Below are 71,884 nucleotides of genomic sequence, written 5' to 3'. Positions count from 1 at the left end.
AGGTGATCCTATCTTCTGCTTACACTTTCTCCAAATCTATAGAGCTGAATTAGAGTCAAATGCGAAACAACTTTGGGTTTTCTTAAAGATTTCTCCATCTTGTTATTGAGGAATGTTGCAGCTGTGCCTTGTGAGCCAGGTCCTTGTGCTGGATTCAAAGAGATGCCTGTTCTTCATTTTTTATCTCTCGCTTTTACTGATGTTAGGCTGTCATGGAAATAAAAGGCTCAATAAGCATGAGGGACTCCTGGATGCTGTTTAGAATCTAAAGGGTCTGCTCTGGAGCTAATCCTGGAGGCCCTTCTTAAAGTCCTCAGTGGCACCAAGACATAGCTGGAGTTCTTGCATGCATTGCCCGTGTATGTGTATGTGTATGTGTGGATATGGGCACACTCACACCTAGGTGCCTGTGCCTGAGGCTGGAGGCCCCTCAGGTGCCACCCACTGGTTTTTGAGACAGGATCTCTCACTGGCTTAGAGCTCACTGAGTCAGACAGGCTGATCAGCCACAGGATCCTCCTGTCTCCACTGCCCCATCTAAAGCTTTCCACCAAGCTGGGCATTTTATGTATTCTGTGGACTGAGCTCAGGTCCTCATGTTTGCAGAGGGCGCTTTGTGGACCGAGCCTTCTCTCCTGCAACATGAGTGTAGTTTTCATGGTGACCCAGTGTGTCGTCTGTAATCACAGGCATTCTCTTTGTCCACAGAGGTTGGTGTGGACAGACTCGTGGCCCAGGGATCTGATGTCTCAGGCTGTTCTCTGTCACCTTCCTGGCAGGAATCACACACAGACCCAGAATTTCAGAACTCAATTCACTACCTCATTCTTGCTGAATTTTAGACTCAAACATGATTGTGAATGTGCTTTATTCAAGGGCTTGAATTCATCTCTTAGATAAATTGCTTTGCATTTTCTGGAAAGTGGAGATGGTGGCCGAAATTGTATACATTGTTTAAACACAAGAAGAAGGCATTTATCTCTGGGAACACTGCTGTGGGGATGCTGCCAGAAAGAACCTCTGGTCTGGGTGTGGTCACCTCAGGCATCATGCCTGCCATGGGAACCTTTCTTCTGACCCCAGGTGATTCAAGAGGATGATTCAGCAGTTAGATGTGGAAGTCGGAGGCTGCTTCCACCACACCCTGAACCCCCTCCTCTTCATAGTTCTTCCATAGATAGCTTTTCTGCATCTGTTGCTCTGCAGGACTGCCCTGCCACCCTGCTTTGGTACCTAGTCTCTCTGGATGCATCTGATACAATCTCCCTTCATGGATTTAAAAAAAATTGTGCTTTTCTAAGTCATTCGAGGTCTTACTCATGAGAAAACATAGATGTGAGATATTTTCTTTCATTTAGATGTTGGTAGGTAACAGTGCCACAAATACCAACTGCATGTTCCTTTTCTTGAAAAAAAAATCTTTGCTTTTCATATCTATCTATTTATTTATTAGTGTGTGTGTGTGTGTGTGTGTGTGTGTGCGCGTGCATGTGTGCACATGAGCATATACCCCAAGGCTCATGTGCTGTGTATGTGTGTGTGTATGTAGGTCAGAGGGCAACATCAGGAGTCTGCTCTGTCTCTGACCACCGTATGGATCCTAAGGATGAAACATAGGCCATCAGGCTTGGCAGCAAGAGCTTTCATGTACCAATCCTGTATATTCTCTTCTGATCTATAAAAGCAGCGTGGCTATGAGGACCTTGGCTTTCAGGGTCAAGGGATTGCCTTCTTTGCTCAGCCTCAGTTCCTTGTCTGTGAAATTTTAAACACCCTGTGGCTGCTCTGGAGTGGGAGTGGGCATCCGGCTCAGGTGAGGAGGAGCGCTGAGACCACGGCCCTATCAGACAATCTGGCAATCAGACCCAGTTTGGTCCTGGAGGCTGGATGCATTCAAAGAGAACCATGGTCCTCTGACACTTCCAGCTCCCAGTGAGAGGTGGATGATCAAGTCTAATGTGTGGATCTTTTAAGGATTAAATTAAATGAGATCTTGTACCTGAGACCTTTGACTTGATGCCTAAGCACTAGATGAATGACAGCTGTTATGACTGTTACCTGTTCGCACCCCAAACTCTCAATGAGTTATTTTTACAACATTTTCAAGATAAGAAAGTTAGTTTGACATTTATTTTTTATAGCAGGCTCAGGAAATCTCCCTCCAAACCCCCACCTCAAGGAAGACTTTCACGCTCTTAAACGTCACCTTGCTTACTGTCTTCTTTAAGATCTGGTAGTGGATCCCACCCCTTGCAAGGTTCAAACTAAGTGCCCTGCTGCAGGCAGGATGTGACAACCAAAGCCGCCTTCCAGCCACAGTGCAGACCTCACTGGCTGAACTTTGGACCTGGTTCTTTTCCAGCCCACTGGGGCGTGGTCTCTCAGCGGCTATTGACTGGAGGAGCGGAAGGACCTCCCGCAACACTTCCTTTTCAAGGTCAGCACCCTCACCTACTCTTGCCAGTCTGTTTGTAACAAACACCTCTAAGTGTAAAGCCCGATAGGGACTGCTTCTATTTTCCTTAATGTTTGGGTCAGGAAGGTATCCAGATCTGTGCTGGCTGGGCTGAGAACAGGGGGATTCCACTCTTGGTTGACACAGATGTGCTCTGGAGGGAAAAGGAGGGGTGCAGTGCCCTGTTCAGACCTGTTCTGGAGGATGGGTCCTTGATGTGCGAATGGTCTGCGGTCTCAGTCGATCAAAGCGGTTAGCAGCATTTGCCCGGTCTTTGGATGAGCCTGGCAACAGCTAAGGGGTACTTGGGTGCCGTGTTCACATACTCATGAGCAAAGGTATCTTTGATTCCAAAAAAGTTTAGCTAAACAGGGGAATCCGTTAGCCTGTTTGAACTGTTTAAATGGTGCCTTAGGGTAGGTGCCTCAAACAAGAGACATTTGGCCCTCAAGGCTCTGGAGGCTGGAAGTTCAAGATCAAGGTGCTGGAAGATTAGCCCCTGGCTTTCCAGTCTTTCCTGTCCCATCTCCTTATTGGCCATTTAAACTGAGCAGCAACCGTGGCAGCTGGTCCTGTCACAACACTGCAAACCATCTTTGCTTAGTTACAGAACATTTGTCACTCCTAAAGAAGACCCCACAGGGGCTGAGCAGTGTGCCTCCGTCATCTTCATATCCTCGTCCCATCCTGGAGACTCGTGGAGGGGGCTTACGTGAAGCCGTGACCCTGAGTGTCTGGTTTCCTCACTTAGCCTGTGGAAGCTTCCAAAGTCAACCCACCCTGTATCATGTGTCGTGGCATCAGTCTTTCTCGTCCACCTCATTCCATCTTGTTTTTATGTGGGTTTTAGGGATCAAAGGTGGGTCTTCATGTTTGTGAGTTGAACATTTTCCAGACTGAGCCATCCCTTTGTCCTGTGCGGCATGCACTTTTCAGAAGATGCGTTGTTTCTGTAACAGAAGCAGCTGATTTATGAGCAGGACCCTGGGAGTGAAAGGGCTGGACCTCACTTCCAATTTGCCCAACCCTGAGTTAGCAGACATTCTGCCCAAGTATGGCCAGTCTCCTGCTCACACACTCTGCCAACACTGACAATACTTCCTGCCTGCTATGGAAATGGATCTCAGGCTCAGCTTTCTAGTTTAATAAAAAGGATTTTCCCAGTGCTCAGGTATCTGTTGGTGTGCTCTCGGTGGAGATGGAGAACGGGGACATGTTTTTGGATGGTGGTGATTTATTTTCTGTAGTGAACCACGTGAGCAAAACACCCAGGCAGGCTTCTGAATGGTTCTCTGGTTCTGGGTCACCAGACGGTTTTAAACCTGTCTATCTGTGCAAAATAAACCAACTGTGGGTGAGTGTTTCCCGGGCAAGGGGCTCCTTTCATGTGTAAGTCCCGTCCTTTTAGGGCATGGTGGCTTAGAAAGACACCCTGGATGTACTGAGTGTACGTAAAGTGACTAAGCAGAGTATCTTGAGTTGGGGAAGAGTCACCTCTCTGCCCGAAGGCCTCTGGGATCTAGCCTGACTCTGTTACCTGCAGCATTTTAGAGTTCACTTTCTCCTCATGTCTGATACTATTAACTGGTTTCCAAATCAGTGACTGGTTAGATCCTAGACCCCAGGGGGAGAAGCTGGTCCTATTATGCTGACACAGCAGTAAATGGGCCCCTAAGTCCTCATCTTTATACCCATGGATTTCTGCATCTCACAGATGAAGCTTCCTTCATCAGAAGAGCTTCTTCTGGCAGGAGATGCAGTTAACACAGAGACCCACAAATCAATGTCTAGAGATAAGAGGGGGTGCAGTGCTCAACTCTAAACCCAATGTCTATATTGCACCCTCCCCACGAAACTCAAGGATCACCATGGAAGAGGCTGGAGCCCATGGCAGTGGCTGTTGGCGGTAAAACTGACAATACAGCTGCACACAGGGACTCACAGCAGCTGAGGCTGTGTGCTCAAGACCTGCATAAGCTCCAGTCACAAAATCCTAGCATGGATAGGGAGGGGCTCACCAAGTCTCCACCTATCTAAGGAGCTATGGGCAGTTGATGGCTTCTGGGGAAAGGAGAGTCAGTTTTCTTCAGCAATTCTGCCCCTGAGGGCCATCCATAGTCCTATACCTGTGCACTATGTTGGGAGCAGTGAGACCTCAGATCCTGAATTTCTTTTTTTTTTTTTTAAATATTTATTTATTTATTTATTATGTATGCAACAGTCTGTCTGCAGGCCAGAAGAGGGCACTAGACCCCATTACAGATGGTTGTGAGCCACCATGTGGTTGCCGGGAATTGAACTCAGGACCTTTGGAAGAGCAGGCAATGCTCTTAACCACTGAGCCATCTCTCCAGCCCCCTGAATTTCTTGTAAACAGCATGTTTTCCCCTGATCTGAGTGCCTACAGCTGCTCTGAGCACGAGACCTTCAGGAGTTCCTGATGGCAGGAGAGTAGTTTCTGGTGGGTTTGGCTGGGGCCTGGCTATCTCTATATAATCTGCCCCTAAACACAATAAAGGAGCATTCTTGGGGCTTTGTTATCAGTGTGAGAAGGTCTGTGTGTGTCGGTCTGTCTCTGCGTCTGTGTCTGTGTCTGTGTTCTCAACCTCCAGCCCCTTGTCCGAAGCTCGCAAACTGGGTTCTAGTGCACAGAGCGCACACGGGGGCGGGGCGTGGTGCGCAGCACACTAAGTGTGCCTGGGGTGGGTGGTGGGGAGAGAGAGAGAGAGAGAGAGAGAGAGAGAGAGAGAGAGAGAGAGAGAGAATATGAAAAGTGGGAATAGGGAGGAATTAGAGGGGGAAGTGGGGACACACAGACACAGATACACACACTCTGACACACAGACAGATACACACAGACACAGATACACACACTCTGACACACAGACACAGATACACACAGACACAGATACGCACACTCTGACACACAGACAGATACAGACACACTGATACACACACAGACAGACATACACAGACACAGATATAATACTGACACAGAGAGACACAGATACACAAAGATACACACAGACACAAATACATACATACAGACACACTGCACACAGATATACACACAGACAGATACACACACAGATGCACACAGACACAGATACACACACAGAAACATGTTACAAGGAGAGGGTCCCTTGTTTCTCCCAGCCACGAGGCTAGCTTATACCTGAATTAACCACACAGAAACTGCACTAATTAAAACACTGTTTGGCCGTTAGCTCTAACTTCTTATTGGCTGACTCTTACATCTTAGTTTAACCCATCTCCATTAATCTGTGTATCGCCACGTGGCTGTGGCTTACCAGCTAAGATTCCTAGCACCCATCTCTGGCGGCTCCATGGCAGCTCTCCGACTTTGCCTCCTTCCTCCCAGCATTTCGTTTTTCTCCACCTACCTAAGTTCTGCCCTATCAAGGCCAAGGCAGTCTCTTTATTCATTAACCAATACAAACAACACATAGAAAGAAGGACCTCCTACACCACACACACACAGACACAGATACACACACAGACTCATACACACACACACACAAATACAGACACACACACACACACACACACACACACACACACACCGAAAGGCTGTAACTTAGTACTCCATGAGGAGAATAAACTAAGGGGAAGAACATTGCGATGTTTAGCCGAGTGTCCAGACCAGATCTGAGCTTCATTCTTCCTTTAAGATAGGATTGCCCTGTAACACATAGGAAGCCAGTAAAATCCGATTGTTTAGAAAACTAAGGAGTGATTTTAATGTTGCCAATACTACATATTTATACTACAGGTTATTAATTTTCCCAATTTAACTGGGTTCCTAATACTTTCATTTCTTAAATCTGACCACCACCGAATGGTTGAGAACTGTGCAGGTGTAATTCACATTACCCTAGTGTTGGCAGCCACAGATGAGATGTAGCCCCCCAGCGCAGAATAGAATAATAGTGAACAAAAACGCACAGAATTACTGTGTTTAAAGGCTGTAGTGCTGTCTCTACAACCATAAAAATCCCAGCGCCCTCGGATGAGGCTGATTTGGTAGGAAGAAGCAGGTGATGCCAGTGAGGACCGACCGTCTCAGCCTCTGGTTCCAGCATGTCTGTCTTCTGACCCAAGCTCAATCTGCTGCCACTGCATAGAACAGAAGCCTGAGTCCTCTCAGTGGCCAGGGAGGCCCTGCCCACCTGGATCCCAGCCTTCTCCTACCCATCCCCTCCCCATTTCACTTCATCAGCATCCTCTGTGTCCTCCCCTGTCCTCTGCCTGGCGCTTCCTCCCAAGAACCACGGTCACGTTACCCTCTCAGTGAGCCCACCCAGCCCTGCCCTCCTTTCAAACACCATCCCTGTTCCCAGCTTCTCTCATTTCTCACCCAGGATCATGTGATCAAGTTCACTCACTGTTGATGTCTGAACTCTGCTCCCAAGGATCTTCACATAAGGCGAGTTTAGCTTTGCAAAAACAAATCAAAACAAAAACCCAAAAGCAAACAAAAACCTTCTGGGCCTTGTGTGTCTGTTTTCTGTGTTCAATTCCTGTTTAGGCAGCCGTGTTTGGTGAGAATTTACAGATGTGTATGCAAAGCTAAGAGCAGGAGAAACAGTCTCCCCAGGGAGGAGCACGCAATTGGATTTCCAATACCAGGAGGTCAGCCCTGAAAACATACATATAGGTAACAGTGTACAGATTGAGGAGGTTGTACTTATGTGCTTATGAATGTACACACACACAGACACACACACACACCCATACACATACAAAGAAACAATAAACTTAAAAAGAGGCCTTGGATTTGAAAGAGAGCAAGGAGGGGTGTATGAAATCATTTGAAGGGAGGAAAAGAAAGGGGGAAATGATGTAACTGTATTATAATATTAAAAATAACAGAAATAATTTTTAAAAATATTCAGTACACATTTTATAATAAATCAGTTAAAAATGATTAGAACTATCTGTCCTTACAAATCAGGTCCAACAGGTACCCCGATTGAGAGCTGTGATGGTTCATGCTAACTGTCAAATTGACAGAATGGAAGATTCAGGAGAGCAGCCACTAGGCATGTTCATGGGGGATAACCTCAATGGTGTGAACTGAGGTGAGATGGGATGGGGGATGATGTCAACGGTGTGAACTGAGGTGAGATGGGATGGGGGTGATGTCAAGTGGTGTGAACTGAGGTGAGATGGGATGGGGGATGATGTCAACGGTGTGAACTGAGGTGAGATGGGATGGGGGATGATGTCAACGGTGTGAACTGAGGTGAGATGGGATGGGGATAATGTCAGTGGTGTGAATTGAGGTGAGATGGGATGGGGGATGATTTCAAGTGGTGTGAACTGAGGTGAGATGGGATGGGGATAATGTCAGTGGTGTGAATTGAGGTGAGATGGGATGGGGGATGATGTCAAGTGGTGTGAACTGAGGTGAGATGGGATGGGGATGTCAACGGTGTGAACTGAGGTGAGATGGGATGGGGGATGATGTCAACGGTGTGAACTGAGGTGAGATGGGATGGGGATAATGTCAGTGGTGTGAATTGAGGTGAGATGGGATGGGGGATGATGTCAAGTGGTGTGAACTGAGGTGAGATGGGATGGGGATGTCAGTGGTGTGAATTGAGGTGAGATGGGATGGGGGATGATGTCAAGTGGTGTGAACTGAGGTGAGATGGGATGGGGATAATGTCAGTGGTGTGAATTGAGGTGAGATGGGATGGGGGATGATGTCAAGTGGTGTGAATTGAGGTGAGATGGGATGGGGGATGATGTCAAGTGGTGTGAACTGAGGTGAGATGGGATGGGGGATGATGTCAACGGTACAAACTGAGGTGAGATAGGATGAGGGATGATGTCAGTGGTGTGAACTGAGGTGAGATGGGATGGGAGATGATGTCAACAGTATGAACTGAGGTGATATGGGATAGGGATGATGTCAACGGTGTGAACTGAGGTGAGATGGGATCCTGGAGATTGTCTAAAATGGAGAGGTGAGCTGAGCATGCATTGACGGTCTCCTGACTGCAGACACAGCGTGATCAATAACTTCAGCCTCTGCTGCCATGACTTCCCGGTCATGATGGGCAGAGCCTGGAACTGTGCACTGAAACTAACCCTTTCTTCATTAGGTGTCTTTGTAAGGGTGTTTCATTATAGCAACAGGACAGTCACACACACATATACACACTACACTCACACATTCTATGCATTCCTGTATACACTCATGCATGCATGGTACACGAGTTAGTGTTGTTGTTGTTCTGGTTTTATTTTAACTATAAGCTGAAAGGTAACTTCATGATAGAAGTCCAGGTGGGACCCTAGGTCTTAAGCAGGCAGCCACCTACCACAGGCCGAGCTTTGGTCATGTGCCCAGGAGCAGGACAATGGCACATGAGGCTGGGTTCTGGCTTCCCAGAGGTCTGCTAATACTGGTTCAGAGGAGCAGGCAAGCAGCAAACAGTGCTTTCCTGGGTAGGGAGCCTTGTGCTACTGTGCTGCTGGGTCACTTACGGAACCAAATGGCCTTATACTTCCTATGTCACTACGAGACGCTCTGGGAATTAAAAAGTGCCACGAGAAACCAAATGGCCTTCGTCACTTTTGAAAATGTCTTTTATTTAGAGTAAGCAATGGCTGCGCTTCTGCCCAGACTCCCCTGTAACTTCAGCATGGCAGAGCCTGGCTTGGCCAGCAGGACTGCAACTCCTGCTGCTCTCAGACTTCCCAGGCATTCGTGGTGATAGGTGTCCCAGGGAGATGGAAGGAGCAAAGCCCAGGAGAGGCAGGTGAGTGTTGGACGCCTGTGTGGAGTGTGCTGACAGCCATCCTCCTTATGATGTCTGTTTAGAGACTGACCTCACTGAGGAGTTATGCCTGCCTCATCCTCACTTCCAATCTGATTTCTGACTCCTTTGCCTGGGGTAAGGAGGAGGAGAAGGGGCAGAGGCAGCAGCTGAGCCCCTGGCTGTGCCCCAGCTCTCTGCAGCCACCTCAGCATGTTCCCAGGCTAAAAAAGGCCAGAATCCCAAGAGCTCCCAGCTAGAGCCCTGGGAGGAGCATCCTCCAAGAACCCGAGTTCTCAGCTGCATTCCTGTAGCATGAGGACAGCTGTTTAATTCGCCCCTGAAGTTTGTGGTCCACGTCTATTTTTTTATAACTGAATTCAAAGAAATCAGTGAAAGAAAACTGTGTTTGAAATTCCTTTTCATCCCTGCAATCCTATGCTACACCTTTGACAACACAGTGCAGCTGATTAGTAACAGGATTCATTTCGAGCCCCACACCCATACTTGACAGAGTATCCCACGAGCAACCAAAGAAGCCCTGGGTTCTTTCAGAGCTGGATAATAAAATCCGGAAGGTGCCCGTGCAAGGCTATCGGGCACAGCAAAGATCTCAGAGAGAAAGGAGCTGTGCAGGGGTTTTGGTGACCTCCTTGTTGGCTCAGATGGAATCAGCTTGGTGGCCACTTACCTCCCCATCCAGGGCAGGGCTGTGTGAGGCAGCATGCAGGACAAGGCTCACTTTCAGGCTCACTGGGTGGAGAGAATCTAAATAACAGCTGTGCTAGTGATGACTACCTGAGGATCAATTAGGAAACGAGTGCCAGGCTGATTCTCATTGGTAGATTAGCAGCTAACTCACAGGACTGTACAAATGCATGCTTTCACGTCACACTGCCGTCCAAAGAGGGGCTAAAGAAAGGTCACCAGGGTCTAAACTTCAAAACCCAAGTGAAGTCAGAAAGGAGGGGAGGAGGGAGGAGAGAGAGAGAGATAGAGATAGAGATAGAGGTAGAGATAGATAGATAGATAGATAGATAGATAGATAGATAGATAGATAGAGATTGATTCGTGGTGGAGACTGACTGCTGCAGCAGCCCAGCTGCATCTTCTTTGCATTGTCTTTATGCAAATGTGCAAGGATGCAGGCAGGATAGGTGGTACCCAGGACTCAGGATAAAAATGCCTTATACTATTTTGGGGGTTTAATGACAATGGTCCTTATGGGCTCCTATATTTGAATACTTGGTCCCAGTTGGAGGAACTGATTGGGAAGGCTTGGGAAGCATGGTCTTATCCAGGAGGTGTGTCACTGGGGATGGGTTTTGAGGTTTCAAAAGCCCATGCCATTCTTAGCTAGCTCTTTCCTCTCTCTGCCTCCTGCCTGCTTGTGGATTGAGATTCAAGCTCTCAGCCATTGCTCTGGCACCATGACGACCTCCCTGTTGCCATGCTCCTTGCTGTGGTGGTCAAAAACTCTAACCCTTTGGAACCAAGAGCCCCAAATTAACCATCTTCTTTTACAAGTCATCTTGGTCATGGTGTCATACCTCAACAGTAAAAAAGGAACTAAGAAAACGGTTGTTCAAAAACGTACCATTAATGTCGTCAAAACCACTGAAACACATCCTCGGATGTGGATTCTCAGAATAGACCCTGAGTCATGATGCTGAATGTCATCAGGTTCAGATTCATATGTTCCAGAGTTCCATAAATTTGTATTGCGCCAGCTCTGTGAAGAGACTGGAAGCTACCATTGGCGCAGGGCTCGCTAGCTTCTGGGTCAGCATCCTGGAACATTGTCCTATCACTGAGGGTGACAGCTGTGGGTATCATCTCCTTCCCCTTGAGGCACCTTCACAGTGATGGCTGAGGATCCCTCATTGCTGCCCCCATCTTGGTAACTATCATATTATTGCCCTTTAACGCTTTTACAAACACGCAAAAAAGCTAAGCGTAAGATATTTATTTTGAATAAGAAATTATCAAGCACTCCCAACATACACAAAAGCACAAAGAATGGTAATAAAAGCCCTATATTCATAGCAAATTCTAGAAAAACCAAGTCATGGCCGGTCCACTTCCCAAGCCCTGCCCTCATGAGCCCTACTCATCTGGGCTTTACCATCCTTTCTCATATGTTTGTGTGTGGTGGGCTTGTGTCTCCATGTGTATGCATGTTTGCAGGTTCACATGTATACGGATGAACAAGCACGTGTGTGATGTGTGTAGGACAGAGGTTAGGCATCTTCTTAGTCTGTTTACTGAGGTAGGGTCTCTAGTCTAGCTGGCCAACTGGCCCTGAGGATGCTTTTACCTCTGCTTTTGGAGTTCTGGGGTTACAGGCAGCACACCATGCCTGTCTGGCTTTCAGTGCAGATTCCAGGTGTTCCAACCCTGGTCTTCAAGCTCAGGTGACAAGTGCTTGAAGCTCTGTCCCCAGGTCATAGAATTAGTTTAAAGCCTATCTCAGGGTTTCCCATTTTGCTTTGTGGTTTAGAAGCATCAATGTTTTAGTCTCTGAGAAATGCTGGATGACGTTTTTCTGTTTGGTCTCTTCAATTGAGAATTAAGCTTACTAGTATTATAGTTTAAAAACCTACCTGTGCGCTTAAAAGGTGTGGGTTTCTTTTCTCCTGAGGTAACATCACTTTTCTCTGCAGGGATGGAAGGCTGATGTATAGAAAGCTCACATCCAAAGCAGGAGCGCTTCCAGACAGAGTCACCGGAGCGAGCCCACCTTGCCCATCTGAAGTGTACTGCACATCCTTCACCCAGGGGTGTAGCTGTCCGCTCACATCCAGTCTCTTAGAGGAGGTTCCAAGGTTGTGAGGGATCTGGTGTGAGAGGTTCTTTAGGGGTCAACTGTAGCCCAAGGCCGGAGATGTCTAAAGTTGTAGCAGGCGGAGACAGCCTTCTGCTGTGAGATTAACTAATATGAAGGTCAACCCTGCTCTACCTCAAAGGGAAGGCGTGGGCTTCATCTAGACTCTGCAGGGTGAAGCAAGGCCTATCAGTGCTCATGGAGGCCTTGTGATGTCCAGAGTGTCAGAGCCTTCTTGGTATTAGGTACCCCACCCCCAGTCACTAGGCCCCAAGAGTATTTGTCACGGCATTAACTTCTGCGTCTGCTGCTTCTAAGCTCCTTGACAACCTGGATCAAGGGCTAATCTCTGACCTGTGCCCATAGCAAGAGAACTGGTCCCTAGAGTCCTCTGTTTGATATCTGACCCCCACACTCTCATTCTATGTGTACAGACCTCCTGAACACCTGGCAGACAGGGTCTATGGTGTGGTCCATAGAGCCTGGACTGATGAGGGAATTCTTCCATGGCGGTGTCTCAACCTGGGTGAACATTTTCTTTGTACCTACCATCTACAGGGAACATTGACATTCCAAAGAACCAACAATAGGAAAAAAGAGATAGTGCTATTGGAGACAAATATTGGAAGAGAAGATGTAGGCTCTGCCACCATCTGCTTCATACCTCAACATAAGGGAACACAGTAGAGTCAGGCTCCTTTCTCTTTCTGCCCCGTGCAGCCTCCTCTAGCCTTCAGTCACTGTGAAAGCTGACAGAACCTATTGGGTTCCACTCTGTTGAAATGTACATCTACCTAAACTGTATCAGAAGTCTCTGGTTTCTCCCCACCCTGCCCCCGCCCTGGGAGAGGCTTCAGGTTCTGTTCTTTGGGGATGAGTAGATGAAGGACAGATGCTTTCTGATTCGGAACCTCCCGATCTACTCAAGGGTAGCCATGCCCATGAACTCAAAAGACACCTGCCACTGCTCACACGACAGGGAGAGGAGCACAGGAACACTTCACATGCAAAGAACCCAGTCCCAGACAGGTGAGACGCTGTCAGTCACATGACAAATCAAGCCACCCTAGGTGTAAGCCATTCGGGCAACTGGCCACTGGCCAGATTTGGGCCGTCCTATCCATCCACTCTTCTGAAATGTCCCTTAGGGTCATTCCGCAGGCACTGGTTTTCAGAAGAATCTGATTAAAAATTGCGTCCAAGTCTGTTTTCTCACAAAAGCAGGCCACTTCCTAACCTGTGGTCCCCTTTCAGAAAGATTTGGTCCTGGTCCATGTTTGTTCTCAGTCGTCTTCCAAAGCAGCTGTTTATTAAAATGCCAACAGCTATGATTAATTTCTGGTGCTGTGCGGTGCATCTGTTTGGGGACTGGTGACATCAAACTGACCCCAGATGATTCTTATGGTGGGGGCTCTGCCTGGACACCCAGCCCTGCATGTCTTCTATAAGGCACATTTATTACTGTTGAATAAAGCCTGTCCTGAAGTCCAGTATCCAAATAACCACCCTTTCTGAGATTAATGAACACATGGGCTCTTAGGAGGAAAGAAGCGCCAGGGGCCTGCAGGCTAATGGTTTGTAGCGCCCTCTCCGTGAGGGCATCTGTTCATGGCATTCCAAGTGGAACTTGATTCATGGAGCCCCAAATCCCATCTGTAGGGGAGGTGGGTGGGAGGGGAACTCTGGTGAGAACATCTGTTTCCAGACACATGTTGACTCATGGCTACACAGCACGGGATGCAAAGTGACGTCTGGGGTTGGAACAGAACCAGCAGGCCATGCTTTTTGAGTGGCACCGGAAGAGGCGGGGTCAAGGTTGCGAAAGCATCCTTGTACAGCTGGGTCTTTGGAACAATTCTTACTGGGGGAGGGGGTTCACACGGTCATCCTGCACATTGCTTCGGGCAATGGAATGAGGGTCACTGTCTGAGTTAGGGTTTCTACTGCTGTGACAAAACTACCAAGACCAAAGAGCAAGCTGGGGAGGAAAGGGTTTATTTAGCTTACACTTCCATGTTGCTGTTCATCACTAAAGGAGATCGGGACAGGAACCTGGAGGCCGGAGCTGATGCAGAGGCCATGGACAGGTGTTGATTACTGGCTTGGTTCACACTGCTTGCTTAGTTTGCTTTCTTATAGAACCCAGACCCACCAGTCCAGGGGTGCACCCACCCACAGTGGTCTGAGACCTCCTCGATTGATCATTAATTGAGAAGAAGCCTTACAGCTAGATCTTACACAGGCATTTCCTCAACCGAGGCTTCTTCCTCTCCGATGACTCCAGCTGTGTCAAGTTGAGGCACAAAACCAACCAGCACACTCACCACATGCAGTGGAACTGATACTCATAGCAGAGGGCAGAGAAGCTAAGGCCCAGAGAGGAAGGCTGGGGTGTGTGTGTGAGGGGGATTAGCTTTGGGTCCGGTGGGTTGATTGGCAGCAGTAACTTGCAAATTAATCCATCAATAAATACTCTGCTCCAGACCAAATCCCTGAAGCTGACATAATTTACTGAAATCAATTTTCAAATTTATCAATTGGGTATGTTGTCCATATGTTAAAATATGTTTCTATTAAAAGCTAATAAGATATGTTACAATTCTACCTGTGGGGACTGGCTTAAATGGTGTTTGGAGATATTTCTGAATGATTCAGAGGTGGGAGGCTAGTTTGCTTTCTGTTGTTATAACTGAACATTGCAGACTTAGGGGGTTGACTTTAAATAGTAGAGGTTCTGGGGACTGAAAGTTCAAGGGCTTGGTGTTGGTGTCTGCTTGGCTTCTGCCAAGGGCTTCTCGCTGTATCTGATTTGGTGGAGGGAATCCTATGGTTTAATTGTAAATGTGTGATCAGATTTCTCCTCTTAAACCGGATGCCATTTTCCTGCCATCATCTGATGTTAAACTTCCCCCGCTCCAAAGCTCTGCTTCCGAATCTTTCTTGTGTAATATTTTTTCTTAGATTTCCTACTGTGTCAAACAAATTGCAGCATGTGAGTTTGGGGGTGTGGGTATTGAAATGAAAGTAGAAATATCTTTTACAGTTTGAATTTGGGGCATTATCACATGTTTACCTAAATGCAGCCATTCCCTTTCCAACTTCTCTCAATTCAAGTGTTTGATCCTCAAAACGGAATAAAAAGGGTTGACTTGTAATTCTGGAAACATTTATATTCAAATATGGCAAATCAGAAACATGTGCTTCCTCCATTGGATTTTCCTCAAAAGCAAATCTAATGGGTGCATGTGTAAAGGGCCCAGCATAGTGAGGACTCCAGCCAAGTTTGTGTGGTCTTTCCTTTAGCCCAGCTGTCTGTAGCATCTTTTGGTCTTCCAGCGTCCCACCCAAGATGACTATGACCTGCCTCTGCTCCACACCTGTTCTTCAAGGGCCACTTCAAGCCTACGCTTGTCACTTGGGGGAGTCCCCACCCCCCACATTTAAAACAAGGGAGTTATTGCATATTCCAAAGGGTTGTGTGTCAGCTGGAGATCAGAACAGACTTTGGACCCTCCCCTAAAACTTGGCTTACATGCTCAGTCTGCTCCTGAGGCCATGACCTAGTCCACACCCCCACTGGTCCCAGAAGATGCTCCACTTAGGACTAAGGCAAGCACCAGGTCCTGCCCCTCTCCCATGCTCCTGGGCTAGAGAACTCACTCTTTAGCTGCTAGCCACTTGCAGGATGTAGATTCAGTATCTATAAATCAACTGGCAGCTAATCTTGGCATATGCTGTCCCAGTCACCAAATGGCAGGGTGGGTGTTACCATGGGTCACTGTCCGAATCTGTGTTTCCAAGTTCTTGGTGCCTTATAAAACTGATGCAGATAGCTTGTACACAGATTGCAAACCCTACACACCAGCCGTGGACTCCTTGGGGGAGATACAACGGACCCTGGGTTATTACCCAGGCCTTTCAAGATGGTATGTAGGAGGAGAATCTGGTTGCTAAGAGAAGGGTGTGGCTGCTTCTTAGATGGACAGGCTTGGGTTATGTAAGCCTGTGCTCACTGCTCATGTTCTTTCCCATGATGCCTCTGGTTTGAATCGTATGCACATCCAGGTGCACATAGGCCTAAGATGGTAAGAGGGACTTTCTCTAAAAGGTCACTCAGCTGACAGTTTGCCTCACTATACCCAAAACTAGTTCCATCCAGACCTGCCCCTTGACTCTCATGCCTGGATACGTTCCTGAGGACGGCTGAATGGAAACTGAGCACAAAGGCAGCTGATACAGGTGTCTAGGGGAAGAGAAACTGAGTCCATGGTCTGAAGTGGGGTGCACATACAGCTTCATGCAGGTGGGCCCTAGGTTCCCAGGTGCAGTATAGGCAAGGGTGTGTTGGCAGGACAGGGAGGCGCTCTATGTAGGACTGAAAGAAGACACATTTAAATTCATCTGTTTTTTTTTTTAAAATTGTACCTTTTTCAGTGTATACTAACTGTACATAGTGTTGGATTTCATAAAGACAATTTCTTTTAAATATATCATAAAGTTTTTAAAGCTTCATTTATTTATTTTTGTTTATATGAGTGCTCCATTTGCACATATATCTTTATGACAGAAGAGGGCATCAGATCCCATTATAGATGACTGTGAGCCACCATGTGGGTGCTGGGAATTGAACTCAGGACCTCTGGACGAGCAGCCAGTGCGCTTAACTGAACCATCTCTCCAGCCCGACAAATAAATCATATATTTTTACCAGAATGTTGGTTAGTTTTTGTCTGCCTGGCACAGGCTAGGTAGAGGGAAGCTCAACTGAGAAACTACTTCCCTTAGATTGTTCTGTGGGCAAGTCTGAGGCTTTTATTTTTTTAATCAATGATTGATATGGGAAGGTCCAGCCCATTACGGGCGGCACCACCCCTGGGCAGGCGGGCCTAGGTTTCTTAGAAAGGCAGCCGAGCAAGGGGGTGGGAGCAAGTCATTAAGCAGTGTTCCTCTATGGTCTCCACCTCGGGGTTCCTGCTTTGAGGCTCTGTCTTCCCTCAGCCATGAACTACATAATCTGTAAGTCAAACCAACCCTCCCCTCCTCAAGCTGCTTTTGCTCGTGGTGTTTATCACAGAACAGAAAGCAAACCTATACAACGGTGTCCACTCCTTCACCTTGCTCTTTCCCTCCCCATCTCCCCTCATGTTAGATACCCCTCATGGAGGCTGTGGGGGAGGGGGACCCCAAACCTATGCCTCCCTCCTAGTGTGAGTTCATTTACATCTAAGCTGGCTAACCACACATCTGGTGTGCTCCTCAGAATACTGGGAAACTGGAGTGAGGATGAGGTGAGACCTTGCCGTGGAGGACTGAGGTCCTCTCAGCTGCCATTTCCTCCAAACAGCAGGAGTGCACAGGGCCTGGGCAAGCTTGAGCCCAAGCCAAGTCCTGGCAACCCTCTACGTCTTCCAGGGAAACCAGAGGACAACAGTGTAAGTTCTGGAAATCGAAGGGTTCTTTGCCCTCTGCCTATAGTCCTTCATGCTGTTTCTCGGAGGGCCCCGCTGTGTTCTCGCTCAAGCACAGAGGACAGGCACATCCCCATCTGGGTTTCATTTCCTGTCGAGTGATAGACTACCTGACAGAAGCAACTTCAGAGAGAAAGAGCTTATTGGGTGTGAATCCCAGCTCCGGCAGCAGGAACTTGAGGCAGCTGTTACGTCAGTTGCCATGAGCAATGGATTAATTCATGCAACTGCCCAGCTCGCTTTCTCCATCCGCATCTAGTCCAGGATCCCCGCCCCAAGGAGGATGCCACTCACAGTGTGCAGGTCTTCCAGTATCAATTAAAATTATCACAACAATCCCGCACAAGCATGCCGACTGTGCAACCCCCCATCTAGACAATCCCTCACTGAGACTGTGCCTGGCAATTCTAGATTGGATCCAGTTGACAAGGCTGGGTCTTATCTAGCATCAGGTTGTCGTCACAGCTACACAAAGCATATTTTATTCTACACATTTGCTTGTGTAGGAGCTGCCAGGCAAGGGCAGATGGTGAGTGTGCCATTGTTGAGGACATCGGGAAAGGCCGCAGGGTGCTGACTGGGTGACGTCACCCAGGCAGGTGGTGGGGACTCTGGGAAGCACTCTGTGCCTTTAATTTTGAAGTCCCTCCTTTTACATCACTGCGGGAAGGGAAGCCGGTGTCCTTTAAAGATGTCCTTGGATTTGAAATTTCACACTGTTTTTATTGCTTCATTAGGAGACCGTCTTCTGACAGTGTTGGAAGACAACGCAGCAGAACTGGGAAATGTCAGCGGGCCTCCTTCCCGCCCTACCGTGTTTTCAGTTATGCAGATGGGGTTTACATGTGTGCTCCCAAGATAATTAGTCAGACAGGGCTTGGGGTTTGCCTCCACTTTTCTCCATGATGGGGTGTTTATCTCTCAGGCCTGGGTTTCTGGGGAGCAAGGGCCTAAGGGAAAGCAGCCAAGATGGGTAGAGGACACACTTGTGGCTGCTTTCCCTGACCGAAGCCAATTTAGAAGCCTGTCTGACATTTTCTGTGAGCTTTGAAGGTCACGGAGGGGTTTGTAGGTCATGGAGGGGTATTCTTCTGGGATGGGGGTTGGGTAGAGCTGGAAGTTGGCCTCGCTCTTGTACACATAACTCTAAAATGTGCAGCCCTCCACGAGCAGCCACAGCACTGATGGGATCAGGAGGAAGGACCTCGTCAAGGGCACTCCTGCTGTGGCATGGTGCCCGGCGGCCATCGGCTCCCGGAGGAGTCAGATGCTAAAGGTCACTAGACTCCTGTGCTCTCATCAGACACACAGGGAGCCTCAAGTTCCCTGGAGCCTACGTGAAAGACCAACAGAGTGAGGAGAAGAAAGAGAACAGAAGAGAAGGAAGTATTTGCCAGCTATCCACCCAGAATACATATGGAGCTTGCTCCACCCAAAAAACAAATAACATGATCAAAAATGTGGGGAAGAGATCGGGGTACACATTTCTCCAAGGAAGGGGTAAAAATGGCCACGGGTGTGTGAGGAAGCAATCAGTATCCCTGATCACCAGGAGACTGTGGGGCCAAGAAGAATGAGCTGTTGCCTCACACCTGTAAAATGGGCACTATAAAGCCACAAAAGATTGCAACTGTTGGTGTAACAGAGAAGTGGGGGGCTCTTGGGTGCAGCTGGGGGTATGCAAATTGGTACAGCAATAATGGGAAATACTATGAAGGGTCTTTTAAAAGTTAAAGTAAAAAATTAAAACTGGATTACCTAAGACCTGGTCATCCCTCTTCCAGGCATATACCAAGGTGAGTAAATCAACACCAAGGAAAGACACTGTTGTCTCTATGCTTAAATCCTGCAGTATTGGCCATGCTGGGCAGATGCAGAAGCAGCCTATGTGTGCAGAACAGATGGATCAATAGAGAAGGAATTGTGGAGCATCTATGTGTGTGCACCTGAGTGTGTGCATAACTTCATACCATTCAGCTTTCCGAAAAGGAGTTTGCCATCTGTATCACTCTGCTTTTCATAGCCACAATAAAATGGTGAGGCAGGGGACATTATATTATAAAGCTTATTTTTTTCTTTAAAAAAAAAACTGGAGCCGTGAAATCTAGGGATCTAGATGGCAATGGCTTTGTGGGTGGCAGTACCCAAGTTGCAGAAAGTGTCATGTAGGAAGAACCTGTAGTATCCTCCCTGGTGCCTCTCTCTTCATTCAAAGCCACTGGGACCTAGTGACAGGGCTTGACCTTGATGACCTCATCAAGCCCTGGCTCCCTCCCAAGAGGCCCAACAACATCCACAGGAGAGCTGAGTTTCTACTCTCTCCACACCATTAGCCCTTGCGTCTATCCATCCCTAAGTTACAACATGCTCAAGCCACAGCCCTGGCACTCGCTCCTGCATGGAGGGGCTTGTATAGGGCATTACTACATTATTAGGCTGACACCAGACTCAAGGCTTACACCACCTCACTCCTGGGAACAGCCTAGAAACAGTGGCAGACAGACACAGAGAAGGACTGGTTCTCAGGACAAGGCTAGGGGAGAAGATACAGGTCAAATGGCATTGAAGTTCCATCAGTAACATGATCAGGTTCTGGAGTTCTATGCCTAGGAGGGGCCACTGACAGGGTCGCAGCATTGTATGATGAAGAGCTGGCCTTCACCCCCCCCCCCCCAAGCCTTGGGTACACAAAAAGGGAAGAAAAAAGTCAAGGACCTGGACCATAATGGGTCTCCCTTGGCTATCTAGAGAAACTGGAAAAAGAAGGAAGCGTTTAAGCAGGGTCGATTCTGTCACAGGTCAGGAGATGGACTCTGTGGTCACAGTGAGCTGGGGCCTGAGCCTTGCTGCCTTCTCTAGCCTCCCAGGCCACAGGCCTTCCAGGCTCATGCATTAAACCAGGACTTCTCAAGCATTTCCCCTTCTCGATGCCCCCTTTCACTATGGGAACTGACCTCACTGACACACCAAGAGGCACAGCTGTTTCTGGTCATGAGCTCACCTTCATGAGCTGCTCAACCCCTGTACCTGAGTGTGTCCTCTTTCCGTCCCTCTAGCTAACTGGAGACCGTCAGTCACCTATCATGGCTCATGGTATAACTGGTATTCATAAAGAAGTCAGTGCAGGTTAAATTTTATAACAGCGTTAGTGCTGAGCACACTGCAGTCTAATGCCTTGAGTTGCTCATCAGCGGATCCTAGATAAGCTGACACCTGAAAAGGTCTCCTTATACCTCCTTGGATACATGCACCAGTGTGACCTTGGGATGCATGTACCAGTGTGACCTTGGGATGCGTGTACCAGTGTGACCTTGGGATGCTATTTTATCTCATCAACCCTGTGTGATGGTTAATCATGACTGTCTCTGTGATAAGTTTGAGATCACCTAGGGGTTAGTAAGCTACGCCCCTGAGTGTGTCTCCGAGGGTGGACTGTGGAGAAACAAGATTGTAAGAAGCCCTGGGCTGACCAATTCTGAACAGGTTGTTGGGCAGTGGACTTAGGGAAGGCCGGGTCTGGTTGAGGAAGCAGTTATGGGGCCATGTCATTTGGGATTGTGTCTTGCCCTTTCCTGTCTCACTCTGCTTCCTGGATGCCACAGGGGAAGCAGCCTCCTGAAGCACACACTCCTACTGCCATGATGTTACATCTCAATGTCAGTCCGTCATAATGGAGACTGTAGGTTGAAGCCTCTGAAGCTTTGACCCAAGCACATCTCTCCTCCATTGAAGTAATTTCTGATTCTTTGTAAGTACTAACACACTCTTTTCCAAATAAGGTCAGTGCTTGAATATACATGTTGTGTGTGTGTGGGGGGAGGGGTGCCTGAAGTTGGAGATGACGTGGATCTCTTGAGGAGACGGTGTATCCATGTGCCAGGATTTTGACCAGGGGGAGTTGATTATGGGAAGGGGGTGCTCACTGCAAGCACTGATCCCACTCTGTCCTCTGCCAGACTCAGACGGTGGGCAGGCCTCTATCTAGGACAACCAGGAATGTTTAAGAGGTTTCCCTCAGCGGGTCTTCCTACATCATCTCTGACACACCAGTGAGGAAGTTTCAAAGCATTAGACTATAATGCATTTCACACTAATGGCGTTTAAAGTTTCATTTACACTAACCTTCTTGTGAATATCAATCACACTGCATGCCAGCATGGTTGGCTAATGAGGACTCTAGACAGGCGAGAGTCAGCTTAGCTGGCTTTCTCACCACTCAGCTCCAGGCCACACTCCCTGGAAGGCTGGTTACTCTGTGTGTTATCACCAGCCAGAGCTTCTGAGGATGCATGCAGTCTGACTTCCCACCAGAGAGCTGCTGCTGAACTGTGGCCTGTAAGGATTGTGGAGAAAATGACTCATGCAGTCCTCGGGGTCCTGATGTGTAACACGGACGTGGTCCCTACACCATTACTGAGATAAGGGAATCTGATTTTGTAGACAGAGCTGGCATGTGTGTACTGCTCACTTGAGGTCCTTTCTTTGATGTGAAAGACGCTGCTGCACATCACGAAGGAGGAAAACAAAGAGAAGCCACACCAGGAATGGGGCTCTCAGCAGGAGCGATCCGCTGTGACCCCAGAGCTTCCCAAACCTCCCCTAATAAGATACACATTAGGTCCTGTCCAGAAGACAGATGACATCACCCATTAGATAAACAGCCAGTGAGAATAAAATAGCCGGCGGAGAACCTCCAGGAGATAGCTCAGCGGCCTGCCCTTCAACCCAGGCAGCCTGAGGACATCACCAAGGAGGATTGCCAGGGAAGACCAACGGCTAACGAAGGGCACCCGGGTAAGTCACCTAAACACGTCTCACAGCTCAGGCCTATGCTGTGATCGAAGTCCTTTCACTGAGGCCTGTCCTGCTTCTTCTGTTTTTTTTTTTTCTTAAGCTTGTGTTTCCATTCTCCCTGTCCTACCTGCTAAAATTTTGTTCGTTTTATTTGTCTTTTAAAAAACAAACATGCTTGTGATTTTTATCGATCAGTTCTAGCATTTGCTTTCCTGTTTTAGTATTTGCTCATTATCTCCTCCAGGCTTGGTGGAGATTCCCGCACACGCTGGTGGAGACCGACTCCTGGGGAGGGGGAGTGCTGTCAGCTATGGAGAGGTGAGGAAGGTGGCGGCTCCCTGGTCCCCATGGCAGGTCCCGTTGGCCGCGAGCCCGGGACCTTTGCACACTTAGCCTTGCACAAGTCACTGAGCCCCGTCCTATATTCTATATTATCTCAATTTTTAAAAAATTATTTATTTTCTTTTTCTGTCACTAATTCCGTTTACTTTCCTTGGGGGTTCTGCTTGAGATTTGTCTGGAGGCAGCCTAGACTGAGTAGGGAAATCCTGTGACGCACTGGCTGCCTGGTCGCTCCTAGGGCCAGAAGCTTGGGTTGGGCTCCTCAGCCATTCTGAGCCTGTTTCCCGTCTGTAGAAGCAGTGACAGACCTCGTTTCTAGATTAGGCACGAGATCACAGAGTTAGCAAAGGTAAGAACAGGAGACAGGACGCTTATGGTTCTTAGTCTTTTGAGTTCAAAGCTTAGCTCCCTTCTCTCTAAGATTTTTATGCAAATTGTGTACAAAGGCTTACCCGAGGCTCTGGAAACCCCGTGGGTGGGTGCAGTGTAAGGGAAGCCCCGTGGGTGGAGTGCAGGGTAAAAGAAGCCCCGTGGATGGGTGCAGGGCAAGGGAAGCCCCGTGGGTGGGGTGTAGGGCAAGGGAAGCCCCGTGGGTGGGGTGTAGGGCAAGGGAAGCCCCGTGGGTGGGGTGTAGGGCAAGGGAAGCCCCGTGGATGGGTGCAGGGCAAGGGAAGCCCCGTGGGTGGGTGCAGTGTAAGGGAAGCCCCGTGGGTGGGTGCAGTGTAAGGGAAGCCCCGTGGATGGAGTGTAGGGCAAGGGAAGCCCCGTGGATGGGTGCAGGGCAAGGGAAGCCCCGTGGGTGAGTGCACCACAGGTGATGGGGCTCATTTCTTTCTCTGAGTGCACATAATGGCAACTGTCTCCTGAGTTCCAGATCGTCGCCAAGTGCTCCTCTTTACGTATGAACTGAACCAGAACCCTTGATTTCCAGACACAGAAACAGACCGAGAGAAGTTTAGTGTCTCCTCAAACTCCTCCAGTCTATAGGACCTGAGCCTCACCCTCTCCCCACTGGCCCACCCCGCAGCACTTCTGGTGTAGTGTCTTGGGATCCAGGGTAGCTGAGAGCAGCTCTGTGTATCTGACTAGCATGCAGGAGTCCTTGGGGGAAGGGCAGGGAAGTACCCAATGGTGTTTTCAATGTGGCATTCCTGTAACCCATGAAAGGGTTTAGATGTGTTTCAAGAATAACAGTTTAAATGCCTTGCTTGACCCTGTCTCGAAAAACCACACACACACACACACACACAAAATAAATAAATAAATAAATGCATGCCTTGCTTGGAATTAAACTCTCAAAGTTCCTAAAACCATTGGAAAAACTGAGCATTAGTTAGGTGTTTAGTTGCTAAGAGACAGTCCTGAGGCTGGTGGCCCTGTTCCAAGGAAAGTCTGAGGTACCATGTGTGCTGCTGAGCTTGGAGGGCCTGGGCACAGAGGTGAGCACCCCCTCCCACCGACAGTGCGTTCTTAAGCCACAGTGGCCTCCACTGTTTCCTGTCCTAACTCCCTTCACCCTGTCCCTCCCACGCCTTCAACCTGTCCCACCTACAGCTTCGACCTGGCCTCTCGAGAGATGAACTGTTATAGTGATCCTCTCTCCCCTGGTTGACCACAGCTCTAGCCATTTCCTATTTCATGCAAACAGCAAATCCTAACTAATCTCCTTCCATTACCGGGCACTCACTCAGAAGCACATTCATATCCTGCCTCATCCCAGGGGATACTCACAGTCAGCATCCATGTCCTCTGCCCCTCTGAGCTCTAAAACCTGGACTCCGCCTCAGTGCCACTTCCCTTCAGGGATCTCAGAAAGCCCCCCAACCCAGCAGACCTCTGGCCTTCCACACCTCCTCGGTGGAGGAACACAAGCTCTTGAGTTGAAAACAGGCACAACCAGCTGGACCTTAGAAATGAAGGCAGCTTTTAGCTCAGGGATTTTTGGAAACCTGGTAAAGTGGGCCCTTAACTCCTGGAGATTAAGCAGGCAAGAATCTGCTGCCATCACCATTGCTGGCCTGCGGCCTCAGGCATGTGATTGACTATCCTTCTGTTCCACTTTCCATACCTATGTGTTGGGAAGGATGTTTTTGTGTTGATTTTATAGGGTGGCTGATGTCAGTTTTAACTGATTCTCGCCATGCTCCCAAAGTCACCTGCTGTGTTAGCATCAAGCTTGACTTTCTGTGAGGGTGAGATCCCTACCAAGGTATAGTGAGGCCACAGGGTGGGGTGCAGTCTTCATGGCTAGTGTTTGTGATAAGGGGATAAGTGAGGGTAAGTCATATGTAGTCTGTCATACAGGGAGATAGAGCTGACACTCCCTAAGCTGTGGGGCACCAGAGACCAGCAGCTACAGGAGACTGTGGGTCTGTCCCTCGGAGCTCAGCAGGTGCCCATCCAGTTGACATTGAGATGAGAGGCTTCTGCCTTCCAGAGTCAGGAGGAAGTAAGTCCCCACTTGCATAGATCCTGGAACAGATGCAGGCTGAAGAAAGGGGATGCTGGTCCCTTTCTGTCCTCATCCCCAGAGGCCAGAGGACAATCTCTTCAGTTCTTCATTCTTACCCCTGTAAGATGTAGCCCTGAACTGCTATGCCTGAAGACAGTGTCTTTAGAAGGAGGGGAACATGAAGCCATGGAGGGCCCCTAGTATATACTTCTGGAGGTCTGGCTGAGCCTCAGGGCCTTCTGTGCAGTTGACTGAGGGGTCCATGAGGAGCTATGGCCGAAGAGTCAGAGCACAGACTAGAAGAAACTCCAAGCAGTGCACTTCTGCTAAGGAAGTACTTAGTGAAGGTTGAAGGTGAGCACGCAGACGGGTTGGAGCATCATTGCAGGCTCTTGCACCCAAGGGTGTACCAATCCTTAGAGGAACAAAACCTGAAGGCCGTTGACACAGCAGTGTTGGGAGCTGTGCAAGCTTGGTGGAAAATTCCATCTCAGTTGTTGGGGAAGGGGCGCTCATTCCATAGATACTGTCCTGTGCCTCTGGCCCCACTGTGGCCACTCCATCCATCATGCAGGACAAGCAGAGGTCAAGAGGCACCCTGAGCCTGAAGGCTCTTCTTTCGAAAACATGGCACCCCAGGAGACCAGCAAAGGGGAGGCACCAAGAGAGACAGACTGAGGAGAGAGGTTCAGACAGAAGGTGCCAGAGAAACCTAAGCAAGTGGTACAACTTGCTTGCCCCTGCATTCCAGGGGTGGCCCCACCATCTATTTCTCAGATTCTTTTTCATTTCTTTGGTGATGACATAGCTGCTCGACCCTTTTCAGGTTTGTGGCTTCAGTGGGGCTGCTTACCACAGGGAGGACCCTGGGACTCTGAGTTCACACAGAGAGAAGGAGAAGAAATGGGATATCCTGGACTCATGGCAGCCCTGGCCTGGGGGACACCCTGGTATGTTCTAGTCCGAGGAAGTGCCCATTGGGGCAGTGGATTCTGTAACAAAGCGGCTGTTTGACAGGGTACACTCGAGACTTGGAACTTCAGTGGGTTTCCTCTTATCCCACGATACTGAGGCCCCGGCTGGAGGGACATGAGGGAGGGCCCATTGCCCCCAGGATCCTTTGCCTGCCCCTTTCACTTCCAACTGGGACAAAAGACAGCCCACGCCTGCGTCTTTGTACCCCCTTCCCATCACCCTTCCGCTGCAGCCCCGCTGGTCTCCTCTTCCTGGCAGCACATCACACTGAGGAGTTAATGATGCTTTGTGCAAAGGGTTTCCATTCCAGAGAGTCAAAGTCGCCATTAGACAGGCTGTTCCCATGGAGACAAGATAAACAAGGAGCTTTTCCCTAATGATCACTCTTTGATCAATGACACTGTCTCTGGGGCAGATGGTGTGGGAGCCAGCAGCACTGCCGAACATGCACACACATACACAGACATCACATACACATATACACACACATACACACACAGCACACAAGACACATACACATGTACACAAAACACACAAGCACACATGCACAGCACACTATAAAAGGAACTCAAGTCTACCCTCCTCCAATGTGGCCTTTGGTCCAAGTGATTTCACTAAAGAATTTTGGAACTAAAGAGAAAGTCTAAGCCCAAAAGTATTCTCTGAAATGGGAAAAGAAAATAAAATCGATTTAGGGATGTTTCCTAACACTTTCCACTTCACTCAAACAAACACTGGGTCCTTTCTTTGTTGTGACTGCTGTGGAGTTTGGACAAGGACAGGGTGGTTCTCCTGTCACGGGGTGAGCATCTGAGCATGTCCAGACGTGTGTTTTCAGTTAACTGGTTCAAACAGCCTCCGGTCAAGGTAGTGACGTGAATGACAGCTTTCAAAGATGTCCGCAGCCTCATCCCTGAGACCTATGGGGATGCGAGTCACCCACAGCAGCAGGGACTTCGGGATAGGGTACGGTCCTGGATGAGGCTGATGTGGCCAGTTTAGTTGAAGGGCCTTAGAAGAGGCGAGAAGAGGGGTCAGGGTCAGAGAGAGAGCCTTGAAGATGCTACGTGACTGGCTTTGAAGATGAAGGAGATACCAAGCCAGGGGCATGGTCAGCAAGGGTGGGGACAGTCACTAGAAGCTGAAGAAGTCAAGGAATGGACTCTTTCAGAGTCCCCACAGGAAAACAGCTCTCCTGGTGTCTGGATCTGGGACTTCCGACCTCCAGTACAATGGGAGGATGATTCCGTGGGCTGGGGAATTGGCTGGGTAAACAGCGTACTGGGCAAACTGAGGACCAGAGTTTGAGCCCCAGAGCATGTGTAGAAAGTCAAGCATGGTGGTACATGCTTGTCCCTCAGCACTGGGGGATCCCCAGGACTTGCCAGCCAGCCAGCCTAACCTGGCAGTGAACACCAGGTCTCATGAGAGACCCTGGACAACTCCTTAGGAATGATACCCAGTGCTGACCTCCAGCCTTTACACACCCATAGAGCCAACACAGAAAAGTATGTGGTTTTGCTTTGACTTGTAGCTATGTTTGTGATAATTTGCTGCAGAACGTACTTTACTGGCACCGTCAGCAGATGCGTGGCACCAGGTCTGCCTTATCAGGAACATTTTCAGTGACAGGAACCCAGCCAAAGCCCTTTGCATGGATTTGGATACTGCAGGCCCCTGGGCTCACCGTGCCCACAGATGCTGAGGGTGTGAGCCCTCACAGGAAGGACTGGGGTGCAATGAGAATTCTCTTTGCAGGGTTTCTAAGCCTGCTATAGAGTTTCCACCCCATTTTTCCTGTTTGCTCTCAGAGCATAACAGATATGAAGTATTTCTGGGAAGAATGTGTAGGATGCAGGTGCCGAGGGTCAGGACACGGGAGGCAGAGGGGCTGAACGGGAAGGGTGGGGCACCTGGAGCAGGTTCTCTCTTAGCTACAGCCGCGCTGGAGTGGGAAGAGTCAAGGTCAGGAGGAACTCAACCTGCGCAGGGCTCTTGCAGACATATTCACAGTAGCCAAATTTAACATCTCAGCGACTGAAGGACCTTGTTATTAAATATAGCTTCTATAAATATTAAATTATATAAAATACAGTTAAGCAAACTGTATTGGAAAAGGTCTTAAAAACTTAAAATACATAACTTTCAAATTATTTTACCACTTTTTGTAGCTGTACCTGTCTAAACGGTACTTCTCTGCTGCGGATTCCCAGTGAAAACCTGGTGTGAACTTGCTGGGAGAATTTGAGGTTGCTATTAGGGTCTTAGAGAAGTCCCACCAAAGACCACCATGCACGTCTGCAATCAGCAAGAGCGTTTTTACCCCAGCAGGCTGGGACCTGCCGTCCCACACAAAGGGAAGATGGCGAAGACCTCGAGAGGAGCACTCAGACCCTTTAAAGCACAGCCGAGGGGAGGCCCTAGGGCAGTTCAGTGGAATCCTGTTAGCACATTCTAATGGGCTAGGGCTAGTTAGGGATGGTCAGGGCTACACGTTTCCATTTTGGGGCAGGCCTGGATAAGTTCCCGGCTTTGTCCTTATTTGGTTACCCGCTGACCGTGGCTCAGGCCTCCTGGCCTGGACTGGCCCGGCACTGCCTGTACCAGGCCTCCTTGCTGTCGGGGTGTTGGAGATTAACTATTTTTTGTTCATGGCTGTTCCTCAGAAACTGCTTGTTTAGTCTCGGGAAACTAAAATGGAGGCCTGATCTCTGAGAGAAGACTGAGCATCCTGTAATGGTGTCTGCTCAGTTCTTACAGCTGCCACACGGGGCTTGTACTGGCACCTTGATTTCCGTAGCCTTAGGCATGATTGTGGGAACATGCTGCCATGGGTTCTGGTGTGTGATAGACCCTAAGGAGCATGTCCCAGGGTGAACTTGCTGGATGGTTCATCATGAAGAACCGAGTGAGACCTCTCCAGGTCATTTTGTGTGCTCTGATGCCCTGGGGAGCCCAGGAGGGAGCCAGTGAAGACAGCCCTCACCTTGTGACACCATGAACAAGGACAAGATCGTGGGGTGTGAGTGAGACCCAGGAGCTGCTCTTCTTGTCTTCGCTTTTCAATATTGGGCCACATGTCAGGAGAGCCCCGTGCTCCTCCAACTGCCCTCCCACCACCAACACGGGGTCCAGTTGCCAGCTACACGACATCAGTGAGGGAAACTGGAGGCCCAGAAATGGTCAACCATTTCTCTAGGATTACCCAGGATTGGAGCCAGGCCTTGAACTCACTCAGAGAGGTCATGCCAGGTGATAATTCTTTCTCATTCATGGGTTCCCAGGCCATGGGCATATCAGAAGGTTGAACCTGAAGAGCTAAGCAGCAGAGGAGGAAAGAGAGGAGCCCAGGGCTCAGAGAGCTTGAGGGGTGGATCAGAGCACAACCCTGCACCTCCTGGAAGCAAGTGTATTCAGCGCATCTGAGCATGGCCTTGCTCTTTAGCCACGGCCCCGCTGTTTGGTTCTCTGTCTGCTGTCATGGAATAGCCTGAGTTGGACAGGGGCGACTGGCAGGATCTCTCCTCACTTTCCCCACACCTTCAGGACTGCAAGGTGGGAAGTTCCTGTCAGAAGCACAAGGCTGGGAACCTTGGGGAACCTTGAGGAGCCTAGTTCCTGGAACCCAGGAAAAGCCATTTTGTGACCACATTTGGGGAGAAAGACACAGCTCCCCAAGCTCTGAAAGCACTTGTTTCCTTCCTTTGAAAAAACAGAATAAAAATGAGAGTTGATTCACTAGCAATGATTCAAGTATTTGTGCGGGTTCTGAGTCCTTAGGGAACTCCCTGGCCAATTGAAAGCATGCTGTAAATTATGGCTCCTCATATTAATTTTTAATTACCCCTGTGATCATTAAAATGAACTCTAAGACCAGGACTCTGGAATTTTAGCATCGGAGAAACAAAATCCAACGGATCAAAATGACTTCCAAAGTCTACTTTTCTTTTGATTACTGAGCGGAGGCGGAGAGGGAGCCCCAGGGGAGCCAGGGCCAATGGGTTTGTCCTTTAAAGCACTCATCGATATTGGATGGCCGGGCTGTCTGGCTCCAGGCTGCTCTTGGGCCAAGCCACACTCAGCTAGTGCTTCTCTGTGATGGAGAGACTCTTTGCCCTGAGGAGACCACAGCAGTTAGGTACCCAGGCAGCTGCCTGCAGAACCACCCTGCAAAGAAAGGCATCTGCTAACTGAAGACCAGTGCAATCTAAGATCTAAGGGTGGGGCCGCAGAACCAAACATTGGAGGGGAAAGTTCTCTGAGCCTAGAGTAATCTGTGCATGCATGCATTCATTAAGCGAATGTAAATATTTATTGAGCTCTACTGGGAGGGAGGGTTGTGATAGCATGTGCACAACAGCAGAAAAAAATTCATCTTCCTAAAGGAACTTAAGACAGGAGAGAGCAGAGAGTAGCGCTGAGATTAGATGACACACAGATTCAGTTGGTTATAAGATTAAAACATGTTCTCATCGACTGGCCTGGTGGTGTAGGCAGTAATTCCAGCTACTGAGGATGCTGCGGCAGGTGGGTCAGGAGCTGGAAGCTAACCTGTGTCTCATAGTGAGTTCTAGGGTCACTGTTGAATTGAGTGAGAGAGAATATCCTTCCACTCCTGGCCAGTGGGAGGCTGCAGCAGGAGGATCACAAGTTCAAGCTGGCTGGGCTGAAGCAGGAGGTCAACACCAGACTGGACAACTTAGTGAGATGCTGGGAATCGTGGAGCTGGCCGGACAGAACTGCCTAGAGAGGCAGACATCATGGGTTTCTGAGGTTTGAGTCCACGGCTCCTAGAATGCTGTGTGCCTTTCAGTTCATGAGAACCTGAGGCACTCCCTCAGACAGTGAAGTATTCAGGCCACCCGTGTTTTTCTGTGTTCCTGAGAAGTCAGCCAAACATGCAGAAGCCTGGCTAAACAATTAGTATCGGACATTAATCTTGCACACCCTGTCTAGTGTGCAACTGCCAATGCATCCTGGCAAGCGCCCTTGTAATCTGCTTCGGTAAGTATACAAAAAGTGCGGTTGAGTGAAATAAACCTGTCTCAGTCTCAGTTTTGCGGAGATCCCGTCAACCTGGCTTGGTTTTAATTCCCACCAATCATATCGAGAGACTCTGGTTTGGTAAGCACCGGCACTTGCAGTGAGACCTTCTCTCAAAATAAAAAGCAAAAACTGGGCTGGAGAGATGGCTCAGTGGTAGCATGCTGATTTAGTGTGTACGACGTCCTCAATTCGATCCCCAGTACTGAAAACCAAAAGTTCCCCTGAAAACCAAAGCCAAAAGGCTTCACTAAGTGTTCTGTTAGCTGTTGTGATGCTTAAAGTAGGGTCCTGGGCGTTTGGTTTCCTTACCATATACACAGAGCATAAAGAATGGCCTTAGGGGTCACTGTTGAGGACAGCCACCTACCTGCTTTCTGTCCCCACCACAGACTTGTGTGCACACACAGTCCACGTGTTGAACCTGAGTACTCTGCGTGTATATGTGTGTGTGTGCTTTTGTAAAATTTCATTTAAAAAACATTTTTTTCATTAATTTACATACCAATCAGTTTCCCCACCCTCCTTTCCTCCCATAACCTACCCTTTCCTATCTACCCCCCCTCCTCATCCACTCCTCCTCCATCCATGGGCTTGTGCAAAGCATGCCCTGTAAATTGGGGCAGAACCAGGCTCCTCCCCTTAGTTGAGGTAATCCAGCATGGATTGGGAACAGGTTACCAAACATCAGCTAAGCACCACAGAGAGGTCCTGCTCTCACTGTTAGAAGCCTTACTAAGAGATCAAGCTACAGGACTGTCACACACCTGGCTTGGTCCGTTCCATGCAGGCTCCCTAACTGTTGATTCAGCCTCCATGAGCTCCCGCGAGCTCGGGATCTGGGTTGTCCTAATACGATAGAAGACTTTGCTTCCTCTGAAGACGTGATGCTGTGATCTGTCTCTGCAAAGCTCTGGGAGCAGGCTAATGGGCATCTGGTGCCCACTCAATGCCAAGGGTGAATTTGCAGTGTCTGAAGATTCTGATCCGTGCCCGCAGTGCCCAGGGTGTACAGAGGCCTGATCAGAGAGTAACGTAGTTATTATTATTTTTAATTGACAGATTAAAAAGCATACATATTTATTAAAATTTGATCTTTGGTATAGAAAGATTTGACAGTCTTAAGCAAGTCCCATGCATTCTGGATACTCCCCTCCTCATCCTTTCTTCTCCATCCACCACTGCCAGCTCCCCTTCTTCCTTACAAATCTCTCTCCCGTATTTACTATTTTTGCTTTGTTTAGTGTCCCACAGAGTTTAACTAGGGCCATCTGGGTGACCGTGGGTTTGGAACTAACCGGCAGAGCCTGGTGGGCTCATCAATGGGTGAACAACTGGATACTGCACCTCCCTCTCTCCCAGAATCTGCTAGCTGCCAATAAATCAGCAGTAAGTGCTTGGACCCTGCGAGGCCTTCTCTCTTCATAGCTGATTATTAGGTGGGCCTGGCTTGTGTGGGCCTAGTGCCAGCAGACACAGCTGCTGTGTGTTCGTGATTGCCATGGCCACGTCCTGCATGCAAGATGACACCGTGCAGCCCTTCTCTCTATCCTGGGCTTGTGTGTTCTTTCTGACCTCTCTTCCACAATGTTTCCTGAGCCTTAAACGGGCATTATGCATGTCTTGTTTAGGACTGAACCTCCAACCATCCTTTCCCGCAGCATCGTGTGCAGCTGTGGGTCTCTGTATTCATCTCTTTTCACTGCAGAGAGGCATTTCTGACTAAAGTGGAGAGGAAGCCTTTGTGGATAAAAACACAGATATTTCAAAGGTGATTTGGTGCTATGCCTATTCTTCTAAGCAGTCATATTAGGTTCCTGCAGGGTTTGAGGCCTCTTTAGCCATGGGCTTAGGACTGAGCATGGATTTCCTCTTGTGGAGTGAGCATTTAATCCAGTTAGGGAATGGTTCCTTCCATATAACAGTTCTGTCTTTGTTGTACCAATGGATATATTATGCCTGGCAGGTTGGTGTCATAGCATATAGAGTTAACAGCACGGGAAAGACCAGGATGGTTTTCCTTGCACCCACCCATCCTCGGCAGCCTCTGTGGCACCATCTGGCACTATGAAAGTCAACCAGTTTGGAGGAAGCTTCCAGGCAGCTCCAACTTGATTTCTCTGCACTGTGCATCCAAAGTGTGTGCTGTCTTCAGAGTCTTATCAGACAGTCCCCATGGGCAACCATGAGTTATTTTAGGGTTCTGTGAGATCCTACAGAGGTACCCCACACCCGTCACTGGGGCTTTCGCTTTGTGGCCTGTTTGTTCCAGGCTGGCACCGTCTACCCATATAAGCTTCTGTCTTTTAACTCTCTCTTATGCTCTACAGCTGGGATACCAGATAGTGTTTCTGAGGAGTCTCCTTGTGCCCCCCTTTGTTTTGATTAACCTTTTGGAAGTGAGAAATCAGATGGAGTTGTTTGGTAATTATCCAATTACTATTCCCTCTTCCCTAGCAAAGTGCCCATACCTCCAAACTGAGGGAAGGAATGTAGAACGGCCAGACACATTATCTCGCTCCAGAAGCAAGGCGACCATATGCGTGTGTTTGTGGAGAGCCTGCTTCGCTGAGCAGTCTCAACCGCACATCATTTCCCGGATCCCGTTGGTTCCCCTGGGAAACCCTTGCGGGTCGCTGTTTAAACGAGGAGAAAATTGGCTATAAATCAACTTAATTTTCAAAGATATTAATCCAAGGAGAACCTGATTTTCCGTGAGGCAGTGGCTCCATTAAGAAGAACCAACTGCTTAAGAGAAAAGAAATAAATGAGTCTCTTAAACCAGAGTCATGGAAACGTGTTCAATTATAGTAATAAAGATTTGGAAATGTTTTCCTCAAACCCACTTCTTTTCCATTTTTTTCCCCAGTTTGGCACAGTAAGGAAATATTTTGGTGGGAGAATGGGCAGGGTGGAGGTTTCCACAGGCTTCTAAGAACCCGAAGGACCTAGGATCTGTGTCTTCCCGCACCACGAGGAGATGCAGGCTGTGGGGAACAGGGAACTCAGGAAAGTAGTTTTGGTCAGAAGAGATGGAATTAAATGCAGGTTAAACTAAAACTGAGTCTACATTTTCAAGATCCGAAGACTTGGAAAATAGACACGCTTATTTGAGTCAAAGGGACCTTAATAGTGAAAGATTGAAGTGACCCAAGGGAGTTGTGACCCAGAGATTGTGTCACAGAGACAATTTTACCCCTAGCCTGAGTGCTCCTCAGGTGAATTAGTGATTTTTCTCATTCCTGGTGCCTAATGCCTGGGAGAAAGCTACTTGGGGAAGGAAAAAAGAAAGGAAGAAGGGAAGGAAGGAAGGAAGGGAGGGAGGGAGGGAGAGAGGGAGGGAGGGAAAGATGAAGGAAGAGATAGAGGGAGGAATGGAGAAAAGAAGGAAGGGAGGGATGGATGGATGGAGGAAGAAAAGGAGGAAGAAAGGAAGGGAGGAGGAGAAAGGAAGGAAGAGAGAGAGGGAGAAAGGAAGAAATGGAGGGATGGATGGAGGGAGGGAGGAGGAAAAAGGAAGGGAGGGAGAGAGGGAGAAAGGAAGGAAGGGATGGAGAAAAGAAGGGAGGGAGGGTTTATTTTGGCTCAGAGGTGGAGTACAGTCCATCACATCTGGAAGACCACAGTGGCAGAAGCAGGAGACAGCAGGTCACAGTGTCCACAGTCAGAAAGCAGGGAGAGATGGACGCAGCTGCTCAACACTCTTCCTTCTTTTTATTCAGTCAGTGTAGACAGAGGCTGCTCGTTTGTTCCTGGCTGCTGAGACTGGAAACAATCACACAGACACTGTATTAATTAAATCACTACTTGGCCTATTAGCTCAGGCTTCTTATTAACTAACTCTTACATCTTAAATTAACTCACTCCTATTATTTAATATCTTACCAAGAGGCTCATGGCCTACCAGTAAGGTTCCTGGGCATCTGTCTCCTTCGGCAGCTACATGGTGTCTTTCTGACTCCGCCTTCTTTTCTCCTCTATCTCTGCTTGGAATTCCCCACCTTGTTCTATTCTGTGCTGACCTAGGCCCAAAGCAACTTCTTTATTAGTCAATGGTAATAAAAACATATTCACAGCATAAGAGGGGTATCCCATATCAAGTCAAGGAATGAGACTGTGGAATGGTGTTGTCTATATTGGAGTGGGTATATCCACCTCAGTTAACCAGATCTGGAAACCCCTTCTGGCCATGGCCAGAGATTGATCTCCTAGGTAACTCTAGATCCTGTTAAATGGACAGAATCCACCATCTGTCTCTGTCTTGAAGTCTGTGGACCTGGCAGGCCTCCTCAGCACTCCTTTCTACAGGAGGCCATTTCTCAGACAGTACCAGTTCTCTTGTGGTGGCCAATGGTCAACTTGACACAACCTCCCGTCCACCTGGAAGAATTACAATTGTGTTGGCCTGTGGCATCCCTGTGAGGGGTTGCATGGATTAAGTTAATCGAAGCAAAGCCACCTATTGTAAGTGGCACCAGGCACAAGGCAAAGGTTCCTAAACTGTAGGAGCATGGAGAACCCTTGCACAAGTAAGCAAGAGAGCATAGCTATGTTTATTGTCTCTGCTCTTGACTATGGATGTGGTGTCATGAGCTGATGTTCAGCTCAACATTGCTCAGTGATGGACAGAAACCTGGAACTGTAAAGCTGAAATAGACCCAGTTTGGCCCCTAATGCCATTGCCCAGGGTATTCTGTCACAGCAGCAGAAATGGGACCAGAACATCATTGTACACTGTATCCCATCACGTGTGAATCCATGTTCCTGTGTCTCTGCAGAAATGGGACCAGAACATCATTGTACACCATGTCCCATGACGTGAGAATCCACGTTCCTGTGTCTCTGCGGAAATGGGACCAGAACATCATTGTACACTGTGTCCCATCACATGTGAATCCATGTTCCTGTGTCTCTGCAGAAATGGGACCAGAATATCATTGTACACCATATCCCATGACGTGAGAATCCACGTTCCTGTGTCTCTGCGGAAATGGGACCAGAACATCATTGTACACCATGTCCCATGATGTGAGAATCCACGTTCCTGTGTCTCTGCAGAAATGGGGCCAGAACATCATTGTACACCATGTCCCATGATGTGAGAATCCACGTTCCTGTGTCTCTGCAGAAATGGGACCAGAACATCATTGTACACTGTGTCCCATCACATGTGAATCCATGTTCCTGTGTCTCTGCAGAAATGGGACCAGAATATCATTGTACACCATATCCCATGATGTGAGAATCCACGTTCCTGTGTCTCTCAAGTGCTTCATCTTAAACAGGGTTCCTCAGTACCTGAGCTGATCCAAAAATTTAGAACTGGATCTTCTCAGTGCAAGGTACTGGTGTGGGGGCAGGAAGCCTCATGTTGCTCTTGTTGGAGAGACCTTGGAGCGGGGGGGGGGGATGAGATTCTGTGTCACACCAGCCATTCTGAGTTTGTCCTTGTGGGGTTTGTCCTAGTTAGCGTTGCTATTGCCACGACAAAACACCATGGTCAAAGCAACTTGGGGAGAAGAGGGTTTATTTCAACTTATACTTCCAGGTCATAGTTCATCACTGAAGAAAATTAAGACAGGAAGTCAAGCAGGGCAGGAATCTGGGGGCAGAAGCCGATGCAGAGGCCCTGAAGGGCTTGCTCTACCTGCTTTATTATAGAACCCAGGGCCACCATCCCAGGGATGACGTTATCCACAATGGGGGCTGGGCACTCCTCCATTGATTACTAATTAATAAATGCCTTACGACTGAATCTTATGGAGGAAGTTTGTCAGTCGAGGCTCCCTTCTTGTTAACGACTGTAGCTTACATCCAGTTGACACAGAACTAGCCAGGATGACTGACCTCTCGCCAGCTTCACACACAGACATATCAGCTTTTAGTGAGAATCTTCCCTTTCTCATTTATCCCCAAGATAAAGCATTGGTATTAATATCACAATGTAAACCATATATAACTTTAAACGTCCCACAGTCCTTACGAATTCAAACACTTTAAAACTTCATCCTCTTTAAAATACCCAATTTCTTTAAAAAGCCAAAAAATTCAAAGTTTTTCAGCTGTGAGTTCCTATAAAAACCCAAATTAAGTCAAATAATTTCTTCAAGAGAGAAGAACCAGGTCACAGTCACCCAAGCTCCATCGGTGTAAATATCTCAGTGTCCAGTTGTCTGGGGTCCACTCCTGGCCTTCTGGACTCATTCCATGGACTTGGATCACTTCTCCAGGTCTGCCGTCTGCAGCATGTATATAGCTTGTCTTTTAAGCTCTGGCTGGGTGACTCTTACACACTACCAAATCTAGCCGTCAGCACAAGGTACGACCTTGGCCATATCTGGGATATGGCTTCTGGATGCTGGCTCTCAGGAAACACTTTCTAGAAGGTTTCACCTCAGCAATGCTGGTCTCTTCTTAACCATCACTGACTTCTCAGTTTTAGCCGAACAGCGTCGAATAACAAAGCCAAGGCTTTACTTTAGTGGGTCTGGGGTCTCACTAATGGCAGGTTATTCCTCAGCCCCAGTTAACCAGAACTATAGATTCTGCACACTGAAATCTCAGTAGAGTCTCTGCTTCTGAGTGACAGGGGTGCCTCTGACCTCAGAGCCCGAACCTCGGGCAGCATGACCTGGACTGCCTGCTCAGAGAAGTGCTGCCAGCCCCATAAAGGTGTCTCGCTCCTGGCAGTGGGAATGAGGCTACAGAGGGAAAGGCTTTCTGGAAGGCTTCTCACTGCCTGCTCTTACAACCCTCCCTTTGGGATGAGCATGGCGTTTGCTTCCAGATCAATACAGGCTTCTCTGGCGATGCAAATCTTAAGAATAGGTTAGGGATGGCGCCATTGATTTCTAAGTGAGAAGAATAAAAAACCTCGGAACACAGCCTCCCGCCACTCCAGACGCCAAGGCTTTCTCTGTGGTGTGTGTGCACAGAGGGCAGGGCCTGAGGGGCCTCTGTGGGTGGAAGCCCTAAGTGCCCCTCCCAGATCCCAGCGCCAGGCTGCCTGACTCAGCCGTGTGTGGTGCAGACTCCTGCCAGTCCTGGAAGAAGGAAAGGACCCCAGCGCCAGGTTGTCCGACTCAGCCGTGCTGGGTGCAGGCTCCTGACAGTCCTAGTAAAGGGAAAGGACCCCAGCACCAGACTGCCGACTCCGCCGTGTGTGGTGCAGGTTCCTGACAGTCCTGGAAGAAAGAAAGGACCCCAGCACCAGACTGCCGACTCCGCCGTGTGTGGTGCAGGCCCCTGCCAGTCCTGGTAAAAGGAAGGACCCCAGCGCCAGGTTGTCCGACTCAGCCGTGCTGGGTGCAGGCTCCTGACAGTCCTAGTAAAGGGAAAGGACCCCAGCACCAGGTTGTCTGACTCAGCCGTATGTGGTGCAGGCTCCTGTCAGTCCTGGAAGAAGGAAAGGACCCCAGCACCAGACTGCCGACTCTGCCGTGTGTGGTGCAGGCTCCTGACAGTCCTGGAAGAAGGAAAGGACCCCAGCACCAGACTGCCGACTCTGCCGTGTGTGTGCAGGCTCCTGTCAGTCCTGGAAGAAGGAAATGGATCATTTAGTGTCTGAGAGGACAAATGTCATGGCTTATGAATTTTGACCCCAGATTTCTGGGACATAGTTCTTGACAGAAATACTGTGTCAGAGCAAGGTTGAGTGACTCAGCATTAAGCCTTGGTGGAGGGATTCCCTACGAGTAGCTTTCTGCCAAGGGGGCATTGTTCAGCTGATTTTGCTAGGACCCATCCTTCGGGTTGGGACACACTGTCTGAGTGACTTGGGTATGAAGGACAAGCAGATGGGGGTGAGAATGGGTAGTCACCAGGGTCCCTCCCTGCTGCTGGACTCAGCGGAACTGTGCCAGAACTGAGGCATGACTCACCATTTCTCTCACCCGTGCATTCCTGTGCTTTTCCACGTGTTCGGGAACAAATGAAACCGGATTAACAGTCTCTTCTTCAACTGCCACCAGATCAGGCGACTGGCAGACGCTGAGCACACATGTTGACTCAATTTCTTGCTCTTTGGGAAGACACGTGTGTGGGCTTGACTTGGACAAGATGTCTCTCTACACTAGTGACTTTCTCATGGCTCTGAGAGAGTCACTGGCAGAAGCAACTGAGTGGAGGAAGGGTTTGCTTGGCTCACGGTTCGGAGGATTACAGTCCGTCATGGTGGGGAAAGTGAGAGAGTGGAAGCTGGTCATCAGGCAGGAAGAGTTCAGGAAAGAGCGTGGATTCTTCTGCTGGGTCAGTGGCAACTGACATGGGCTGTTTGGTCATGCTTCCAAATGAGAGACATGGCTGCTCTCCTCCAGAGTGTGTCTGAGAAGCGGAGTCACCTGGCTTTGAGGAGTGGCACTTAGGTAAGGTACCCACACCTCAGTGGAATACCCCACCTCCATACACATGTGGGCAGCAGCCCTGGTTGGACTCAACAATTATTAAAAGATAAGAAGGGAGTGAGGTTGGGAGAGATATGTGCTGGAGGGCCAGGAGGAGCTGGGAATGATGGGGGGTGGGACGATCAAGATACACTGAACACACGTGTGGCATTCTCAAACAATGCATTTAAGACGTTATTTAAAAATATTGCTCTAGTGGTTTCTTACTGCATTCTTGTAATGGCGTAAACGAACGCAGACAGATTGTAAAAATATATATACAGTTTTAATGGAGAAATAGACTTACAGAACCACCATTCCCGCAGAGACCAGGAAAGCAGAAGCAGTGGCTGGGAGCACGCTTGCCAAATTTATAGGCAAACATTAGCCCGAGGCGAACACGCCCCCTAAGGGGCGGGACTTATCCCTACACATTCTGATATTTTCCCTCCGGCCTTCAGAGGCTATTTGACTATTGCCCATATATGTGCACGTGTTGTTTATACAAAAGGTGTCCCTAAGTGTGCTCTAACTCAAACTACTCTTTCTGTCAGAGTCCCATTCCCAGGAGCCCAGGGGCACTGGAGTCCCTGCCAGTTGTAGCTCTACAGCCTATCAACAGTGGTGGAACACTCCCTGCCTTGATGGGGAGGTGAGTGCTCCCTGATGACGAACCAGCTCAGGGATACCCAGGAGATCTTGATTTGAATGCCTGGAGTGGATGGGAAAGACTGTGAGTGAGGGCACAGAGGGAAGAAAGAAGCCTGGATTTGTTACCTACCTGGTAGGCTTCTGTCAAACAGATTCTGATGCCCCAGCTTTCCCGGTGGAAAAATTTCGGCAAAGAGGCCATTGGTGAGCTCCTCTGACTCCATCCACAGAGGACCTACATTCTTGGAGGTGGACATTCCCCAGAGAGTTGTAAAATGAGCCTGCCACGCTCCACTCACTGTGGGAGGGAGGGGACACTGCGGCTTTACCCTTGCCAGTGGAGTGCAGCCATGGACCTCAGCCTCCTGGTGCTGTGAGAGTGCCCTCCCTTCCCCAGCCTACTGATGCTGTGAGAGTGCCCTCCCTTCCCCAGCCTCCTGGTGCTGATGAGAGTGCCCTCCCTTCCCCAGCCTCCTGGTGCTGTGAGAGTGCCTTCCCTTCCCCAGCCTCCTGGTGCTGTGAGAGTGCCCTCCCTTCCCCAGCCTCCTGGTGCTGATGAGAGTGCCTTCCCTTCCCCAGCCTCCTGGTGCTGTGAGAGTGCCCTCCCTTCCCCAGCCTCCTGGTGCTGATGAGAGTGCCCTCCCTTCCCCAGCCTCCTGGTGCTGATGAGAGTGCCCTCCCTTCCCCAGCCTCCTGGTGCTGTGAGAGTGCCCTCCCTTCCCCAGCCTCCAGGTGCTGATGAGAGTGCCCTCCCTTCCCCAGCCTCCTGGTGCTGATGAGAGTGCCCTCCCTTCCCCAGCCTCCTGGTGCTGATGAGAGTGCCTTCCCTTCCCCAGCCTCCTGGTGCTGATGAGAGTGCCTTCCCTTCCCCAGCCTCCTGGTGTTGAGGAGAGTGCCCCCCTTCCCAGCCCCCTCACACTGTGCCTGGATAGTCTACAACTTAAAACCATAGCAGTGCAGCTTCTGCTACTGGATTTCATCCTGATCAAGGGTCAGAGCACTTTAACTGTGAAGGTCCGTATGGGAAAGGTTTTCAAGTCTGAAGACCAGTTGGTCTATATGGTTCAGTTCTGGAGAGAGCAGCTCAGCTTAGATGTAAACAAACATCTGTGGATACCAACAGAACTTTATTCATGAGAACGGGGGTGAATATTTATTTTTGGAGGCCGTAGGTTGCTCGATCCCACATTAGGGCTCACACATGCTTTGCCCCGGAGCTGTACCCCCAGAACTATCACTTCTCTTCATTTTGAGGCAGAGTCTCTCTTCGTTGCTCAGTCTTGTGTTGAGTTCTCTCTGTAGCTCAGGGTAGCTTCCAAACTCCTTATCCTTATGCATCAGCCTCCTGAGCCACCGAAATCACAGACATGGCTTTAGGTGGGACACTGAGAATGCAGGCACGGGTGGTACAGAAGAGTGGCCAAGATGAAGACAGACACTAGGTCCCAGCTGTGTGGGGACTCAGCCCACAGAAGTTCCTGTCTCCTGTTGTGTGAACACAGCATGGCTGCGGTGCAGACTCCCCTGCGTACCGCAGGCCATGTGACCGCCAGGTGTCTAGTTCTTGAAGCTCTCTGGGAGTTTTTGAACTTCCCACCTGATGCCTCCTTCCTGCTGTTTGAAGATTCTGACATTATCTCTCCTTCCTTGAGCTTGCATTAGGGTCAGGGATCCTGTACTGGCTAGTTTTATGCCAACTTGACACAAACTAGAATCATCTGAATGGAGGGAACTTCAATTGAGACAATGCCTCCATAGGATCCCGCTGTAAGGCATTTTCTTAATTAGTGGTTGATGGTGGAGGGCCCAGTCCACTGTGGGTAGAGACATTCCTGATTCCTGGGTTCTATAAAATAGCAGGTTGAGCAAGCCAGGATGAGCAAGCCAGGATGAGCAAGCCAGGATGAGCAAGCCAGGATGAGCAAGCCAGTAAGCAGCTCCCCTCCATAGCCTCAGCATCAGCTCCTGCCTCTAGGTTCCTGTCCTGTTTAAGTTCCTGTCCTGACTTCCTTCAGTGCTAAACAGTGATGTGGAAGTGTAAGCCACATAAAATGTTTCCTCCCCTAATTGCTTTTTGTCGTGGTGTTTTATCACAGCAATAGAAACCCTAACTAAGGCAAGTTGGTACCAGGATAGTGGGGTGTTGCTATGATAGACCTGACCGTGTTTTGGGGACGATTGTGGAAAGACTTTGGGACTTTGGCCTTGAAAAGTCATTAAGTGTTTTGAGAGCTCAGTGGGCTGCTCTGTAGGATCTTGGAAGGTAAGAATGTTGAGAGCAATGCAGGCTATGGCGGCCTGGCTTGTAGAGTTTCAGAGGGCAAAGACTCCATCAGACCTGTGGTGCGATGAATCTGTGGAGTTTGGTCAGCTGGAGCTGAGAAGTTGACAGGGATCATTGAAGTGAAATCCTCAGAGGAGTGTTTCCCGAAAAAACACAAAAGCTATGTTCTAGAGGTGGCCAAGGCTGCACCGTAAGCTAGCAGCTGAACTTAGTAAGCATCACCCAGGTAGTGCTGGTTTTGAAGGCGTGGAGAGACCATGGAGAGCAGCTTGGCCCTGTGAGAGGCCAGGAGGGGTCATTGTGTAAGGCACAGCCAGAGTTCCATTGGAAGCCCAAGGATTAAAGGGAGCTTGGAGAAACGTTGAGACTTGGCACCATGAAGACAGCCCAGGAGAGGCTATTAAAGAAAGTGCAGCCAAGTTGCAGAAAAAGATCCCAACATTTTGGAGATGCCAGTGCCATGAGATGATTACCAAGAACAGCAGCAGCCGTGGGGTGGAGCCTGCCCGAGAAAACAAGCCGTGCATGTGGCATATGGTTGTCATGCCCGCCTCGACCAGCAAGGAAGACGCAACACCGGAGCTCTTCTTGCAGGCAGTTTTATTCAAGACTTTTTTACAGCAATCCCCCCCCCCGGGCAAACCTCTCCCAGCCCTTAAATAGGCATGGGCTACCAACCCCGGATTGCCACGTGGGCACTGCCCATAGGTCCACGCATATGCAAGCAGCTGACAATCATTTCGTGATAATAGCATGAGTCAGGCCTTAGCCATAATCGCCATCAGGTGCGGCTCCACGCAGTTCTCTACATATGGTAGAGCTGGAGAGTAATCCAAGCCCTCGGGAGGATCCCAGAAGACCATTAATGAGTCTCAAATAATTAGGTGTTCAGTTATTCGCACTTTTAGAGCTTGGTTTTGCTTTGTTCAGATTGTGAGTGTACCCTGGTTCAGTTGAAAGACTGAATTTTAAAAGAGATTTTTCTTTTTTTTTTAGGTTTTAAAAGAGATTTTGGATTTTTTTTTAAAGGAGATTCAATTTTGAAGTGATCAAATTTGTAAAGCCTGCTTGCAAATCTTCAAGTCTGTAAAATGTTTTATGTCATGATGTGGAAGTTAATGTGTGATCTTGGAGATGAGCAATAAAGGAAAGATTGTGGCTTATTAGTGATGTTTGTGCATCAAGTTGACAAGGAGTCAATTGTTCTGGCTAGTTTTATGCCAACTTGACATAAACTGAGAAAATGCTTCCATAAGTTCTAGCTGTAGGGCATTTTCTTATTTAGTGATTGATGGGGAAGGGCTCGGCCCATGGTGGGTGGTGGCATCCCTGGGCTGGTGGTCTTAGATTCTGAAAGATAGCAGGCTGAGCAAGCCATGGTGAACAAGCCAGCAAGCAGCATTTCTCTATGGCTTCTGCCTCAGTTTCTGCCTCTGGGTTCCTGCCCTGCTTGAGTTCCTGCCCTCACTGCTTTTGATGATGAACTGTTACATAGACCTGTGATTAAAATAAGCATTTTCCTCTCTGTTACAGAATATTTAACAAAGATGTGCTACATTTGTTTGTCTAAAGATGTATTGTTTTTATCTTGCCTGCCTAAGGCACCTGATTGGTCTAATAAAAAGCTGAACAGCCAACAGCAAAGGGGGGACAGGAAAAGTAAGTGGGAGGAGGAATTTAGATTTGAGGAAAGAAAGAAAGAAAAAGAGACGCCAGAGAGATGCCAGGGCCATCCAGACAGACACGGAGGAAGCAGGTAAGTAGGACAAACAGATTGAAAGAAAGGTAAAAAGCCCCGAGGCAAAGTGTGGACAAATAGAAACAGGTTAGATTAATTTAAAAGAGCTAGCAGGACAAGCCTAAGCTAAGGCTGAGCATTCATAATTAATAAGTCTCCATATCTTTATCTGGAAGCTGATTGGTGACCCAAAGAAAAATCTAACCACAAATGTAGGGTTCAGGTTTCTACATAGAGCCCGAGAGCTGGGAAAACAAAACACCAGATATGGCTCCTTTAGGAGGCACTGCTATACTACAGAGCCCTTGAGCAGCTGGAAGGCTAAGTAGAAACAGCAAACTAAGTAATAGCATCTGCCGCAATGTGGGCACCAACTTCCTAGAGCTGGGGTGGTCAGTTGAATGCAGCTCTTGGCCAGGCCTAAGGACTTAAGGCTGCCCTCATGGACCTGAGGAGGAGGCAGAGCCAACTGCCAGAGCCTCACAGTGGAGGACCGAGCTGCTACTTAGCAGTTCAAGGTTTGGTTCACGTGGTCAGAGAATGCTACAGGTGCACAGTAAAACAGGTCCAGACCAAAACCACATTTAAACAGGTTATAGTGTTCACAGATGCCTAACAAAGAAAAAAAAAATGGGTGTAGGCAGTCAAAGGAAAAAATAGTTTTAAAATAAAGTATTTAAAGAAAGAGTGAAGTAATATAAAAAGAATAAGCCACATAAAGACAGGAAACACACAGGGAGTCTGGATCCTGTATGGTGCTTTGTTGACTGAATTTTTTGAAGGCTGATGAGCAAACAGCAGCTGCCGAGAGACTTCGGGTCGTAAAAAGAACTGCCGGATTAAACCAGCCAAGATACTTTAGGGATGTCTTAACTTTAAAATGGAATTCAGACTAGGGGAGAGGTTATGCTTTTGTTTCCATGGGAAATGAAAGGCTGTGGACTTTGTTAAAGTTAATAGAGACAAGATTTGATTGGGGAGACCCCCTGAAAATCTTGGCTACAGACATAAAGAAATAAACCTAGAGAAGCTACAAGACAGAAGACATATATGCTGATCCCTTGACAGGGAGCAGCTCCAAGACCGGATGAGATGAGATAGATCTTGTTGACTTTTCAGAGCAAAGGGACCAGGCACCAATGAAATTGGGAGGCCCAGGTGAGCCAGCCTTTCAGGGTGCCTCTGTTGCAGTTTCCTCAGAGTTCTGTGTTCAGAACAACTTCAAGGCTGTGGGCTGCAAGGGTCCAGTGTGACAGTCTCTTCTGGCCAGGACTTCAAACAAGCCTTGAACTTTCCTATTACATGGAAATTGGACAACAAATATCATAAGTTGTTTTTTTAGGACTTGACCATGATCTCAATTTTCTCAGAGTCCCCTGGGAATCCTGTCACCTCCAGACAGCAGGAAGCAATCTAGAGAATACAGCATCCACATCCCAAAAAGGTGACGTGGGTGATTTTTGGTGGGTTATTGATGTTTGTCATCATTCATTGGGGATATAGGAATATAGGATAAAAAGATAACTATTCATCTCAAATATTTAACATTGGTATAGAATTTTGTATATTAATACAAATTTAAGCTTATTTTTTGTTATACTGTATATTTGTTTCTACTCTGGTTTAAAGTATTATACCTATTAAGCTCATTTAAAAATGTAATATTAAGTTCTAGTCCTTGACAGCTATTCTTACAAATTGTTTAGAATAACTAAGAAATACAGACTAACAATCAAACATATAGTGATGTTAAGTATGTTTTCAAGGGTAAACAAACATATTTTAGATAGATAGGTGATCTTCAAATGCTTCGGAGACCTACAGAATATTGCATTTAAGATGTTTAATAACCTAAAGCTTTTCATGGCAGTGAGATATGCCTGTTCCTGGCAGCAAGGATGATGGGTATTGAAGAACCTCCATATGGAGTTTGCTTTCATTGTGGAAAAGCTAGTCATTTGGGCAAGAAACTGCCCTTCCCTCAACTGCTATGACACAGGCTGTCACTCACAGGCTACTACACACAGGCTGTCACTCACAGGCTGTCACACGCAGGCCCTCACACACAGGTTGTAACACACAGGCTGTAACACACAGGCTGTAACACATAGGGTACTACACACAGACCTCTTGCTCTTTTTGTTTCACCCGATAGAAAAGGAGGATCATGCTGTAACATCTTAACTGCATTGGTTGGGGAGAGGGGACCTTAGTTTCCTACTCATCCGACAGGAGATCATTTTGTGAAATCCATGAACCAAATTCTGATTCCTGATGCAACTGTTTCTGGGGGGCACTTGGGGTTATTTCTCAGAAACATCCAAAGGGTGTTTGGTTAGTTGGGTGGTTTGAATATCCACAGAAAAATGCAGAAGCATGCAACATGCTTCCAGGACAGAGCGGTGAGCCACATCCTATGCCAGCTGTCATTCTAGGCCAAAGTCAGTGCCATGGAGGCAGAGGGGCATCTGGAGGGTCCATGCCAGCAGCTCCCCTGACAGCCTGGTGTGCCAGGAAGGCAGAGGAGCGGCATGGCCTCTGAGGCTGAGAATGCTGCCGGAGGTACAGCAAGAGTAAAGAATTTCAGTTTTGTCATGGAGCCTCTTTTATAAAGGGTTCCAGGCAGAAGGCAGACACATCTGAGTCTTCCACAGGTTCCTGGCCTCATAGCCAAACTGGTAATCAGACTGACTGGCTCTGCTTTCATCTCCCTCAAGAGTGCTGGACTTCAAGTATTTGAAATTCCAGACCCTGTGCAGAGGGAACACTTCCATAACACCTGGAATTCCCCCTCCTAAGCAACCTCCTTTCTCCAGATAGCTGCCCTGCTTGGAGGACACATACCCATAGTTTCTTGTAAGCTTCTGAAGCATCCTCCTGGCCTTTTCCTGTGGTCCACTCCCTTCACACTGCACACAGAGGCATCTCTCCAAGCCAGTGATGTAGCCTGACATTCTTTGGGACGACTCCTCGCTGGCACTCTTGCTGTTTCTAGAATCCCTATTGTTTTGTTTTCCTTCCAGAACCCAGTGGCCCTTCTCTACCTTTGTTCCAGAGAAACTTTCTAAGTCTCAGAAACCACACTTTGTTTTTAGTCTGGGCCTATCTATAGTGATATTTCATTTGCATTTTAATAAATAAAGCTTGCCTGAAGATCAGAGAGTAAAACAGCCCCACTGGTCAGCCTTACAGACCAGGCAGTGGTGACACACACTTTTAATCCCAGTAGCCACGTTAGTTTGCCATAGAAACCAGTCATAGTGGTTCACACCTTTAATCCCAGCCCTAGAGAGGAATATAAGACAGGAGGAGACACAGTCTCATTCTGAGGTTCCTGGAGGCAGGATCACCATTTCAGACTGAGGTAGAGGTAAGAGCCAGTGACTGGTTGTTTTGTTTTTTTGACCTTCAGGTTGAACTCCATTTTCTGTCTCTGGGTTTTTGTTAATCGTGCTGCACCTATCAAATTCAGTGGATCCCATCCTCTCCATCCACCAGGCACTGTCCCCAACACCTCTGTGCTGTGCTACGAAGCGTCCAGTGCTTTCTCAGATTGTTCCAGTCATTCTTCTCTGCACAGCCCTCCATCCTATTCAATACTGCAGGCCAGAAATAAAATTAACACAACACAGGAGAAAACATGGGCGCTGGAGTTAGTGTGTGAATACCTGGGCTCCTTCACCTCATGTGAGACAATTTTGATGTGCACATTGGGGTCCTTACTTCCTTAGGAGGCTTATCTCCTTCTCCCATTCTCTGCTGACTGCCTTTCCTCCCTGGGAGTCTCCCTTCTCCACTATCCAGCTGGAGCCCCCTGGGACTCACTCCCAAAGCAAAGGCTTGCGCTGGCGTCCCTGCCTTGGCTCTCTTTCTAGAGGAGCCCGTCTGGACCCTGGTCAGGCTGTTGACATTCCCACTTCAAGTTTCCATGTTTCCTATCTTCATTTCTGACGCTGCGCCCCCAACAAGAAGCAACTCAGAGAGAAAGGGGCTTATTTCATCTCAGGTCAGACTCCATCGCTGATGGAAGTCAAGGCAGGGACTTCAGACAGCGAGTCATGTCACTTCCACGGCCCAAGAGTGAATGCACACAGGCTCACTTGCTTCCATTCGCTTGTCCTCCTCTTGAGTTCTTATGCAGTCCAGCAGCCTCTGCCTAGAGAATGCTGCTTCTTCAGAGGTCTGGGTCTTTCCACATCAGCTAACTTAAGACAACCTTCCAAAGGCCAACTAAATACAGAGGATCCCTCACCGAGACTTTTTTTCTAGTTGATTCTAGGTTGTGTCAAGTTGAAAATTAAAGCTGACTACTCCATGGTGCTCGCACAAGCTGCGTGAGGGCTCTTTCTTGGACAGTCCGCCATAGTGAAAACTGCATTGATCTAAGGCTTCTGCCTGGTGTGTGGCATGGTCTTAATCACAGTGGGTGAAGGAAAGAGGCACAATGATCCATTTATTGTTTAGTAGCTGGAAAAGGAGGTCACTGTAGGTTTGCAGGCACTGACTGGTTTAGACACCCAAATACTCATGGCTTACTAACCCTGGGGGAAAGCTGAACAGCTGTGTGAGAGGCTCCACATCCTCTGTCTTCCTGACCATGTGATATGTGAGGTTCCCATGGGTCCTCTGTGTAGCTGGTAGTGGTCGAAAGGTGGATGTTTGTCTCCAAATCACACTGGCATCTCCACTCTTCTGCTCGGGATCCCCACAGCCTCAGCTGGGTCACACAGACAAATGGGTCCTTGTGGCCTGCGTGCTGGCTGTGCTTAGACTGGAAATGCCATCAAATGGGTCCTTGCGGCCTGCGTGCTGGCTGTGCTTAGACTGGAAATGCCATCACACTTGCAAGAGCAGCCACAAAAGAGCTCCAGGTGGGTTCTTGCTCACTTGTTTCTGCTGCAGATTTCTATTGTGAGCACTTTTTTAAGAAAGAAAAAAACAACCAATGTTATTTATTGATCAAAATGCCGAGCACAACTTTCTCCATTTATTAAAAATTACTCCTATTACTATAGAAACGGCACCCAAACAAACACAAATTACCCACAATTTTCTATTGTCAAAGATCACTCTTGAGATTGGACATCGAAAGCGAATCCCCAGGGATACTGGGAAAATTACATAATTATCTACAAAGCGTGTTAATGGCGAGAAAGAGAATGACTTTCACCACGTTTGCCACCCCTGACCTCAGCACAGTAGTTCCTGGTGTAGTGATTGCAGGCGCTTTCCCACTGATGGGCAGAGGCAGCTGCTGTGAGAGCTGAGGGTGTTTCTGGCAGTTTCAAATAATTAATTCTCTGAAATGGGAAATAGTGACAGCCACTGAGTAGAGGGATGGGGAAACAAATAAAATGAGGAAGATGGCTTTTACCCTCTCCATTTAGCCCATTGGAAGGACACCCCAGGACCAGAGATTGTCCTTTTTAACCTTGGGAATGTGGCTTGGGGACTGGGAATGACAGGCTCCATGACAGAAGGCTGTGTGGTTTGATGGAACCTGAAAAATTATAACCAATGAAGCAGCCACCTTTAGATAATGAATATAATTCCAGAGGAACCAGACTCAGTGGACCAGAAGCAGGAAGGAATGTTTACTCACAACAAAGAAGTAAAATAGAAAGCCAGAATTTTTCTAATTACTAAGACCTCATTGAAAAACATCTTCCATTCCCAACTAGGCTTGCATGCTGAGGCAAATAATTTCCATTGTGAATTGGTCGATTCTAAAGTTCCAAAAGCAACAATTAAAGAACATTGTTCCACATTAATACTTACAAGGGGGATAACAATAATGACTGTTGTTCAGATTTGACAGTGTGAGGCAAAGCTCTGTCATGTTTCCTGTCTGTTGTTCCATTTGTTTACTTGACAAGCAGGATCATTCCGGAGGGGAAAGAAATGACATCCTTGGCTGAACAATGACTCTGGATTGATTTTATCAATACTGTCATGGTTAATTGTAATCGTCAACTTGACTGAGTCTGGGATGAAATAAGGGACACACTTCTAGGCTAGTCTGGGAAGATATTTCTTGGAATGATTAAGTGCGGTGGAAGACCCTCCGTGAACATGGTAGCACCTTCTGGTGGCCCAGATACGAAGAGATTGAGGGAAAAGCTATAGCCGTTGTCCATCTGCCTCACTTCCTCCTGGTGAGAGTTGAGCCTACTCTGTTGCTGCAGCCAACTTGAAAGCCAGCTTCTTTGGGCTTCCAGCGTAAAGTGAGGACCAGCAGCTCCCTGGAAATCCTTCAGGCATTCGAGAGCAGATTTGGAACTGTAGAGACACCCAGCCTCATGGTTCTTTTCTCTCCAGCGTGCAAATGGACCTTGCTGTAGGGCCCTGGTCTCCCCTATTCCTGTGGTGCATTTGTGGGGACAGTTTATGATCAACTTACTAAGCTTCCTGTGTGTATCTGTGCTATGCCTGCCCCGCCTGGTGGTTAGCTGCAGGGCATTCACTCCATTGATAATATGGTAATTTCCCACCTGCCTGGGTGGAGATCCTTGTGCTGCAGTCAGGTAGATAAAAACTCCCCCAACGCTGAATAAAGTGGCATTCGGCTGATCTCCTTCCGAATGACCCTGGTCTCTCTGTGTCTTCTTTTCAATCTCCAGGCCCTTGCCCGACTCGCGTTCGGTACAGTGGCGCGCGAACTGTACCGAGGGTGTAACACCAAATCAGGTGTTACACTTGCTGGGCTATCCAGCCTGTATTGTGTAAGCCCATCTAGTATGTGTTCATTCTAATGATTCTGTTCCTCTAGAGAACCCCGATAATCCAAACACTGATCAGAAATCAGTTCTCCGCGAATGGAAAATTTTCTTTTCTATCATAAAGTGTTCTTATTGATGTCAAATGTAAATTTTGTATCCTTCTGAAACGCAGGGAATCTTTGATCAAGTTCACTTTAAAGAACTACGTGACTTAGAAAGTTTTTCATGAACTGGCTCCTTAGATTTCTCTTCTCACTCATTATCTGCTATCTGGTGCTGTGGCAGATGTTAGCTTCATAATGTAACGTCTTAGCGAGTTGATGTGGAACAGGGCAGCAGCAACTCCTCCTTGGTTGGCACGGTGGCCTCATTGCTGAGGGGAACATCAAAGTAGACAGTCAAAATAATCTCAATCAACGTCATTCAAAATACTCAAGTTTTTGAAGTTTTACACAAGTATTTGTACATAGAAATATTTTTCTGGAGTCCTCTGGTTCATGCAAATGAGAGTAATCAAAGTTTCAACTACACAAGATTCATGGAGAAAATCATCTCTTGGGATGGCAAGAATATTGGAGAGAATGGGGAAGGGACGGAGAAGCTGGTCCAGCATTATTCTAAACTGATGTGCGGTCTTCCAGAACACACGCAGGGCCAACATGAAGATGACATGTGGTTCCTGTTTGGAAGTGAGAGAAAAAAACAGGCATGAACAGAAATTGTGAATTCTAGTTTTCTTGTTGTGAGAACTTAAATGAAAGGAACGCTGTAGAAGGGCATGAAGGATCCTTTTGGGGAGTGTGCTCCTCTGGTGTTGGTTGCACAGCTGCAGGTAACCACTGAATCAGGTATTTATTTATTTACTTTTTTTGTTTTTTTTCATCATTTTCTTCATTTTTATTGTTTGTTTTCATGGTTGTGAATATTCTAGACAAGTGTTCAACCATTGAGCTACAACTATGCTTTTAACTTGTGTTTCTTTTTCTGGTAACTTAAAATGATGTTATTTATTTATTTATTTATTTATGATTTCTACCTCCTCCCCGCCACCGCCTCCCATTTCCGTCCCCCTTCCCCGATCAAGTCCCCCTCCCTCGTCAGCCCAAAGAGCAATCAGGGTTCCCTGCCCTGTGGGAAGTCCAAGGACCACCCACCTCCATCCAGGTCTAGTAAGGTGAGCATCCAAACTGCCTAGGCTCCCACAAAGCCAGTATGTGCAGTAGGATCAAAAACCCATTGCCATTGTTCTTGAGTTCTCAGTAGTCCTCATTGTCCACTATGTTCAGCTAGTCCAGTTTTATCCCATGCTTTTTCAGACCCGGGCCAGATGGCCTTGGCGAGTTCCCGATAGAACATCCCCATTGTCTCAGTGTGTGGGAGCACCCCTTGCGGTCCTAAGTTCCTTGCTCGTGCTCTCTCTCCTTCTGTTCCTGATTTGGACCTTGAGATTTCAGTCCGGTGTTCCAATGTGGGTCTCTGTCTCTGTCTCCTTTCATGGCCTGATGAAGGTTAATATTCAGGAGGATGTCTATATGTTTTTCTTTGAGTTCACCTTCTTATTTAGCTTCTCTAAATTATAGGCTCAATGTCCTTTATTTATGGCTCAATGTCCTTTATGGCTAGAAACCAAATATGAGTGAGTACATCCCATGTTCCTCTTTTTGGGTCTGGCTTACCTCACTCAGGATAGTGTTTTCTATTTCTGTCCATTTGTATGCAAAATTCAAGAAGTCATTGTTTTTTACTGCTGAGTAGTACTCTAATATGTATATATTCCATACTTTCTTCATCCATTCTTCCATTGAAGGGCATCTTGGTTGTTTCCAGGTTCTGGCTATTACAAACAATGCTGCTATGAACATAGTTGAGCATATACTTTTGTTGTATGATAGGGCATCTCTTGGGTATATTCCCAAGAGTGGTATTGCTGGGTCCAGGGGTAGGTTGATCCCGATGAATCCGGTATTTAAATGAGTGCAAAGTATTCCCCGCTAAAGCTGCTAAGAGGTAACATGCTGGCTCACAGCCTCCTGTGTCCTGGACCAGGAATGGTTACCTGCATTGGAGCAACAGCTCTGGGCCTAAAATCTTTGGAGTGGTCACCGGGCACACACCTGGCTCCAAGTTTCTTCCCTTCTTGCTGTCTGCAGGCTCCCTGCCCCCAGCCCCACAAAGCCCATATCCTCCTGAGGAGATGTCATGGTGTCTTAGTTACTTTTCCCACTGACAAATGCAACCTAATGGGAAAAGGGTATATTTTGTCTCACCATCTGAGGGAACAGTCCTTTGGTGGGAGATACTAGTCACAGGTGCTGGAGGCAGCTGGTCACATTGTATCCAGTCAGGAAGCAGAGGGAGATGCGCACTGGCACTCAATCTGCTTTCTCCTTTTTATACAGTCCGGAACCCCAGTCAATGAGATAGAGCCAGGCACTGTTAGGATGGGTCTTCCCACTCCAATTAACCTAACCAAGATAATCCCCAATTAGCAGGGGCAGAGGCGGACCTAATCTAGACAATGCCTCCCAGGCATTCCCAGGGACTTGTCTCCTGGGGTGATTCCCATCAAGTTGGTAATTGATATTAACCAATGAATTAGAGATGCCTGAGTCTGAATATTTGATCTCAATTTTATTTTTTCCCACCTGTTATTGTTTCACCCTTTGTTTCTGTCCTTTTTTAGTTTTCTTTTCTTTTGTGTATGTGTACGCATGCATATACTCATGTGTATAAGTTGAAAAATAACCTCAGGTGGTGTTCTTCAGGAACTACCCATTATTTTTTTATATAAATTTTCTTCAATAATTAGGTTTTGTTATTACTAATTGCTTAAGTAAAAAGGAATTTATTCTTCATATTAATGACAGTTTTTAAAGACACTCCACACAGGCTCTGCAGGCATACACTGAGTGACAGGGGTCTGCCTGATTCTTTCTTCCTGGCCCTGAGGTTACAGAAGGCACACACCACCATGCCCAGATTATGGCGGCCTGGCTTGTGTCTGCTAGTTACACTCAAGTTTGACTCTGTCTGACTCCCACTGTGTGCCCGGAGCCCTGGGTAAGACAGATGGGTCCTTGTTCACCTAAGAACTCTTCCAAGTGAGATAGAGTGGTTTTCAGGCCATGGTGAAGGATCTGGAGAAAGTGTGGACTGCCAGGGAGGTGTTAGCCCTGAAAGGCGCTCTCTAAACATCCTTTATGGAGGCTACTTTTGAGGGTTACAGTCATGTGACTTGCTGCCACCTGCGACAGGGACAGGCATTGATGTCTAGAGATGCTTTTCACTCCATGACTAGGGTCACTGCTATCGAATCTGGGCAGTCAGAGGCAGGGCTCCTGCTGAGCATCCTGCCCTACGGAGGACACCCTCTGGTCCACACGGTCAGGAGTGTCCAGGCTCAGGAACTGTGGTGGTGATTCTCCCAGGGCACTTGGTGCTCCGAGCATTTGTGTCAAGCATAAAGTTGGCTCACACCTCTGTAGACAGACTGACAAATACATGTATATGGGGATGGGACAGAGACTGAACAATCTGGATGTTCTTAGGTCCTTCCTGCACGGTTGGCTGTGTTATCAACACAGTTCAATTTCACCGGCTGAAGGCAGCCAAACTTGTGATCAGACTGTGTGGCTAAAGATTATCCTGTCAGGAGAGAAGGAACAATTTCTTGAGAATTCCCTGTGGGCTCCGCACTGCATCGGGCTCTCTGGAAACAGAAATGCTTTACATAGTGTTGCCAGTGTTAAACGACTCACATTTTGGTACGAGACCATCACGCGTGAGTGAGCTATGCAGAAGGTTCCTGTCTATTGGTTTGGTTTATCAACAGTTGAAAGTAAGGCTTCAGGCCTGTGGCTCAAGGAACAGGCACAACACACAATCGGCTTGGGCTTTGATTGTAGAATTCTCTGTTCTGTTCCTCACAAACTCAGAGGCTAAGAGAATGTCAGAAGCCAGCTAGATCCCTCCATTCCTTCTCTGAAGAGGCTCATAGGCCAAGGCAGTGCTGGCCTCTAAGTGTGTTGTCACAGAGCCAGGCTTCGTGTACAGTGGGAGCTGATTTAAATAATAATAAAATACTAACTGAATGGGAAGATCCATTTGTGTTTTGGTTTTGGAAATGAAAGAAACCTGCTTTCCCTGTAATTGCTGTCAGATTTTAAGCAATTCTCTTTTCAAAATGTTCCTCTTAATGCAACCGTGACCGTCCTGAACATCGTTACCAAGCAACCTACGGCCTAGGGTGGTGGGGATTGAAGAGAGACCAGCATGGAGCCTGTTCATTCTGCACTCCACACCTTGCCAGCCTGTGGGCATTGGGTGCTGCCAGTTCTTCTGGCTGGTGGCTAGCTCGGGGCAATGAGACCCAGAGACTAAAATAAGTAAACAGACGTGTCAGTTCCCACTAAGCAGAGGGGTCAGGCTTCTCTAGGCACTGGTCTGCCTCTGGGAAGTTTGGCTTTCACCTCTAGAAGAGCCCAGTGTGGGGCACATGGTGGCTTTAGGACTGGACATAGCCAGAGCTCCAGTGTAAGGACTCCGAGTGGCCCCAGGACTGGACATAGCCAGAGCTCCAGTGTAAGGACTCCGAGTGGCCCTGGAAGGTGCCTGTTGAGGGGCTCTCATCAGCATGCCCCCTCATTCTAATGTGGCATTATACCAGATAAAGTCACAGGAGAGTTTGTCATGCTGTCCAGCACCCTGAAGCTTTTGCATAAAGACTGATTTCTGCCACTTTTCGAGGTGGAAGATCTGTCCTGATCACACACGCCATGCGTTTTGATCTCAGTCACCAGGCTCTTTCTTCTGGAACAGTCCTTCCCTCTGACTGCAGCCATTTGTTCATTGCCCTTCTTATTTTCGCCAGCTCCACATGCCGGAGTCAAAAACAAAACCCACAGAGCATCAGTTACCTTTTCAAAAGCCATGCACTGTGAAATGAGGTAAGCCAGGTCCCCAAGAACAAAACTGCAGCCACGAGTGTGCATGCATCAGGCTCCAGGTTTGCTCCCTCATTCCACAAAACAGCAACAGGAGCACTTGGAGGTGGGTGGGGGAAGTCTGTTCTGATCGGGGGTGGTGCAGGGGTGCAGAGCAAGGCTCTCGTGATTCACTGTTGAAGTTTACACACTCTATTCTGTGGAGGTATTGTTCACACTTTTTTTTGTATTAGAATTAACACTGAGCCTCATACACACGTGGCCAGAGAGAATTCTATCACTGAGCCCCAGCTCCAGCCCATCTTGGCCCTCTCTTTTCTTTTTATTTTGAGACAGAATCTTGATAAGTTGCCCAGGTTGGACCTAAATTCACAGTTTAGCCTAGATAGGCCTTAAGATTCTTCTGTCTTCCCCGCCCCAGGTTCCTGGTCTGCACCTCCAGGAACCAAGTCATCTCTCCATTTCTGACAAAAATAAAGAATGAGCGTCATCAGCAAACATGGAAAATCCTAATCTTTGGAGCCCCTGTGGTATCATGGGCTTGCTTCCCAGTCTTCCGGATGTGGCCTAGTCTTGCTTCTTTCCAAGGAATGGCAGGGCAGACCTGTACCAGCAAGGGCTGTCCTGCTGCCCCGAGAAAGCCTGACAGCAGGCATTCAGCAGCTGTTCACCCGACTCTTGCTTCTGCTGGTCAAATTGCTTCAGTCCAAATGTTCCAGTGCCTTGGACAGATTAGGGCACACCGGAAGTCCCTCCATAGTTACAGCTGGGAGGGAAGGGGTATTGCTTATGTTACCCTGGAAGACGAGAGGTGAAGAAATACCCAACCATTTGTATCTCTCTAAGCACTGCATTCTATAACAAGACAGACCCCACCAAGAAGCAAAGTCTTCACATCCAGAACCTTCCCACATACTCCAGTGAAGTCTTTACATCCAGAGCCTTCCCACATACTCCAGCGAAGTCTTTACATCCAGAACCTTCCCATGTACTCCAGAAAAGCCTTTACATCCAGAACCTTCCCACGTACTCCAACAAAGCCATGGTGTTTAGAAGTAGTGACTCCCAGACATAATTCTAGGCTCCCGGGACACACAGAAAAAACCTTCACTTGAGAGTCAAGCTGAGGAAATTGACATTAAATAAAACCACAAAGATGCCCCCAAACGGCCCAGTAGGGTGATAGCCTGGGGTACCAGAGAGACAGAGGCCCCCAGATATATTATTAGGAGAAGCTTCCCAAGGGATGTGGCAAGAAAAGCTTTAAGGATAGAGGAAGCACCAAGCATGGGTGGCCTACCAGGGCAGCAACACGGAGGCATGTGTGTCGTGTGTCACATGGCCGTGTGAGGGCCAGCTGCAGCCTGGGGAGCCAGCATGCCTCTGGGACTAGAAGACAGGCCCAAGGCTTTGATTCAGTTCTGAGCACTGTGGGGAATTTATCAGGGAGTAGCATGCTCAAACAAAGAACCAAATTTCGGGCTGGAGAGATGGCTCAGCGGTTAAGAACACCGACTATTCTTCCGGAGGTCCTGAGTTCAATTCCCAGCAACCACATGGTGGCTCACAACCATCTACAATGAGATCTGGTGCCCTCTTCTGGGGTGCAGGTATGCACACAGGCAGAACACTGTATACATAATTAATAAATAAATCTTTAAAAAAAAAACAAAAAACAAAACAAAGAACCAAATTTCTGAAGGATGTCACAAAGTGCCCCAACTGAGTTCATGGTGACTGTGGGTACAACCCAAATTTAGCCATAGCCTGCCTTGGGGCCAGTGGGTAGAGGAAGACCCTCCTCTGGGTGGTTGGAGTGAGGAAGGTCCGACTTCTCTGGATGGATGGGTTGGGGAAGGTCTTCCTCTGGGTGGTTTTCTACATAAAGTCTTTCTCTGAGTAGATGCTGTGGAAAGTCTTCCTCTGGGTGGGTGGACTGTGGAAAGTCTTCCTTTGGGTAGATGGGCTGCAGAAAGTCTTCCTTTGGGTGAGTGGACTGTGGAAGGCCATTCCTTGGGTGGATAGGCTCAATGAAATCTGTCCTCTGGGTTTGGTCCAAACCTCCAGGACTGAGCCCCAGCGCTGCATCTGTAGGCCAGTCAGGACTCCAGTGCCCTTCCCCAGCTAGCAGGGATGTGGTCGGTACCCAGGCCTTGTTGATGTCTATCTATGTCTTTTGACAGGTAGTTGAGCCAGAATGGGGCAAAGAAAGAAATTTCTAAAATGTATAATCACAGCCGTCTTGACTCTGGGGTTCATGTCTGCAGAAGCTGGAGGGGATAAGCATTATTCACCGTGTCAGGTAACAGAAATAAATGGCGGGCATTGCCGTCCTGTGAGGGAGCCACTGTGCTGTGGTTGTCATTCCCAGTGTTCAAGGGATATTTTCTGCCTCTGATTGCTGTTTCTCGCCTGTGAAATGGGAACAGGTAGCTCTCCCACTTCAGAAAGCATGTGCCATGTGAGAAAAATCATTTCTAATAAACCCCAGAGCCCCACGTGAGTATGTATGTAGTGGGGTTCTGCTGTCTCTTTGTGTGGAGACAAATGGCCCTGACTCAGGTGGGTTCGCCAGACTTGGGGCATGAAATCCAGGTCATGGGAGCAGAAAGCCAGTGAGCTTGAGGCCAGTGCGAGTCATGGATTATCAGTGGCCACAACGCCCCACGGAGCAGGAGGCATCTCCCAGGCAGATCTATACCCAGTCCTGTGTTTTGTTGCTGTCACACATCGGTGGTGTGTGACAGTTTCCCACTCACGGGTTTCTGTCGTTTGGTGATGTAGCTTGAACCTTGAACCTTCTAGAAGGGGGAAGCTGTCTAGTCTGGAGTCATTTTTAAAGTCACTGGTCCCTGGGTCAAGTGTTTCAGGATACTCCCATGACTAAGATGGCCTTGGATCCTGGCCTGTGGTCAAGAGTAGAGTCCTCAGGTTTTTAAGTGTTAGTGCATAAAGGAGAAAGCCACTGGTTGCCACTCCTGGTCTGTACGGTGCTCTGCTTCAACCCAGCGTCTATCCTGGGCTCAGGCTCACTCACCACTGATGCTTTTCTGTCGGGCAAAAGAAGACAGGAGTACGCTGCTTCATTAGCTAGGCTGAAGGGAATAGCCTTCCTTATTGTCCTCGGCTTCCAAAAAGTCCCTCCCCCCACACTGCTATTGCTTTTGCTCGGTGGTCCCGAAGTGCTGTCTGTATCTCTGAAGGAGGTTGGAAGTCTGGGTGGGCCAGCCTGCTGCAAGAACCTGCCTTTGCTTGGGCCTGCTGGAACTGTGGAGGCGCTGAGTATAGACTGACTTGGGAAATTCCTGCTCCAAACTTTACCTAGGTGGCTCAGCTCATGGGTTACCCTGGCAGTTAGTAATGTCTGTGACAGGTGGCAGGGACGACAGGGCCCCGTGCAACTGAAGGTGTAGATAGGAAGATGGGAGTAGCCGCTCAGAGGAGGCTGTGGTGGGCAATCTCCTGGGAGCAGGACCTACTGCCCTGGGTAAATGGTGTCTCACGAAGAGGATTAAAGAGGAACTGGCTGGAATCATGTGTGGGCTATGCCTGGAGTGGTAAAGGGAAAGTGGGACCCAGGACCACCTACAGCGGCTTTCATTTCTGCAGACTGAGGCTCAAGCGTTTCTGATGGTCTGGAAAACTGCCCACGTGGTTCCCAGAGGCCACCAACCCAACGCCAACCCCAGCAGCACTGATGGGAGTGAACCAGTTCCCACCAGGGTGACCTCGCTCGGAAAACTCCCTAGCTGGACATTTTTAATTTCTTCACCAGCAAATATTGATTTATCCTATTTACTTTTACTGTGCTGGGATCTGCAAACTCAGTGATTCAGAAGGGAGGACGGCTCTGGTTTCCCTCTTAGGAGGAGAGCCCCTGCCTTCTCACACGGGTGACTCTGTGAAGGAGCAGGGACTCTGGTCTGTACTCGCTACAGGCATCACTATCTCCTACGTCCTGTTATGAGTAGTCTCTGCTCTCCAGGCATCTCCATGCTTGTTTCTGGCAGGTTCCCTGAGTAGGTTCTTTAATGATGCAAGGACTGAAGGGAAATGAGGGGCCATCTTTTCTGGTCTATCCATTGGCCGAAGCATGTCCCTTGCTTGAGGCCAGAAGCAGTGGAGGAGATGTGAGGCTTTGGAGCCGAGGGTGGGGGTGGGAGTTAGGGAGCTTTTGAATCAGTCGTGTGTACACTTCTCCAGGATGGCCACGGGAGAGAGGACTCTGAGTTTGAAGACCTGGGACCTCAGAGCTTAGTTATTCCTTTTATTCTAACCTGAGGGACTGTCCGAGTCAGGGACAAAGAAGAGACACAACAATGCTAGACTTAAGGTGACTATGTGAAGTTATATAATACACAGATGTAACCCCAGTTCTCAGGGGTTTGAAGCAGGGGACCCTAAGTTCAAGACCAGCCTACTACAGGCCTTGTTTCAATCAACAGCACTAACATGATGACTAACTGGAGAGAAGACCACAACGCTGGAGCGAGAACACCTAAGAGAGATTGTGCACTGAATTTATAGGTGGCCGTGACCATGGTCCACAGAAACCTTGTTTCTGGTCTTTGCAGAGCGTGCCTGTTGGATGCACACATTCTTCTGCTGCGTTCACAGGAGTAAACACTGGAATAATTGAGTGTTTGTGGTGCAGAGAGTCTCTGCACTAATCAATGCTCCTGTGCTGCCTCTGGGGAAAAACATGAGTAAAAACGAGCACACATGATTAATTCTGCCCACCGCCATGATGCTAATTGCCCTATTTCCTTCACTCAGGGCCAGAACAACTGATCTACATGGGCAGTCTGCCTCCCCCAGGAACGGCTCAGCCGAGAAGGAAGCAGTAGAGAGTCACATGAAGATGGCAGAATCAGTCTGGGAGGCAACTCAGTTCAGTTCCCCAGAAGTCATGTGAAAAGCTGGGTCAACACCCCAGAGCCGTGCTGCTGTGAGCACTGGAACTAGACTCACTGGACCACATACTCACAAAAACACAGGAGAGGAGGAGAGGCTTCCTGGGAAGACGAGAGGTTCCCATGGGAGAAAGAAGGGGGTCAAGAGAGGATCATGAGAAGTGAAAATGGACAAAGCCTGTTATATACACATGTGAAATAGAAAGTTAAGAGGAAAGCTACAGGTACATGCCTGGTCATCCTTCGTGACATGTGCCTGTAACCTCAGCACTGGGAGGGCAGAGATAAGAGCCTGCTTGAGGCTTCCTGACCAGCTGGCTTAGCCTTTGTGGCTTGCTTCATACCAGTGAGAGACTTTTTAAGGAAACAAGGTGGACAGCATCTGGGGAATGACAGGATTGACCTTTGACCTCCACATGCAACTGCACATACACGAACATAAAATAGACACATGCGCATGTACACACACAAAGTATAGAGCCTCAAGGAGTCGGGCAAGAGAGGATGAGAGGGCTCTGCTCAGAGCTAGCCTGGCCTCTGGGCCTCCTGGGACCCTCTCCCTTTTGGCACACTTTCTTGAGGCTCGCTGTGGGGACTATGCATTTGGGCTGGCCCCTGCCTCAGCCCCACCAATCATTTTGGGACTTGAACACTGTCCTTGGATGGAGAGCTTTTGTGCGGACCATTGTCAGAGTCAGCTGGCTGGAAGTGTTTCCTTTCTCTTCATTTTACTCTGGGGATACCCAGATTGTGTTTTCTTTCATGTAAAGGCAGCAATTTCTTCTGATGAAATCAAGTGTTCTCTGCATGGAAAACTTGCCTTATGAGATGAAATGTTTGAATAAAAATTATATATGCACCATAAAATGCTGATGGAGTAATTAATTTATTTCTATTTTGCATGTTTTAAAGTCTTTGGGGATTCCTGTGTTGAGTCAGACCTGATTATAGTGTTTGAATTTGGTGAAGGAACAGAGAAAATCGGTTGCTAGCAATCGCTGAGCAGGCAGAAGCAAGGAAGCTTTTCTGCCTAGTCCCATTGTAAGTACCAAATTGTTGTGGCCTATTTTCAGCATAAGGTACATTTATAGTTTATTGGTGGGTCACATACAAGTAGGAGGTACAAGGTCTTCTCTAGCTGGCGACTGGCGTCTGCTTGCTTGGGCACATCTTAGTTTGTCTTAGGTTTGAAAAGTTACTACATGACCTCAGGAAGTTAGGGGTCTCTTGCTGTGTCAGGTAAGAGAATTTGGGGCAAAGACTATGCTGGATGAAAGAGAGGATTATATCTCCTTGAAGAACTCAGATGACGGGAACCTTAAAGGGCAGGGGAATGTATTTAGGAATATGAAAACCACTGCTTTTGCCAAACTGGTATGCTGGCCATTCTTGCCTTTTGGTAGGCTGATGCCCGGCTTTTGCAAAGCTGAACTGTATCTGCCTGGCTTTCACTGCTGTGTGTCCAGAGCTTGGGTGCCAGAAGGGGCCCGGTGGAGGGACTTCTTCCTGTCTGTGTGTCCTTCTGCAGCTTTTGGTCTCCAGGATTACTGGCTTAGGGATACATCAATGTCATTTACTTGGAATAAAATAAAGCATGGGGTAGCCTTTTCTTTACCATGTCTGGAGATGCAGTGTGTTAAGAAGCCAAAGACAGCCACAGAAGGGGAAACTTGGTCATCACAATGCCTGCTATTGGACTTTTAAAAAGATATTAGTGTGTGTGTGCATGTTCATCTGTATATATGCACATATGTGTGTGCATGAATGTTCATGTGTGCATACGCACATGTGTGTGTGCAGCTATACAGGTAAATGTGTGCATGCATCTACGAGGAGCCTAGAGATTCATGCCACATGTCTTTCTGAGTTGCTTTTATTCTTTAAGGTGGGGTTTTTCACTGAACCTTGAGCTCAACAACTAGGCCAGCTGGCCAGCAAAACCCAAGGATCCTCCTGACTCCACCTCCCCAGAACTGAGAGTCCAGGTATGCATAGCTACGTCTGGTCTTTGGGCTTTCGAACAAGAATGTTCAAGATAAGAATTCAGGTCCTTACACTTATGTAGCTCTCTCTCGTCCCTTAATATTGAGCCCTTGGACTCAAAAGGCAATTCTACAGCTCAGAACTTTCTTGACTGAAGGTCTGTTCCATCTCTCTTTGGAAACCCACCCATCCCCACCTGATTTCTTAAACACATTTGTTGGACAGATTGACCCAGAGGGAACTGGGGTGCTGCTTATGGCTCGAGGAATGTTGACTCAGTAAGAGCTCTGTGTGTGTATGTGTGTGCGTGTGTATCCGTGTGTGTGTGTGTTATGTTCTCACTCCCTGTGTACCCTGTGTGTGCATGTATATGAGTGTGCACGGATGACCATGGCTATGCTGAGGCCTCTCATAGACTCAGACTGTACCAGCATATTTCCGGCTTTCTGTGCTCAGCTTGGGAGCCACTCGGCTGCCCTTGTGTGCCTCTTGACACGCAGGGCTGTGGAGAGCCGTCAGCAGAGGTGCCTGGTGTGTAAAGAGCAGAAGGATGCAGATTCAGGCTCTTGAAGCCCTAATCCTGCCAGTGATGTCGCCTCAGGTTGCTATGGTGATGATTATGCTATTTGAGGATTATCGTTTCCTATGAAGAATGGGTGCTTAGACTAGACCAACCCTGAAGGAACAAAAGATCCTGTTCGTAAACAATCATACTGAAAAATTTAAACATGGAAAAGCACACATCCACCTACGAGCGTGTGAGTAGACAGAGCCCTTCCACTTGCAGAAAGCACTTCTAGGTTCTTATGTTCAAAGCTTGTTTTAAGACCAAAAAAAAAAAAAGATTATAAGCCATCATAACAAAAGAACAAAAATGGGATTAATTGAGAAATATTGACAGCAGACAAGAAGAGTAGAGTAAATACAGAAGATGAAAATAGTGGGTAACAGAACAGAAAAATATTAGTGTCTTTTAATGAAGAGACCACTTTGGATAGAATACAACCTGGAGAATAAAAGTATTTTAATTATTTTAGTACGAGGAAGGAGCCGACTATCTGTGATGTGTAGAGGGCACCCACGTGGTTGAAGATGGAGCTTCCCATGGGGGTCAATTTGAAGCCTATATCTGTCAACAAATTGCCTTTGAAAGTTGAGTATTCTCTTCTGTGGAATGTGCTGGATTGTCACTTGGGCAAGATAGCTTCAGATTCATGGTAAACAGAAGCAATAGCTGTTACATAGTGCACAAAGTTGGGAGGTAAAGCGCCTTTGTGGGTCCCTCACACAAAAGCACTTCTGGCCACCTGTGTTCTGGCCACCCTGAAGCTGGGCACTTGGAGCTTGAGTGCTGGAGTCCTTTGCACGGGGCCACTTGGAGTCCTTTGTTGCGTTCTGTCTCCAGATCGGAGGATATTTAATACAATAGGGCCATTTTTAGGGAAATTCAGCACCTATTGACAGCTAAACTGAGACCCACACGTATGAGCCAGCAATGCCGCAGTGATGCTGAGTAACAAACCTTCATGAGGTCTCAAATGATGAGTGTCAATTTCCTGCCATGGGTCGGGAGGCAGGCAAGGTGCATGCGTGGTATCTTGACTGCATAAGAACGGACTCAACTTGTAGGGGTAGCACCAGCCAATCACCTTGCTTGTAGGGCGGGGTCACCTGAGGATATTTTTTACTAAAAAATATTGCTGGTGTGCTCTCCCCCGCCCCTTCTGCTTTCCTGTTCTCCGCTGGAACCTCTGGTTCTGTAAGTCTCTTTCCCAATTAAAGCTGTATATATTATAACAATTTCTGTCTGCCTTCATTTAAGCCGCTACATCAACTCTTTCTTGGATCCAAGCCTCAACTTCTAGACTGGTTGTATCTTGCTGTGGGTGTCTCTTCTCATCACTGGGTTAGTGGCTACCCTAAACCTGGCGGGTGGCCACAACAGGAGAGCCAGCTGGCCACAACAGAAGAGCCTGAGACTTTTGACACTTGGACTTGGGCTTTGTCTCTGTCCCCCCCCCCCCCTCTGGCAAATTTAACTTCTTTATTGATTCTTTGGGAGTTTCACCTTATGCACCCCCTTTCCACTCCTGGTCCCGCCATATCCTCCCCTTACTCCTCCAGTGCATCTTCCAAGAAAACAACAAAGAAAGTAAGCAAGCAAATAAACAAAAACAAGAACAAAGCAAATTGAAAACAAAACAAAGCAAAACCAAAAACAAGAACAGAAAACCCCATTGCTTCTCCTTTTTTCCCCACCTCTTGAACACCTCTTCTTTCTTTTATCCTGTTGCCTCCAGGGACCTCAGTGCATCATACAGTAGAGCCTTTGGTTCTGTCAGCTTTACTACCAAATATTCACCTCCATAAGCCACTGGTCTGGTTCAAGGCCCCGGTTTCTGGTCCATCATCATCATTGGGATCCTCCCTGGATCTCCTCTGGGATATCTTGGGACCACCCCAAGTCTTTGAGATCCTGCAGGTATTGTTCCACAGGTCCAGTCTTTTCCTGAGCTCCAGCAAGTCCTAGATGGTGTAGATATTAGGGTGCACTAACACTAACTTTGTCTCTGTTTTAAGCTGTCTGTTTGGTGGTATCTATCAAGGGAGACCTCTCCTACAGGGAGTCATGCAGACTGTGGCTCTGCCCTGGGAGCCCAATTCCTGGACATAAGCATAGACCAGGTCAGGTTAGAATTTGTTTCCTTCAGCCACATCTACAGGAGCAAAGGATGGACCCTGACCTGAAGCTTCCTTCTCTTCACCCTCTACACAGTCAAGGGAGGGAAAATCAGCACCAGGTCGTACTACACACGGATGCAGGAAGACGTGGGCTAGAAGCAAATGCTCCATCTTTAGCAGCTGGCAAGAACAAGGTATCCGTTGTGAGAACACAGGGAGCAACATAGACTATCTTTACCTGCCAGAGAGTTACCAACACTGTATCTGGCAGGCGAGAAGAGCACAAGAACGGGCAGGTGGGGCTGGTGGGACCCTCGTGGGGATAGTGAAGGACCTTAGAAATGACAGGGTTTAAGGCAAGACACAAAGGAGGTGCAGCCATGTAACAGTGGTGAAAATGCTTTGGACAGAGCCCAGTGGGTGCCAGGACCCACTAGCCAGCTGGGCACACTGGAATATCAAGAATAGAACCACGTGTAAAAAAAAAAGTAGCTTTAACAAAAGCAGTGGTATTCATCTGCAGACAGACATCGGCATGCACTATCCTCTTCGGTGACCTTTGAGGAGGGGCCACTTCTCAAAATGTTCTAGAAGCTGCTGTGTGCTGCCCAGCCACTACAGAGAGAAGGTTGCTATTCCTGGGGTGTCTCATGTCCCGTGTAACACAACACACCCCTCCCTTTCCTTCTTTTTGCAGATAAATTAAACAAAGAACTTCACTGTAAAGAACCTGGAAGAGACTTGTTCACTGTCCAGTCATCAGGGGCAGGACTTAGAGGGACTGTCATTCACCCAGGCTGAGCCATCCTCATAGGGAGCCCGTGCTCACTGACCGTCAATATGTGCAGAGTTTTCTTGATCCAGAGTCACTGTAGGCTGAATAGAAGCCGACAGGAGGCTGTGTTTTTCTGTTGTACTGCCCACAATTAGCAGATGTGTGTTTATGTGTGTGTGTGCATGTGTGTGTGTGTGTAGAATATGGTCTTTTTACATAGCTGTTGTGAGCTGTAGCTGTTGTCACAGGAGGTAGCATCCACGGGCTGCCCAGCTGGCATAAGTGGACCTGACCATCAGCCCAACACAATGCCTGTGTTGGGGTGGCAAAACAGCCCTGCCTCAGAAAAACAGAGCTGGCACCTGCCTCATGCCCCCAGCTTAAAGTCGGCATGATACACAGGGTGATGTCATTGGGTCTGAACCCTGTAACAGACCGATACTGTGCCTCCTCCACATTGCAGCTCAGGAAAAAGAAGCTCACAGATACTTCATGATGAGATGCAAAGTCCTAGGGCCTGGTGCCCTCAGCCACTGCTCTACTGAGGGAGTGAGTCCTCTGGCTCCTCTGTACCCTTCCCTCCTGCCACTCTGTGCAAGAGGGAGGCACACAAAAGAGCGCTGAGTGAAGGAACAGCTTCAGAGTGGTACTTAGGGGCACTCTGACTGCGTCCTAGGAGACAAGAGGAAGCCGACCCCAAAGGAGACTTAAGCAGGACACAGTGTCCAAATGCAAACATTTGAAGATTTGATGCTCTTCCTAGGGTTCTGAATGCTTGTTCTACCTTCCCATGCTTCCTTCAGGACCCTGGAAAACTCCATCCCACAACCTCAGAAAAATGTTAGGATCGTACAACGCGCTACATAGCCTTTCCTTGCTAAAATCAAATGGGGCCAATCATCCTCCACCTTGTGTTGCTTAGTGCAAAAGCACAAATAAGCCTGAATCTCAGAAACTGCTAGTGCATGGGTATCTCTGTCACCTGCTGCCATTCATGAGGTGTTTGCTTGCTAAGGACCCTCACAGCACAAAGTCTTCCAGGACTAGCTGACTGCATTGTCACACCGAAACCTACCCCGCTATGTCTCTTTGGATACAACATAAAGTCATTGTGTTCAGGATCTAATTAACTGTAATTAATTGAGGGAAAAAACTAACAAAATGGGCCTAGGAGAAGAAGAAAACCACAAGGGAAATGAAGATGGATTGTTAAATTGTGCGCTGTGAGGCCCTGATGGAAGCGTCATATTTCCCTGCTCTAATAACCTCGGTTAATACGCAGCGATCAATCACACCATGGCGGGTGTATTTTAGCTTGCCGGCTTATCGATATGAGGTGGTTTTAATGTAGATGGTCCTGACGTCTTCCCGATACAGAGCAGAAGGGCGATGGCCAGTTCCTCATCCCTGAATGCCTGGGACGGCGATGGCAGATCAATACGTGTCGGAATACCCCGATGCTTCTGCAAACCACACTTGGGCGACAGTGATTAAGCTGTGGGGGCTTGTCTGTCTGAACCCAAGACGGTTCTATCGCAAACAAAGACCTCATTGATCAAGCGTATTTCATTTTTAATATTCATGGGTTAGCCACACGCTCAAAACACACCATTACTATGCGCATGGGAAATGAGCCCTTTGCCCAGTTCTGAGGCATTTGTTTCCTCTGATCAACACTAGAGGAGAGAGGAATGTTCTGTGCCTCCAACCACTTCTGACCCGTCCCACACCTAGCCCTGGTCCTCCCTAAAGGCAGTCCTACTAAGATCCTCCCAGGGGAGCCATGTCCTGAACAGGGTGTCAGTACTGTGAGACCTCAGTACTCCTCAGTTTTCAGTCCGACTTGAGCCTCATGGGTGGACAGGTGGAGGGAGACAGCACCCACCACCCTCCTTCAATCCAGTGCCACAGCACGCCATCCATTGCTGCAGGCAGTGCCTTACTTGGTGTTCAGAGAGGAGGTGGGCGGGTGTCCCGAAGGCTCTGTCTCCCTTGCCACGTAGAACAGTCTCTTGGATTTCCACCTTCTGCTCTCAGCAGGGTCTTCACCTGCCAAGGGTCTCAGGAATGGGCAGCCGTGGAGCTGGGAACAGACCTGGGCAATGCAGAGCCCGGGGAACTTGGAAGAGACTCGAAGTCGGTCTGCGGGCTGGATGGCTGAGTGCTCAGGGTAGGGTGTCCTCATGTCTGCTTCCTTGGAAGCTCCCTGGGTGTGTCTGGGCTCTGAAGTGAGAGAGACCTGGCTCCATGCCAGTTCCCTAGGGCGGTGACCTGCTGGCTTATCTGTGGGAAGTACATTTGCCTGACGGGACTTTGGAGTCCAGCCTAATGGTGCAAAACGACTACACATCAGCATGGACAGGTATCGAGACAGATGCCAAGAACCTTTGCTTCCTCTCTCTCCTTGCACCCTAGTCCCAGGGCCTTTCCTCCAGGAGGCCCTTAGTGCATGGTCAGGGTCCATGACTGCCCATCCCTACACTCTGACTTGTGACAATGTGCCCTTGAGGTCTCCCGTTGAGACCTTGTCTCTGGGTGCCAGACACACGCACTCTTTCTGCATCTTGTTTGCTGAGAATGGTCGTGTACCAAATGGAGAAATAAATCTAAAGTCTCAGATGGAAAAATTAGGGGGATTGTTTCTTCAGGAGATATTCCAATCATAACGCAAGAACATTTTATTTCAAAGAAAGACTGCCTTCCGTTTCGATCTGCTGTTCAAGTACACACACCCCACACCCAGAACCGTTTCTGACAATCCTCTCATCAATTAACTTTCCTCCGGCGATGCACACAGATATTGCGCTAACACGTGCCATAAATCATGCTGGGGATCTGCGGGACTGCGGTGGCGGCTGACAAATCCAGTCTCCTCATTCTGAGGGAGGCAGGGAGCTGACATGCGGCCTTGGAAGTGTGTGTGTGTGTGTGTGTGTGTGTGTTGGTGTGTGTGTGTGGAGGCCACATGTGTATGTATGTGTAGGTTGCACGTGTGTGCATGTATGTGTGTGTGCATGCAAAGGCTGCATGTGTGTGTATGTGTAGGCTGCACGCACGCACACACACACGTGTTTGTAGGCTGTGTATGTACACATATACGTGCTGATGTGCTGTGTGACAAAAGCCAGAACCTAATGCATGTGGGGCTTCAGGACACCCAGGCTCTGGTTTCTCCCTCCTGAGGTTCTAGTGGTAAGAATGATAGCTTGGGAGCTGGGCCACCTGACTCAGCATCCTGGCATGACCATGGCCTGTGTCTGTGGGTCCAACAAAGACTTACCTGCCCACTCTTCTCATTTGAGAGCAACAAGCAGGTCAAGCTGCTGTGGTACCCACAGAGATGCAAAGGCATCAGCAGGGAGTTTTGAAGAACCAAAGTTCCTCCATTTTGTCCTCTGCCTCCATCTTGTGTCTTGTGTAAGCTGTTTCCTGTAAAACAGTCCAGTCCTCAGAAACGGCTAGGGGCAAAAGGAACAGGGTAGCCATCTGGAAAGTACAGATAACGCAGAATGTCCCAGGTTCCTCTCTTCTTGTCCCCTTAGGTCACTGCCCCTGCCCATCAGATGGACCCAGCCCCTTTCCATGCTGGAATGAGTGTATGGAGCCTAGCTGAGAGGTTTCCCGGTAGACCTGGGAGCCTGCAGCCACAGCGTGCCGTTCTGACTGAAGTACTGTCAACCCAGCTGAATCCCCTGCCCCTTTCTGCGACCCTTGACCCTCAGGGTAGGTGGGCTTCTGCCAATGTCAAGGTCCCTCCTCCATAATGTCATCCCAGGCTACCTGCAGCCCCTGACCCCATAATCCCTGAGCAGGCAGCTGAGTCCCAGCATTTCTGTGCCTCTCCCCGGGGACTCATTTTCCCTCCCCTCAAAAGTCCACAGCTGAGATCAATTCACCCACTTTCTTAAAGTGACTAAGCGCATGCAATCAGCTTTATTATCTTTTTTTAAATTGTTTTTTTTTCCACCACGCAGATAGCCAGCTCTCCCGACACCAAAGTGACTTGGCAGAAGCTTAAGCAAGGGAAAAAAAAAACAACAAAAGCCAGGGAAATAGAAATCCTGGACTGTGTCCATAGCAGCTGTCCACTGTGGCCACAAGGGTCATTCCTCTCATCACTATGGCAACCTCAAACTCATATTTCACTGGTGGCCATGTTTGCTTTGGGCCCTCTTAAATAAGCCTACCTTTGCCCATGGTCTCTTATGTCAGCCAGTTTAGAACATCACCGAAAACATTTCCAGAAGTGTTCTGAAGGATTCTTCTTTCACTGTGATCTATCTCCAGAGCCAGCCAAAGCCATATGAACAGGAGAGCTGTGGAAAGCCCGCATGGTGCGATGGTGATTTTAGCTCTCTCTGGGGGTTAATGTCAGAGCTACATCAGAGGTGGGGTGTGCCAGTATTTCTGGAGGAAGTGGGAATCACTCGAAGAGGTGACAAGAAGGTCACAAGCACAGACTAAAGTTCTCACCTACTGCCATGGGAGCATGAAACAAACTGGCCATTTCTACCAGCAGTATGCCCCGGCTGTGCAAAGTTACACAGACAATTGCCTTGCCACTCAGGACTCTTAATTCTGTGCCAGTACCTTAGAGAAGTAAACTGATTCTCAAATGAAACAAGGGCATGAATACATACAACAGTATTGTCCCTTGTTATCCTCAACCAGAAACAGCCTAAATGCCCTTCAGTGTGTGCCTGGATAAGCAGAGAGTGTTATGCCTACCCAGGGGAATATTATGCAACAAGAACAAGAATTGTGCTGATGTAGGAATCACTGATGCATTACAGCGAACGGAAGGAGCCAGGCACAGAAGGCATCTGCTACTGAGGGGCCTGACTGGTGAAGGGGAAGCAGGAATGTGAGCAATGGCAGACAGGGTGTGGGCCGCTCTGTGTACCGTGAGGCGGAATGAGCTGTACACATGCAGATGTCAAGTTTTACACACCAAATGTGTTTGGGTGTGTGTAAGATTTTAAAACCAGAGGACAGAGAGGAAAGTCAAGATTTGCCTGGCTGGTTGGACTTGCCAGTCTTTCTGTTAGGCAGAATGACTGGCACAGGGGCTGTGTCTACTCTAGAGCCTGGGCTGTGTGGAGCCTGGGTCTGCCCTGAGGACTCAAGGACATAGGAAAGATAGAAGGCATTCCTGTGCCCCAGATTCCCCGGAGAGTCTCTCACAGAAACTCTCCAGCATGGGGGCTCTAGGGGTGAGGAAACCATGCTGAGAGAGACATGGACTGGAGCAACCTCATATTTGCACAGAAAGATGGCTCATCCCTTCTCACCCCTCCCCATGGCTCATCCCTTCTCACCCCTCCCCCATAGCTCATGCCTCCTCACCCCTCCCCCATGGCTCATCCCTTCTCACCCCTCCCCCATGGCTCATCCCTTCTCACCCCTCCCCCATGGCTCATTCCTCCTCCCCCCTCTCCCCATAGCTCATCCCTTCTCACCCCTCCCCCATGGCTCATGCCTCCTCACCCCTCCCCCATGGCTCATCCCTTCTCACCCCTCCCCCATGGCTCATTCCTCCTCCCCCCTCTCCCCATAGCTCATCCCTTCTCACCCCTCCCCCATGGCTCATGCCTCCTCACCCCTCCCCCATAGCTCATGCCTCCTCACCCCTCCCCCATAGCTCATGCCTCCTCACCCCTCCCCCATGGCTCAT

At 48.4% G+C, this 71,884-nt stretch overlaps 1 long non-coding RNA gene across 1 annotated transcript; it reads left to right on the top strand.

Moving 5' to 3' along the window:
- The first annotated feature begins 22,207 nt into the window (after positions 1-22,207).
- Positions 22,208-60,716, top strand: LOC142845203 (uncharacterized). Its single transcript, XR_012909817.1, has 3 exons — positions 22,208-22,329; positions 22,574-22,647; positions 60,634-60,716. It is a non-coding gene; the product is annotated as an uncharacterized LOC142845203 (long non-coding RNA).
- The last annotated feature ends 11,168 nt before the right edge of the window (positions 60,717-71,884 follow it).

This window comes from Microtus pennsylvanicus, chromosome 2, assembly GCF_037038515.1.
Source record: "Microtus pennsylvanicus isolate mMicPen1 chromosome 2, mMicPen1.hap1, whole genome shotgun sequence".
NCBI classification, from domain to species: Eukaryota; Metazoa; Chordata; class Mammalia; order Rodentia; family Cricetidae; genus Microtus; species Microtus pennsylvanicus.
Note: the sequence above shows the minus strand (reverse complement) of the source record. Positions and strands in the feature narration are given on the sequence as shown.